This window comes from Heptranchias perlo, chromosome 32 (assembly GCF_035084215.1).
Source record: "Heptranchias perlo isolate sHepPer1 chromosome 32, sHepPer1.hap1, whole genome shotgun sequence".
Taxonomy (NCBI): domain Eukaryota; kingdom Metazoa; phylum Chordata; class Chondrichthyes; order Hexanchiformes; family Hexanchidae; genus Heptranchias; species Heptranchias perlo.
This window is the reverse complement of record NC_090356.1, coordinates 13,587,187-13,659,275: the sequence shown is the minus strand read 5'-3', so window position 1 is coordinate 13,659,275 and position 72,089 is coordinate 13,587,187. Positions and strand designations below refer to the sequence as shown.

General features: G+C 41.8%; 2 protein-coding genes across 5 annotated transcripts in view; one reads left to right on the top strand and one right to left on the bottom strand.

The window, feature by feature from the left end:
- The window catches only part of LOC137301045 (NAD kinase-like), an 85,244-nt gene extending 65,239 nt beyond the window's left edge, over nucleotides 1-20,005 (top strand). For all 4 annotated transcript variants that reach the window (XM_067970422.1, XM_067970423.1, XM_067970424.1 and 1 more), the window contains 9 exons: nucleotides 3,254-3,383; nucleotides 3,633-3,738; nucleotides 7,086-7,171; nucleotides 7,639-7,741; nucleotides 8,910-9,067; nucleotides 10,704-10,803; nucleotides 12,124-12,281; nucleotides 13,265-13,347; nucleotides 14,481-20,005. In XM_067970422.1, coding sequence (XP_067826523.1) covers nucleotides 3,254-3,383; nucleotides 3,633-3,738; nucleotides 7,086-7,171; nucleotides 7,639-7,741; nucleotides 8,910-9,067; nucleotides 10,704-10,803; nucleotides 12,124-12,281; nucleotides 13,265-13,347; nucleotides 14,481-14,625 — 1,069 coding nt within the window. In that variant the 3' untranslated portion in view covers nucleotides 14,626-20,005. The remainder of the gene's footprint in view (nucleotides 1-3,253; nucleotides 3,384-3,632; nucleotides 3,739-7,085; nucleotides 7,172-7,638; nucleotides 7,742-8,909; nucleotides 9,068-10,703; nucleotides 10,804-12,123; nucleotides 12,282-13,264; nucleotides 13,348-14,480) is intronic.
- Nucleotides 20,006-34,055: 14,050 nt separating this feature from the next.
- LOC137301044 (uncharacterized) lies at nucleotides 34,056-71,039 on the bottom strand. Its single transcript, XM_067970421.1, has 10 exons — nucleotides 70,961-71,039; nucleotides 65,687-65,783; nucleotides 64,549-64,729; nucleotides 59,650-59,795; nucleotides 53,608-53,787; nucleotides 50,995-51,114; nucleotides 46,632-46,718; nucleotides 44,471-44,618; nucleotides 42,246-42,293; nucleotides 34,056-40,572 (listed from the first exon to the last, which is right to left on the bottom strand). The coding sequence occupies exons 1-9, from the start codon at nucleotides 70,972-70,974 to the stop codon at nucleotides 42,265-42,267; spliced, it is 1,002 nt and encodes a 333-aa protein (XP_067826522.1). The 5' UTR covers nucleotides 70,975-71,039; the 3' UTR covers nucleotides 34,056-40,572; nucleotides 42,246-42,264.
- Nucleotides 71,040-72,089: the final 1,050 nt, after the last annotated feature.

The window sequence follows — 72,089 nt, the reverse complement described above, 5'->3', positions numbered from 1 at the left end:
GGATCACTGATGTTCAAAACCAACTGGAACTGGCAACACAAGCACCCGTCAAAAGCCATCATAAAAGCTTGATGTTGTGGGGTAGGGAATTTAAGCAGCATTTATCCTTTCATGTTGTTTGAGGGCTGCGTCATATTGAAATGGCCAAAGTGCAACAGTGCCTCACATTTGTATCTACATCGAGTTACATCAAGACTACAACACAGAAACAGGCCATTGGGCCCAACTGGTCTATGCTGGCATTTATGCTGCACACGAGCCTCCTCCCTCCCTATGTCGGCTAACCCTATCAGCGTACCCTTCTATTTCTTTCTCCCTCGTACTTATCTAGCTTCCCCTTAAATGTATCTTAAATGTATCTTTGCTATTTGCCTCAACTACTCCTTGTGGTAGCGCGTTCCACGTTCTTACCACTCTTTGGGTAAAGAGGTTTCTCCGGAATTCCCTATTGGATTTATTAGTGACTATCTTATATTGATGACCTCTAGTTTTGGACTTCCCCACAAGTGGAAACATTTTCTCTATGTCTACGCTATCAAACCATTTCATTGTCTTGAAGACCTCTATCAGGTCACCCCCTCAGCCTTCTCTTTTCTAGAGAAAAAAGCCCCAGCCTGTTCAGCCTTTCCTGATGAGTATAATCCTCTCAGTTCTGGTATCATCCTTGTGAATCTTTTCTGCATCTTCTCCGATGCCTCTATATCCTTTTTATAATATGGAGTCCAGAACTGTGCACAGTATTCCAAGTGTACTCTAACCAAGGTTCTATATAAGTTTCTCTGCTTTTCAATTCTTTCCTCAGTGCTTGATTTGCCTTTTTTTATGGCCTTATTAACCTGTGTTGCCACTTTAAATGGTTTGTGTATAATGATTTGTGATTAAAGGTGATGTATGGCATTTGTAATCTAGGAAGGAAACCAGATAGACTCCCACAATGCATAGGGGCATCGGGAAGTCCGTTGTGCCCAAACAATATGCCTTCTCCCTAACCTTAAGATAACTGGAATGGGACTTTCCAATAAAAATAAGTTTCTTTCTGCACAGCTTTGTTGTACAGTTTTGAATATAACAATAATGTTACTTTCTACCTTGGCGCTTAATATCTGCCTAAAGTCTCTGCATTATATTGAAAATATAATACTCTTTTAAAAATGTAATGCCCGACAGCTGGTGCTGCTAATGGTTCTGCTGTTGCCAGTTACAACTCCTTTAGACCATCTTTTGTCTCTTTACTTGTCCCATCACCACCCTCCTTGTCTTGCCCCATCATCCCCTTTGTCATTTAATCGCTCCTGTCCTCCACCCTATTGGAGACTTTCCCTTTTGTTCTTTCCTTTCCTGGGCTCAGTACTCGCTTAAAAACTGTTTAATCTTAAACTTCTTCCAGTTCTGATGAAGGGTCATCGACCTAAAAGATTAACTGTTTCTTTCTGCACAGATGCTGCCTGACCTCCTGAGTGTTTCCAGCATTTTCTGTTTTTATTTTAGATTTCCGGCATCCGCAGTATTTTGCTTCTGAGCCAACATTCCTGTTTTTAGAGCCATTGCCCAATAAAATTTTTTTTTTTTTAAATTAATATCGTATACAGCATCAGGGAAGGTGCAGTCCCTTGTCCAAGGCAAACCTAGTAACAAACTTGAACCCGGACAGTCTTGTATTGGGAATAGCTGCCCGATGACGTCAAGGAATGGAACCAGACCAGATGATATTCAGTTTTGGAGTTCTGCACCAAGGGACCCATTTTGTGTTTATACATGAGTGAGCAGTGTTTAATACATATGCAATTGTGTTCTGTTTTGTACTTGCCTACAGTTTTTTTTAAAAAACCTGTTTTGTCTGATTCTGTGATCTGGATTTACTGTGGCCACCCCAGTTCTATCTCACATCACAGCCCATCAGCTGCTAAGTTTCACAGTGCTGCTTTCCATTTTGCATTAAGGGCACAGAGTTTTGAATCTGTGACGATATAAGGCCACTTAACTGAAAGATGTATTTTGGCTATGATGCTCATGGCCTCATCTCCCATATATATTAAAACAGTACGTCAGTGAGCTTGGATGTCACATGGCAGATATTGCCTTTTGTTGCTGACTCAAAACAATCTTAAAATTGTGGTGAGATTCTCAGCTTAAAGCTTGAACGTGCCAAGCACATTCCAATTTGCAATGTTGCTTAATGAAAAAATAATTAAATTCTGTATGTTCCCTGATCAGACAACAACTAAACTCTGACCTGGACCACTGTTTCTTTAATAATTGGACTTCTGTGCCTTACCAGCAGATTCTGCAATCTGCAAAACATTGTATAACAGCTCTGTCCTTATTAAACACCATATCATGTGACTGACTTGTGAACAGTCATATAGGAGATCTGCTAGTATAAAATACATATACTTTGGTGAGGTGATTGATACCTGGCACTGTGTTACAATACTATCGTTCCATTGATGATTATATTAAAGTTTCAGCATCCCAAAAATTAAGCCCCATCCTTAAATTTGTAGCCAGCTGTTTTGGGGAATTCAGTATATACTAAATGGTATGTTAAAGGCAGTACAGTATATGTGAAATGTACTAAAACTCAGTCATGTGAGATCTGAAGATGTATGGCATTGCGATAAGTTATATACCATTGTTTTTCATCAGATTGCTGGCAAGCTGTTCAGTATAATTGAGTTAATTGCTACTGTTAGTTCGAACACGGACCTAAATTTACATTGCTGCTTCAGTCCAAATCTTTTACTTATGCATGCTCAGCATTGCACAGTCTTCATCTAATTTGGATTAAGTGTACGCTGATACATTACTGAATATGCACTGAATTGTAGTACAATTGTAGTACAGTGATTGTAGTATGTGATTGATCTGCAAAAGGAATGTAGTAGCTGTCGTCTGCCTGGTACGAAATCATCACAAGAAATCATGAGGGATAGGGGATTTAAGTTTAGAGCAGGGAACAGCATTATGTACAAAATGGTCAGACTTGTAAGTACACTGTAGACTCACAATGTCCAATACTGAGTGCTCTGTACAAAGTAGGAGCAAGCTCAAACTCTAAACTATGATGCTTCAAAGTTCTTGATTACTTTTAGGGTGAATAATGCAGTGAATTGTTGCTAAAATAAGACTGATTTATCACATCTATTCACCTTCTCTTTGCAAAACAATGGGGACCCCCACCACCACCTCCCCTTTAACTGGTAATTACCTCCTTTAAATGCAATTAACCAAAACCCCATTTTTTTCATTACAGGCACATTCAAGATCCAGCTAGCCAACGGCTAACATGGAGTAAACCTCCAAAGAGTATCCTAGTCATTAAAAAGATTCAAGATGACCGGCTGCTTCAACCATTTAAGGAGCTTTGCATATTCCTCATGGAGGTAATGTGCCTGTGATATTAAGCATTCATTTTATTAGAGCTGTGATACTGCAGAAATTTATTGGTTTGTGTCAAAGCTCAGTCAAATAGTGGATCATTTGAGAAGTTTGTTAGATTGATGTCAGTGATAATATGGACTCACCAGCTGATGCAGAAATGTTGCTCAAAGTCATGTCAATTATATGTTTTGTACCATCTTAAATGCAAGACTTGATCCTCAATCTTCCACTTCTATTTTTCTCATGTTTAGGAAAAAGAAATGATTGTTTACGTAGAGAAGAAAGTACTTGAAGACCCCACCATAGCCAACGATGAGAGCTTTGGACCACTTAAAAAATTAAGCACTTTTAGAGAAGGTATTTTCAAACCATAATTTTGCAACTATACTAATTTTGAATTAAATTTATTTTGAATCGTGTTATTTGGAAATCTCTCTTCCCAGTCTTTAAAAGTACCCAGTCAATAATCTCTACTCTTCTGGCTCACCTGGTGAGGTGTGGAGAGCTTGTTATTCTTCTGTTGCCCACAGACACCAGATTACTTGTTGCTGTTTTTTAAATTTTATCTATACTTGCTAAGCGACTGCCTCATTCCACTCTAGATTCTTGCTGGAGGCCTTCCATGCTTTGAACTGTAAACTGTCCTTGAACACTACTGTGTTGCTTTAACAACTTTTCATCTGACTCCCTTAAACTTATTCTCATTAGCCTCTTGTTTCCTGTTCTACAAGGATTGCACCACCTCTGAATGGTCAGAAGCCAGTGGCATTAACAATTTAAATTAAGCCTTTTGCTAAGTGAGATCGCACCTTGAATACGCGTCCAGTTCTGGTCGCCAAGAAACGATAGACGCTCATGCACTGGAGCCAGTCCAGCGAAGATCCACAAGGCTGATCCACAATGGCAGAGGTCTGAGTTATGAGGAAAGATTGGATAGACTTGTGCTTTTCAACTTCGAAGGGAAGTGTCTGAAAGCTGATCTCATAGAGGTATATACGATTGATAAAGGTATAGAAAGAGTTAACCCAGAATATTGCTTTAAACTGTGGGAGTAGAACTAGAGGACACAGGTTCAAACTAGTAAAAGGTTGTTTTAAGACCGATATTAGGAAATTTTTCTTCATCCAAATATAAGCAACATGCAAAATAAACTTCCAGATAAAGCAGTGGAGCCAGAAACCCTGGAATCGTTTAAGAAACAATTGGATGCTACAACGGAGGGCGGGGGGAATGTTTAGAATCTCTGGATGAATTAAGATGGAGCGATTTACCATCCTCATCTGTGATTATCTTGAGTTTATTGTGACTGGTTTCCTTTCATAAGTTACAAGTTCCTTTATATCTTCTGTCCAAAAATCATGAGGGAGCTTGGTCAACAGCTAAGAGCACTTGTGCGCATGTGTAAGCAAGTTTAAAAAAAGCTCAGGAAACATTTTTTGTTACGAAGGCTTTTCCTCTTTCAACAACTGGTGTCGAACGTTTTGTATTTCTGCACGATTCCTAAAGTGCATGTTTGCTTCCATTGTGTAGCACAATCTTCCTTTTGGCACTGAGTATAAGGTAGCAATATCACTAATATCCCGACACACCTGAGTAGCACTGTCATTCACTGTGGCAAAAAATTGATTGTAGCAGTACACAAAGGGACTCAGTGTTTCAAACTGAATGGAGGGGAAAACCCGAAGAAAAATATGGAAAGAATAACAAGTTCCTGTCCATAATGCTGTGGAACATTTCTTGTTAATTGAGTTATGCCAGCAATGTGTTTTTATTACCTGGCTCCCTCTACATCCTGTAACAACTTCACCTGGCAGTTTCCCCTCTCTTCCCCCACCCCCTGGCCTTTTTTGGAATAAAAATTGAAAATATAGCATAGGTTAGATACAAGAAGTGCACTCAACTCACCAGCCATTAATCACTGGTCAATCTAAATCTGAAGGAGAAAAATTGCATCCAAAATATTACTTTTTTTCTTTCTTCTCCAGACAAGTTTTTCCCCTCTTGACCTGATGGACAAGTTTCTGTCTTTATATTTCTTCTTGGATTGATTCAGATCGTTTAAATGGTTTACGTGACATCAAAATACTGACAAGTTAAATTGTAGTAACAGTACTGAATTTGTGCTCGTTATGTTGTTAAGTTGCACCCTGCTTTCCACCCCCCTGCCCAAGCACATCCTGTGTCCAGTATTGGGTACAGCATAGGTTAGATGAAGGAAGTGCACTCAACTCTCTAGCCATTAACCTAGCCTAGAATTAACTGTCTGCAATATGTTTCCACTGATAATCATGCTGTGACGTCCGTAACTGCAGAAAGTCTGAGTTGAATTAAACCCTGTCTTTACACATTGTCACACAGTGACTAAATCACTGATTAAGGTTAATAATTAGACACAAAAATCAGAAGTAGTTTCAATACTGGACCAGATGCAACTTTCTATAGCCCCATTGGTGATGATGACTCCCATGGCTAAAGACTGGTGAAGTGGTGAGGAGACAGGAGAGTGGGGAGAATGCAACAGATGTCACTAAGTCTCATAAATTGAAATGTCATTGGACTAAATAAGTGTAATATAGAGAATGGAGATATCTTCTGGGGCACAGACTGGCTTCCTGCAGGAAACATGGCTCCAAGGTGGCACAGATTTCAGTGTGCTTTGGAATTGAAGTGGAATAAAGTCTAAGAAAAAAGCAGAAATAAAATGTATGAAGAGCGACTGGACGACATGCAACCGTGGAAATATATAACAGTGGTTTATACTTTCCCTGAACAACGTCTGAACATGCTATGTAAACGATGATTTGACCATAGTTGTATAATGTACGTTAATTATACAGGGCTTCAGTTCATAATCTAGACTGATAGTGCGGTACAGAGGGAGCTCTGCATTGTCTGAGGTACTGCCCTTTGACTGAGATATTAAGCCAAGGTCCCATCTGCCTGCTCTGGGGGTTGGATAGACATTAAAGATCCAAAGGCATTATTCAGGGAAGAGCAGGGAGCTGTTCTGAACAACATTCCTCCTTCAACCAACGCCACTAAAAGAGCAGACTGGTCATTCATCTCAATGTTTGTGGAACATTGCTGGTGCAGAATGGTTGCCGTGTTTGTCTCCTAACAATCACTGCACATCAAAAAGGAATTCCTAGTGTGAAATGTTTTGTGACATTTCAATGTTATAAGACCATATATAAAAGAACATTGTTTATATGGGGACTACATGCCCCATTGCAGGCACCATCGTGTTAAATAATAACAATCAGAAAATATGTTTCTGCAGCCACAGTGATAAATGCTCACAAAAATGCTTTTAAAGTTTTACAGATTAGATGTACTAGTACTCAGCACTACCATTTGTGTAAATCCCCATTACCCAGTGTATCTCCTCTGTGTAATATTACAGTGCCAAATGGTCCTAGTGACAGAAAATGAAGTAGGGGCCCCCTAGCAGATTCTTAAAATACCAACCCAACACTAATGATTGATAGAAATGTTTACGTTGTTCTAGTACAACCAGAGCACGGCATTTATTCTACCTGTGAGGGGAACGGACACAACTTATGGCACTCAATATTTTGTTCCTTTTTACTCCTCATGCTCCTGTTATTGTGTTCACCAGTCACAAGGAAATCTTTGCTGCAAATTATATTTACTTGTTCATCTGCGACCCTCCTACATAAAGAATGTTTTGAATTTCTTTTTAGGCTTCGATGATTTGTCAGATCGGATAGACTTTATAATCTGTCTTGGAGGAGATGGAACCTTGCTTTATGCATCGTCATTATTCCAAGTAAGTTTAGTTTATTAGCCTAGGAAGAGATTAGATATATTTGCACTGTGTAGTGTAGGGAGGGGGAGGAGATGGATTTGACCATCAGAAGCCTGAACTGACCAGTTTGCCATTTCTGAGGATGTGCTCTGCAGTTTTTCAGAAGCTCGGTCCTCATGTTTTCAATAATCTGCCTCTGTCATGGGGCAAGACTATAGTAAAATGAGGGATATTTTGTGAAGCCTCATCCCTCCCTTGGTGCTTGACTTACTGTGCATGAAGGAACTGATAAACTGAGTAAATATGCAGCACCACCAGATCCCTGAGCTTTGTCGCTACTATGACCGGTTAAACAAGAGCGCATTGTGCATCGGTAAACACTGCTTGCAATGTTTTCCAAAAAGAAGCCATTTATTCTGAAGGGAGATGCAGTTTTGTTTTTGATGAAAGGATTACTCTTAAATTTACATTCTGTTTTGTTTTAATAGGATAGTGTACCACCAGTGATGGCATTTCACCTTGGATCTCTGGGTTTTCTAACGCCATTTAACTTTGACACCTATCAATCACAAGTCACGCAAGTAATTGAAGGTATCTTGTAGTTTTATTGGAATATAATGAATAGAATTTTACAATTCAGGCAATGAGTACTGACTCTAAATGAATTAATTCAAATAATCTATGTGGATGGCGCATAAATGCGTCATGATCTGAATTCAGAACATGTCTGTGATTTAAGCAAAGCTAGTCTAAGAATTAAAGCCAATATTTTATTTGGCCAAAGTTCATCGGGCTGAAGACTAATGAATAAATGTATTGATTCCAAGCTCCAAGCAGGAAACAGTGATCAAAGGGAGTAATCCTGATGGCTCTCTTCTGTTGTGGTCCTCTCTCTCTGACCCACACTCCCCTTTGAACACACCTCCCTGCTGAGAGTGTGGGTTTGAATTTACCCTGTACATATCCTCAAATTAGGTAGGATCTGGTGGTTTTGAGGTTTCATATGTCATCAGTAAACAACGGACAGTTAAGTTCTTGTGATGATTGTGAACCCTCCTATAGTGACCCTGCTTGCACGCTCTGAGAATAAACAATGAGGGCAGTGATACTTTTTTTTTGTCCTTTATTTGAGAGCAATGACCCAACGCCCAACTCTTGAGCTTATTGTGATCTTGCTTACGAAAGGAATGTAAGTTAATAGGCAGCTGGCAGAGAGTTACAGAGCAGTCATTTAATCAACTGGTTTTTGTAAATTAGCAAACCGTGAAAATTAAACTCAAGCAGTTGGTGAGTATTGGCTGAGCCGCGGGGGCGGAGGGCGGCCGAGCCGCGGGGGCGGAGGGCGGCCGAGCCCGTTACATTTGTTAGAATATAATTGTAATTTTTTTCCAACTCCTTTTTAAAACATCGTGAGTCTACTGAACATGGTCGAGGCAGCGAGGTGTATTTGAAAGGTTAATGAACATGATAGTGATTTAAGAGGAAGAAGTATGTTTTTGCAGTGACACAGCCCTGTTCAATAAATGTTTCCTCGTTATAGCTGACATTTAATAATTTGTTATTATCATACCACGTGTGATTATTGAAATTTGTTTAATTAAAAACATTCATGAAATCTATTGTCTGCCTGTGTTGCTTTCAATGAAATTGGACTCAGACTTTACCAAGTCACTGATTAAATTAAATTGCTAATTAGGCTTTGAGTTGCTTGGAAGTGGAGTAATGTGAACCATTCCTCAATGTGCTAACTGTTTATCAGGCAATGTAGCCATCATCCTGCGTAGTCGCCTCAAAGTCAAAGTGGTTAAAGAAAACAGAGAAAAGAAGGGCGGGCAGCAGCACAGTGTGGAGGCGAACGGACTGATTGTGACAAAGCACGGAGAGAACGAAGTGGGGAAGCGAGCAATGCATTACCAGGTGAGACTGATCACTGCATGCATGGCACAAAAGTGCCTGCTACTCACTTGAACAGGACCAGAGGACTAACGCATGGGGCTGCTGGAGTAGTAGATGCAGGTTTGATTTTTGCTAAGTTACCGCACTTGGCAGCATCGCCCTGAGAAGGTGCTGAATGGAGGTCCCATTGTTTCCCTCAGAAGGAGAATCAAAAGGACGTTGTCCTGGGCCACTCACCCACCTCCCACTGAAGGCTTGGCAGCAACTAACTCATGCCCACTCTCTCATGCAAAGTTGGTTTGCAGTACCAAAGATCAGGGTGGGGGCAGAGGAAGAGGAGGGGTAACCTTCAACCTCTGTCAGATCACAATCAAGTGCATTTTAAATTTGATGTAAGCTCCTTCTCGCATCTATATCACGGCAAAAGGTAAAATTTAGCCCGAAAATTGTCCACAGAGGCAGTTATGAGATTAAAATGCAACTTTGTAACATCCAGGATGTAAAATTGTAATAGCTAGTGTATTAATGCAGATCAAATTCAGTGAAAGAAAAGTTACCCATTTTGAACATCAACCACTTTCCCAGCATTTTTGTGCTGACTTTTTAAAAAATAAAGGGGAAATTTGTCATTCCTCAAAGCAAACTATTCCAAATGCTTGTCCTCGAATCCCATGTTGATTTCCTAATCTCAAATGGACCATGAGGCCCTGCAGTGAGCAGAGGTGAGGTGCTTTCTAACAGGGATGAGGAATGAGGCAGAAAAGAGTTCACAAAGCTGCTTGTTATTGAGTTTGAACCTTGGTTTTCCACTTCCTCCCCCAAACAATTCTGATGTCACATGGTCATTCTTTTGCCAGGTGTTTTGCCGATGCCAAAGGAATGTAAAACACATGCCAACACATTTCCTTGATGTGTGTTTTAGGGAGCTGCTAATGCATTTGAGAGAGAATTATGCAAAATGGCAGCTGACACTCACCTGACGAAGGAGAAAGCCTCCGAAAGCTTGTGATTTTCAAATAAAACTGTTGGACTATAACCTGGTGTTGTAAGATTCCTTACATTTGTCCACCCCAGTCCTTCACTGGCATCTCCACATCATGGCTACTTGTACAATACAGTTATTCTAAAAGTGTTTCAAAGATGCAGTACTGGCAGTTTTTTGCCTGGGTACCATGTCACCATGTTTTTTTCTTGTAGGCCCTTTACCATACTGTCCTATACACGTGCAACTACAAACACACACAAAAGTGTTCTTTACGTATATATTTTGCTCAATTTGCTAACTTGTCATGAGCATATTAAACTTTTCTGTGTCCCGTATAGGATTTTTTAATTTCATAACTGGTTTTCCTTTGCTCTGCTCTTTCCCCTCTTCTGAGTCCCCCTGTGTTGTGTGCCATGTTCTGCTAGAGAGGCAGACACTCTGCTCCCAGGCCTTTGCAGTACTATTCTACGACTGGTTGCTTAGAGTCGCCCACTTTTCTTTCCTCCTTCTGGGGAATCAGCTGTTCTCAGCTCAGTGCAACTCTGATCAACTCCCTAATGTGTGAGGAATTGTGAACATAAGTCAGAAGATGATTGCCTCCAACCTCCAGAGCATATAAGTTAAACTTTTGGAAAATGAGTAACCAGCTCCTTCCTTTCTCCGATTCCTTAGGTCCTGAATGAAGTAGTGGTTGACCGTGGTCCTTCTTCTTATCTCTCTAACGTAGATTTGTTTCTGGATGGGCGTCTTATAACAACAGTACAAGGCGATGGTAAGTTCTGAGCTTAAAGCAAACTCCAAAATAAGACACTGCAATGGCCTCATCTTTGAGTATTTGTTTGAAAAATGACCATTCAGGTTTTAAAGTAAGACTCCAATTTTTAAAAAGGTCTTCCCCTCATCATTGCTTTTAGTGAACACTATGGGATGGTGGGAGTTTGGGTCAGTGATGTGACGACACGTTCCCACTTCCCAATCTCAAGATGGTAGCTGTGATTGCGAGTTCAGCCAGCTCAGGTTGAACCGAAATTTGTAATTTGAGACATTTTCTAACTGGAATTAAGTACCAACTATTTAAAGATCTTGGTATATACTAACAATCTTGGTGTATAGTAAAGATCTTGGGATCTATTAAGTACAGTAGATTCCAATTGTCAATTTTGAGTTACCATCCAGAAAAGATTGTGAAATATTCCAAATTAAGAATTTTGTAATAAAATTTCTATTAGCTAAGTCATTCACCTGCCTTTTTATACTGGTGTATGGTTGGGGTTAAGGTGCATTATTCCCTGAGGTTTTCAAATTCTGTGTGAAAATGAACCATTGGTGCAAAATATCAGCATCAGATACTCACAAGGACCGTTATGACATGGACCTGATGCAGACTGAAGCACCTTGACCCCCAACCTTGTACCAGTGTGGAATCTTTTTGTTTTCCACATCAGCCTTTCCCTAAGGCCCCTCAGCTGGCCAGTTTGTGGCAAAATGATGGGTAATTTCCTGTGTCAAACTGTGACGACAATGAAGGAGGCCGAGACTATCTATGTTCACCTCACTCGAGACCCTTATAACCAGCTGAGAGAGGGGACGTTACACTCATCAGCTGGATTTAAATGCAAATCACTGTAATAAGAACTGAGAAAACAACAACTTGCATTTATACGCCTTTAACGTAGTAAAACGTCCCAAGACTCATCACAGGAGCGTTAGCAAACAAAATTTGACACCAAGCCACATAGAGATATTAGGACAAGTGACCAAAAGCTTGGTCATAGAGGTAGGTTTGAAGGAGCGTCATAAAAGGAGGTGGAGAGGGAATTCCAGAGCTTAGGACGTAGATGGCCAAAGGTACGGCTGCCAATAGTGGAGCGATTAAAATTGGGGTTGTGCAAAGATCTGAGGGTTGTACGGCTGGAGGAGGTTACAGAGATAGGGAGGGGTGAGGCCATGAAGGGATTTGAAAACAAGGATGAGAATTTTTAAATTGAGGCGTGGTCGGAGCGGGAGCCAATGTAGGTCAGCGAGCACAGGAGGTGCTACATCATCGACTGTGTTTTTGGCACCTAATGCAGCTGGACTTTTACTTTTGCAGGGGTGATTGTTTCTACACCGACAGGGAGTACAGCATATGCTGCAGCAGCAGGAGCTTCTATGATTCACCCCAACGTTCCTGCCATAATGATAACACCTATCTGTCCACATTCCTTATCCTTCAGACCGATAGTCGTTCCAGCAGGTGTAGAACTCCAGGTAACTTAACCTCCCTGATTATCTTATTTTAAAAACTCACCTGGTCGTTTCCGCATTGCAAGCAACTGAAAAAAGTTTTCAGTTGTGATGTATGAAAATTTCGAAACCATCTCGGCTCTGCTTTGGCACAATCTCAAGATTCCTGCTTGCACGCGACATCTGGACTCCCAATGAGAATTGCCAGTGTCAGCAACGTTGGTCATGTTAATTCAGGGACTTCTGCAAACTAGTCTTCAGCGATCATTTCTTAAATATAAATATTCAATGAAGTGAACAGTAGGTGATAAAGGGACGGGACAAAGTGTATTGTTGGGTGGGGGGGGGCTTCATTATAAACACTCCCCTATTGTATAATTTTTGCAATTTTTTGTCATTAGGGTAACATTCCTGCTTGGCTTGACACCTTGGTGCTGAGAGTAGGCCTGAGCCCTGGTGCCAGGCTGCCCCTCATAACTAGCCACAGTGGGGTCTTGGGGACCGCTCAGACATCTTGGGAATGTTTGGAAACCATCAGGCAGGACTCTGGGTCCTCTGATGTCCTGTGACCTTTTCGGAGTCTATAGCAAGGATGAAAATTTCCATTACACATCTTAAACTTCATTATGTCTATTGTATAATCCCTCAAAATGAATGCAAGTTGAGCAGAACTATTGCCAAAATGGGCCCAATATTTTGTTCTTGCACTTGGTTCAAACATTACATTCAGATGGTGCAGAAACTGATCAGAGTTTGCGGCAAGTTCTGAATTTCTGTTAGGCCAGTTATTTTTTAAAATTACTCAATGTATAGGTTGGCTGTATGTATCCTCGCCTCACTTGTAATACATTTTACATTTTCTTGAACAATGTTTGTAGTCGGTTTAGCACTGGGCACTAGTGAGCACCCATTTTCACCCAACACCAAAGTGACAGATTTGACCCAATGTGATGTCGTGGATATAGTTCAGATACAACTTGGTCCTGACACTGGACTTGCATTTTCAGATCATGCTGTCACCTGATGCCAGGAATACAGCGTGGGTTTCATTTGATGGACGGAAGCGACAAGAGATCTGCCATGGTGACAGGTGAGTGGGAATAGGGGTCGTTGAGTGCATCTAGTGACAGTCACTCTGAAGGCAAATTGTCCTCACTTTGCCCAGGCTGGATTTAACTCTGGTCTTCAACTGTCACTACAGTGAGTTTACTGATCTGGCGACATGCCACATAAATCGGAGTCTATATAGAGGGTGCAGCATAGGAGTTGTTGAATATCAATTCTGTGAGTGAAGGAACCCGTATAACTCATGAGTGACATTGTTCCAATTTTATATTTTGTTGAAGATTTAACAGAAACCTTTAGTAATACAATTTTGTTCCAACAGAGTCTCTTAGTCTTTTCCAAATTTAACAATTTTATTTAAATGAATAAAATCTCACCTCTTTTTCCCAGTGTCCTCCGCAGACTATTTTTGTAGTTTTTAAGCTCCTGATCTCCTACATGGGCATGTTGGTTGGATTTAGCACCAGGAGAAGCTGCTACCAATCCGTGTAGCCGAGGCCCTAGAGAGGAGATGATACCAGGGATGAGGGACTTCAGTGATGTGGAAAGACTGGAGAAGCTGGGATTGTTCTCAGAGCAGAGAAGGTTAAGGGGAGATTTAATCGAGGCGTTCAAAATCATGAAGGGTTTTGGTAGCGTAAATAAAGAGAAACTGTTTCCAGTGGCAGAAGGGTCGGTAACAAGAGGGCACAGACTTAAGTTAATTGGCAAAAGAACCAGAGGTGAGACGAGGAGAAATTTTTTTACGCAGCGAGTTGTTATGAACTGCCTGAAAGGGTGGAGGAAGCAGATTCAATAATGACTTTCAAAAGGGTATTGGAAAACTGCTTGAAGGGGAGAAAATTGCAGGGCTATGAGGAAAGGGCAGGGGAGTGGGACTAATTGGATAGTGCTTTCAAAGAGCCGGCACAGACATGATGGGCTGAATGGCCTACTTCTGTGCTGTATCATTCTATCATCTTTGCAGCATCAAATTGGCTTATTCACAGTGCAGGTACTATAGCTCATGGCGACTGGAACCAAACAGATTGCAGACTGAGTGGAGGAGGATGGTGCAGAGAGTAGTTGTTATGAAGAGTAATGTAAGCCAAGCTGCGGGGGGGGGGGGGGCAAGGAAGAGGTTTGTACATATTCATATGAGCGTACTTTTTCTTGCAGTATTACCATTACTACCTCCTGCTACCCAGTCCCATCGATATGCTTCAGGGACCCAGTGAACGACTGGTTCGAGAGCCTGGCCGAGTGTTTGCACTGGAACGTGAGAAAGAAGCAAAGCCACTTGACCGATGTGGAGGACTACTGAGTATGGAATGGCATCTTCAGACACTACGTTCTGCCTGTAAAATCCATCTTTAATGTTTTCTTTTTTAAACATGCAACATTGCAAAGAGCATTCCTACACATCAGAAAAATTTGTTTTGCCTCTGTGCCTTGAACAGTCAAACAGAAACTTTTCTCCTCCTTCCCACTTCCCCCAGCCATTCGCTTTTTTTTTGTAAATATTGAGGTTTTAACAACTGGTGTAGAATAACTAAAGACATCACAAGTCAAATTTTTGAAAGTACCAAATATAGACAAGGTAATAACGATAATGTTGGAGCATTTGGTGCTCTAATATGATCTTAATTTAGTTTTAAGAATAAAAATTGCAAAGATATTTATCAAAATGTATGTATCATATCAAAAGATTTAAAAGAAATATATATGAAGGACACAAAAAGATTGCCTGCTGTTTGCTTCAGTTTTTCCAAATGATTCTGTGCTCCAAGTAATGCACTAAAATATGGATCAGTTCCTGAAATAGTTTTCAATCAGAGCTGAGGCAATAGTTGTTGGCGGGATGTCCCTCCGCTTCTCCCAGACATGCTCACACCCAGTGTGCGCATTCTGTCAGATGTTCTGTACATACTCCAGTTGTGCCCTCCTGCTGCTCCTTTTCTCTTTCTTTCCTATTTTATTTTCTATTTAATGCAATGTTTTTCTAAAACAATAATGATGAACCTGTAATCTGACACCATCATTAACCTCCATGGTATGTGTATGTTAGCGGGTTTTACCAAGTCAGCGCCTGTCTTGTGCTCAGTTTTGCCTCGGGCTAAAATGATTCCTGACATTCTAAAACTCTGATGATTGCACGGCATGTTCATTATTGCTTAAACAACTTGGTTTTTTGATTATTGTCAGAAGTTATGAAAAGCATAATATATTCTTTTGAGGATTGAAGAGTATAATGTGACTATCTATCTTTTTTTTAAAAATGCAATCTTGTAAAGTTTTGAGATTTAAAAAAAAGTAACATCAATCCTGAAAGGGTTAAAGGATAATGTACTTCCTCCCATGTCTCTGTTTTGCTTCTGCTGCTTCCAGTATTTATTGATGAAATGCACTTAAGCCGCTGTTTGTAACAGTCTGTCTGTTTTGCCCCATGTTCTCTCTCGTATTGAGATCTGAATGTGACGTAAGCTGGTCTCATGTCAACTAGTGTCGGGAGCACTCGACTGGTAAGGGCCAAACAAATTGTCTACCCACTTCTCTCTAGGCCTAAAGGAACCAGATTTAAAATATTCTAATCCATTAAGTGGCATGTTTTCCACAGCATGGATCCCTCATAAAGAAGAACATGTATAGATAGTGAGTAAATGGTGCCAGTGATAGTGATAGTTGAAGCAATGTCCCATAGCACAATGATAAAGGTACCTAGTCCAAATAAAGGGCTGAGCCTTCAGAGCGTTTTGCTGCTTTACTGTAACATCTAGTGTGTTGGTCACGCTTGTGCAAAAGTTGTGTGACTGCTGGCTGACAGAATTGATTGTATCAAAGTATCGGTTGCATCCCAAGATTTGTCTGTCACAGATACTTGCCTGGAAGTGAAAACTAGTGCACTGAGTTGTGCAATCTCTATTGGCCTCATTGCTAACTAATCGAGCCCGTTACCCTCAGAGCTGCCAAACAAAGCTGAATCTTACTTGGGGGGGGGGGGGAAGAAATCCACATCAGAGTTCCTCTTAAGGTTGTACTGTTGTTATTGATACCAAATTCATTTTGACCTCAGTTAGGGTTCTTTTTCCAGTCAATTTCCAGTGTTCAAATGTAATAGAATTAGATAATAAATGGGAATCTGCACCAATTGTAGGTTTTATAACATTATAGCTGTTTTTATAAGGTGAAACAATGCTCTAAGTTCTGAAACCAACCTTAATGTGCTCGGATCATAAAATCATAGAATTTTACAGCGCAGATTTTAGTACGCGCACAACTTCTCAATAATTTGCTCAGTCGTGGGTGTGTGTGTATATAACAGAAGGGAGGAAGGAAGAGAGGCTGCTTTCATCTCGGTTGCTGCCTGTGATTCTTTCCACTTATTCACAGCAGTAACTCTTGATTTGAAGGAATGAATGAAACTGGCTCGTCTTTTGGTTTTCAGCAAATACCAACCAGTGTCATGTGAATCCTATAATACATACAATAAATGTCACTGTGTTGTGTTCTGAAGGATAAATTGGAACCTCTGTTTGTTCAAGCAGTTTAATTAACTCAAAAAGCTGCAGGTGTTGTTCAGTTATACATGAGGACTAGGTTTATTGCATAACCAGAAACATGTGCTCACAGAGTGGGATGAATTAACTGGCACTGAAATTCCAAATTGAGTTTACATTCTTTAATGCACTCAGTACCCTAACAGTTCAGGATGGTGGTCTGCATCGAAAACAACACATTTAGATAAGTAAATCTAATTCTTTAACCTTCCATAAATACTCTTTTTAGTTTATGTTGCTGCTGTAGAAAAGTTCAACTTGTTTTATTTTTAAGTAGGAAGTGTACTAGTACAGGCTGATTTTAAGCGACCAGGTAGAATGTACTGTACTAACACATCTGGCGTAACATTTGTTCCCACTCCCATCTCCTGAACGTTGTGACTCTCGTGCCAGCACCCAGCCAGTGTCTCACATAGACAACCATTTTTCATGTGCTTGGATGGTGAGCATCATTATTCAGCTGAACTGGGGGTGAGGGGAGGAGGCCTCCCTGCCTGATTCTGTCCTTACCTAATTTCCACATACATGCACTTTCCAGCAGAGATCAGTGGATAACTATCAGAAGCAGGAGTTTTGTTAGTTGTATTATCTTTCATTCCGTATCTCACGGGCACAGATGTCAGTGGTTTGCACCCTTTTTCTAGTTGCACCAACTGAGAATAGACTGATGCCTTGAAGCTGGGATCCTCCTGATTTGCAGAGTACTGCACTACACAGAGCACTGTGTCCTGTGGGAGGTGATGTCTTGTTTTGCATTACAATTTTTAAAAAATACAGACAGTAGATTGGTGTTTCATACCACAAGGGATGATATTTTCATGAAATCTTCATTGCTTTTTTCACAAACATGCAGTTGTTGAAGTTACCTCTTATATAAACCAAATGCACTTTAGGAAAATACCTGATATGTTTCACTTTTGGGGAAGCCTATTTTTTAAAGACCAGGTCCAGGCACATTGGGATTCTTGTCACTCAGAATAACATCAGGATTCTAATCTGTAATCACTAACTAGTAAAAATAGAGAATATTGGAACTGCACAGCCTGTTGATGAGCCTCTGAAAGGGAATGATAGGTTAGTGGTTTACTTGTGACCCATCAACTCCCCAAGTTCTAATGACTGGTCACATCCAAGCCATTAAACTTTATTTCTCTTTCAGACATTGATCAACTAGCTGTTTGTCTCCAGCATTTTATGCTTTTATTTCAGATTTCCACATTTCACTGATTTCCTTCCACCATCACTGAACACTAAGTTGGTGCCGCCATTTGCAATCCAAAATACAACCCAGTGACAATAGTTCTTGCTCTCAACGGGTCCCTGATTCGTGCACTGTACGTTTAGTGCTGAGGGCATATCACAGGAACTGCTTAGTTTCTAAATGTTGTACAATGTAATCAATTCAGCTATTTTTGTGGCATATTTGAATGAAATTAACTTTGTGTTGAAATGAGTGACAACCGCAAATTGAGACCAGTTTGACTTGAACTGACGCATTCTTGAAAATGGTGCAGGCACAGATTAACCTAGATAAGTCTTTGTTTGTACATGAATTCTTTTATTGCCGCAATCAAAGTTTTTCAGCACGGTGTCTTTATAGCAGTGATCACAGCAAAGATAAATGCGGATTTTGTTTTGTCTTTTCACTGCTGGTTGTCATAGGTTGCAGTGATTTTTTTTTTAAAAAGAGAAATGGTCTGATTTCTACCATGGTCTGGGGAGTGGAGAGAATTCATCCAATCCCTGCATGGTGTAGTTTAGGGGGGAGAGAATATGGGAGGGTATGTATTTAGTCCCTGTCGTCAAGCTGAATATAAACTGTGGTAGGTTTGCATCAGGTCCTTGGCAATGTAGCTAAAGCAGTTTCCCTGCTTGTGCGGCAGCCTCATTGTTGGATCCTCCCAATCCGAAAACTAGAATGTGTTCAAATGCTAATTCCTACTATGTGGTATGCACTTTCTTTCCTCCCATTTTAAACCATGAAAACTGAGTTGTGTGTGTTTTAACCCATCCAGTCTCGACAAGTTTGCAGTGTACCTACACTCTTGCACTTTCATGGTTTGCTAGTGGGGCTGTGGGGTTATATTAGAATGCTACCTGCAGCGCGTCTCGACTCAAAGATTTTCTTAACTTCCAAAGGTTTGCTGGTTGAATCTTCCTTGATCTTATACAGTCAAGTATTAATTTATTGAGAAGGTCTGTATGTTATTACCGAACCTCGTAGCTGCCTTGGGTGGAATGCTGATGTTGATATGTTATACGTTTGAACCTCTGAACTTGTAATATTTCATGGTGAACTGTGAAGATGAGTTTTTCTCTTGTGGATTAAATTTCTGCCTTGGGTATTAAACTAAAATGTAAAACTGCATTAAAACTCCATGTAAGTTATCATTTTTATGAAGGATGAGCATTTCTTTATCGCTCACCGTTGACCATATTTCCAAACTCACACTCAAATCTACGCAAGTTTTTTTTAAAAAACACAAATTCTTGACCAGTGTCATCCATTTTCATTACAAAAATACAAAATGCAGTGGACTGATCCCTCTTGTAATAGTGGGCTCAGTATAAACTTCACACAATATATGAGAATATTTAACAGGAATCCTTGCACAAGTGGAGATGTGTTTAAAGTTGTGTAGAATTTACTACACATTAAAACCAACTGCCTCTTGTAAATATATCACTTTAACTGTGCAGTTTTGACATCAGAATTTCTACTTAAATGTAAATATGTCAAATTAATGTTTTGCCGACTGTAATATAAATGTCTTTTAATCTTCAATCGGTCTTGCACTCTTTCATTTGATTAAGTTTTATGAATTGTAACCTATTTAGCGACTAAAGTTCTTTTTGAAAACCAGTTTGAAAAATCCCAGTGTTTCTGAAGTTTCCTTTGTGTTTTTACTCCTTGGGATGTATTTTTTTTACTATGAAGCAAATATAGAGTGATAGTGCTGTACTAAAAAGGTGCAGACTCTGAACCACGAATTACCAGCAAATTGAATGAGTGGTTTCTGAATTGTAATTGGGATCATGATGCTTTCTGTTTATAAAATTTGATATATGTTGAACATTAGTAAAGTTGTTATATGTAGGACACTATTTTTCAAATCTTTTACTAAATAAATTAACCTGAGTTTTATATATCGCGGCTTCTGATGGTTTATATTTTATTCACTCTACTGATTCCACATGTAAAAGTACAAGAATGCTTGTTTCCATTATTCAACAATCATTTGCAGTTATAAAATGACTTTAATGCAATGAATGCCCAAAGGTGCTGTATAGGGAATTAACAGATTCCAAACAGTAGAAGGATAGGAGTTTCCAATAGCACAGTCAGAGAGAGATTTTGAGAAGGCTTTTGAAGCTGGGGCAAGAGGTAGATAGGCCAGAGAGGTTTTAGGGAGTGTTTGAGAGTCAGCCTGAGACGGTTTGCAGCCTCTACCACTGACGGTGATGCTTGACAGGGAGGGTGTATTGCACAGGAGGCCAATGTTGGAAGTCCAGAGGGAGTCAAGTAGGGTGAGGCTGTGGAAGGATTTGTAAATGAAGACAACATTTTTTAATTCAGTACACTGAATAGCTTAGTCCCATTACCCTGCCTTTCCCCCATATTCCTTTAATTTTGTTCTGACACTATTCCCTAGAGAAAATGTAGTGGGTCTAAATCAATGTCAATTCCAGTAATGGCTTTGATTCATCTGACAACAGAGGTCTAGTGAACCTGAGTTCAGCAAATGTGCAAGAAGCTACTAGCTCCTCCACAATCCCCTCCAACAAATATTGGAAACAGAAGGAGACTCACTGATGACTCTGCCATTGGCAGGTTCAGTGCCCAGTCTGTGCCAAGCTACCTGATCTCAGCGGAGTAGAGGAGCTATTGACCCCAGAGGAAATCAGTCTGACCAGTGACCGATACCAAAAGAGCATGTATACATGTAGTGTGAGGACAGGATTGGGGATATGCTGCAATACCCTTAATGGTCAAATAGGCTGCTGTGCTGACATTTAAGGATGGATTCTCTGAGTCTTCTCACACGAGTAGACATCGGAAAATCGCAAGCTTACTGACTGTGAATGGACAGAACATCTTTCCAATGCATACTTACAGCATGTGAGAACTCAGAAAATCTATCGTTTACTGTCCAGGCTCACAAGAAAACTGGTCACTTGACCAAGATAACAAAAGGTGGTTGGTGCCCACAGAATTGTGTCCAGCAAGGATATGCCACCTTCAGGGGAGAAAGAGAGGAGAAAGTTAATGGAAAAAGGAGGAATTTTTTTTTTCTATATGAAAACTGGATAGACACAACTAACAAATTGTACTGGTGTGATATTCTGTTTTATTGGACTTCATGAAGTTGGTTACTTACTGCCTTAGTGAAGGAACTGAGCAAACGATCTCTCACAACTCACCTGAAATCTCACCATTTAGATTAGCTCCCACACTTCTCTAATTCAACGAGTGCACACCTGGTTCATACAAAATAAAGTGAAAATAAAACATAGAATTCTCTTTCCACAAAAAAGTCACACATGAACTGGGAGCATCTTACAGAGGCATAATAGTTCTGGAGTCACGTTCAATTTGAGCATATTGACATTCACAGCACAGCAAGTCTTTCTGATGGTGGGGAAAATGAACAAGAAATTGAGTCCATGCAGGAACTATGAACTGAGTAATTTGCATGCATCTCCACTGATGGCCTAGCTGGTTAAAGTAATCGTTAGTTGAACCATACTGACCAGGAAGGTTTCCGGTTCAATTTGCTCTTTGCTGAGTTACATGATCTCCTAGGACAGTTAACTCATTAAAAATTGAACATTGGGTGATGCAGTGGGTTTGAACATATCCTTTTCATTCTGTAAGACCCAGGTTAAAATCCAGCCTAGGCTGATGTCATGAAAGTCTCCTCTCTCTGGCTGTAAGGGTTCTGTTTTTAAATAGTTTCAGTCATTCTTGGAATCATAGAATTTTACAGCACAAAGAGACCATTCAGCCCACTGTGGCGGTGCCAGCTCTCAGAGCTGTTCGCCTAGTCCCATTGCCCTGCCCATGCCCTTTTAAATTATTCTTTTTCAAATATTTCTTTACTTCCTTTATAAATCTATTATGGGTTCTGCTCCCACCACTGTTTCTGATTGAGTAGTCCATGGCCCTATAACTCTGCTTAAAATTAGCTACAAAATGTAGAGAATTGGGGGATATTGTAGTGATTAATCCCTTGTAGATCCTGGTTGACTTGTGAAGATGGAGATTTGGGATTTCTCCCTTTTTGGGTTTTCACTGAAGCAATCTTTGGGGGGGGAAAAAAAAGCTTGTGCTTTATCCCATTTCTTTGAACCCCCCCCCACACCCTTCACACAGAATGAGTTTTGTGTCGTGGTTGTAGACCTGGCCTAATTCCTTCATTTACTGAGTTGTTCCTGGTAAGTGAAATAATTAGCAGCCACCGGCATAGCCATAGTGAGAACCAAGCCCTCCGTTGGATGTTAATTTAATCCCTAATGTTGCTCAGTTTGGCAGCAAAAGAACACCAATCAGCATAGGGAGAAATAATTATATTAAAAATATCTGTAGCCATGGAAATGACAGGAACAGGAAAGATTACAGCAGCTACTCATAACAGGAAAGCACATTTTATTTTCCATATTATATCTGTACTTGTGACTTGTTAGCAGCAAATATTTGGGTCGGTGGGTTACACCACCAATTCTCTCGTTGCCCCATGACATTCAATCATGATGTTTGAACTCGGCTGAAGAATGTGGCAATGATCTGCTGGCTGGCAGTGACTCTTCGTCGTCCTGCTCATCTCCTGAAGGTCACAGGTCATTGCTCTCCTGCATGCTGATGCCTCCCTCAGTTGTGATATTTTGGAACATAGAACACACCATCCTTAGTTTGGACACTTTCTCTGAGGTGTGCCCTGAGGGATCCTGGCAATGGGATCCTTAAAATGTTGCTCAACAAGATTACAATTTCACTGAATGGATTTAGCAGTTTGATCAAGTGCAACCAGACCACATGAAGTGCACACGTGTGTGTCAGAAACAGATGCAAGAAAAAGCTGTGCTAAAAGTCAAGCACTGCATCTATGGCTCACCTGCTCGTGGCAGATTGAGTTCAAGAGTCATCAAGCTGGATGCAAAGAATCTGCAATTGAAGAGGATTGTTTCACTATAAGTAACCAGTTATTAAGGGTACTGTTATACCACAGATGACAGTCTGACACCAGCAACTGTTTTAAGGTTGACAGAGAAACAGAAAGCTCAGATTGAACTGTTGGTTCCCCCTTGCTCTTTGAGAAACAGCAGACAGACACCGAGCTCATCTCAACAGCATCTATAGTACAGTATTAGGTGGGATCAGACTAAGAGAGAATACGAGAAGGTCTAATATAGGTTTAGAGTGCATGTGTGTAAACACACAAAACGTGGTAAGTAAGGTTGATGAACTGCAGGCGCAAATAGCTACATGGGAATATGATGTTGTGGCGATAATGGAGACCTGGCTCAAAAAGGGCAGGATTGAATATTCCTGGATACACAGTGTTCAGGAAAGAAAGGGAAGGAAGAAAAGGAGGGGGTTGGGGTGCAGTACTGATTAAGGAGAATATTGCAGTCCTGGAGAGAGAGAGGATGTCCTTGAGGGGTCAAGGACAGAATCTATTTGGTTGGAGTTAAGAAACAATAGAGGTGCCATTACACTACTGGCTGTATTCTATCGGTCACCAACTAGTGGGAAGGATATGGAGGAGCAAATTTGCAGGGAAATTACAGAGAGGTGCAAGAACTATAGAGTAGTGATAATGGGAGACTTCAACTATCTTAATATAGACTGGGATAGTAATACTGTAAAGGGCAAAGAGGAGGAGGAATTCCTGAAGTGTGTTCAGGAGAGCTTTCTTGATCAGTATGTTTCCGGCCCAACGAGGAAGGAGGCATTGCTGGATCCGGCTCTGGGGAATGAGGTGGGTCAAGTGGAGCAAGTGTCAGTGGGGGAACATTTAGGGAACAGTGATCATAGTATCATAAGGTTTAGAATAGTTATAGAAAAGGACATGGAGCAATCTAGAGTAAAAATGCTTAATTGGAGGAGGGCCAATTTCAATGGGTTAAAAGCGGACCTGACCCGGGTAAATTGGAATCAAAGATTGGCAGATAAAACTGTAATCGAACAATGGGCGGTCTTTAAAGAGGAGATACAGTCTAGATACATTCCCACAGGGGAAAGGTAGGGCAACCAAAGCCAGAGCTCCCTGCCTGATGAAAAAGATAGAGAGTAAGATAAGCAGAGAAAGGGGACGTATGACAGATGTCAGGTTGATAATACAAGTAAAATTGGCTAAGTGACAAGAAACAGAGCAGTGGTGAATGGTTGTTTTTCGGACTGAAGGAAGCTATTCAGTGGTGTTCCCCAGAAGTCTGTACTAGGATCACTGCTTTTTTTGATATATATATTAATGACTTAGACTTGGGTGTACAGGGCACAATTTCAAAATTTGCCAATGACACAAAATTTGGAAGTGTAGTAAACAGTGAGAAGGATAGTAATAGACTCCAAGAGGACATAGACAGGCTGGTGGAATGGGCGGACACATGGCAGATGAAATTTAAAGCAAAGAAGTGCAAAGTGATACATTTTGGCAGGAAGAATGAGGAGAGTCAATATAAACTAAATGGTACAATTCTAAAGGGAGTGCAGGAACAGAGAGACCTGGGGGTATATATGCACAAATATTTGAAGGTGGCAGAACAGGTTGAGAAAGCTGTTAAAAAAGCATATGAGATCCTGGGCTTTATAAATAGAGGCATAAAGTACAAAAGCAAGGAAGTTATGATGAACCTTTATAAAACACTGGTTTGGCCACAACTGAAGTATTGTGTCCAATTCTGGGCACTGCCCTTTAGGAAGGATGTGAAGGCCTTGGAGAGGGTGCGGAAAAGATTTACTAGAATGGTTCCAGGGATGAGGGACTTCAGTTATGTGGATAGACTGGAGAAGCCAGCATTGTTCTCCTTAGAGCAGAGAAGGTTGAAAGGAGATTTGATAGAAGTGTTCAAAATCATGAAGAGTTTAGATAAAGTAAATAAAGAGAAACTGTTCCCATTGGCAGAAGGGCCAAGAACCAGAGGACAAAGATTTAAGGTGATTGGCAAAAGAACCAAAGGCGACATGAGGAAAAGCTTTTTTACGCAGCAAGTAGTTATGATCTAGAATGCACTGCCTGATAGGGTGGTGGAAGCAGATTCAATCGTGGCTTTCAAAAAAGAATTGGATAAATACTTGGTGAAAAAATTTGCAGGGCTTCGGGGAAAGAGCAGGGGAATGGGACTAACTGGATTGCTCTTACAAAGAGCTGGCATAGGCTCAATGGGCTGAAAGGCCGCCTTTTGTGCTATAACCATTCTATGATTCTATGATCTGAGCAGTGGTTAAAGTTCATTGTTAACAAGGTGTGAATGGGACAGTCAGAGCTTTGCTAACATTAAAAAACAGGTTAAGAATGAGCACTTAAAAAGTTCCAGGGGGTCCAGTTGTGCTCAGGTTCCAGTTATACTCCAATCAGGGTGAGATCACTTACCTGACTTGGCCTCAGCACAGGAGCCCAGAAATTTTGTGAATCCAAACAGCGCAATTCGGCCATTAGGACTGGTGGGGGAGGGCTACAATTTGGGGCTGGACCCAGATCTACTGGCTTTCCGTCCCATTTATCTATTGACAGGAGATTACCGTCCGGGGACGTGAGCGCCTGCCCCAATTCTGTTGCTCCAGCACTTTGGGAGTATTCACAGGCTTCCTGGGAATTCCATCCAAAACATCCCTGATAGCCCCAGTGGAACCTATGTCTGCTGAGAGCAGGCCCCTTTCTGGGTAAAAGATATAGTCCTAGCTGTTTTGTGTCCATTTGCCACTCAGAATTAGTGGTTTTCTCCAATCGAACATTATGAAGACCGAAACCATCTTACTTGACTTCTGCCAAGAGCGCTGCCGTCTTGCCCCTGATTCCATTCCTCCCTCCCCAGCTGCTCACTCAGTCAGTGCACAATCTTCTAGCCTTTTCAATCCTGAGGAGACATCAAACCCTGTATTCTATCCATCACCAAGGCTGCTTACTTTCACCTCCACAATATCTCACACCTCCACCCCACCTCATCCCTCCAACTATTGAAATCTTTATTCATACTTTTGTAACCTAAAGACTCAACTTCTCCAATATGCTCATCACCAACTTTCTATCTCTATGGCTATTTCGTATAAGTCCTCTGTGTTGTGGGATGGAGAGAGAGAAAAGGCGTCAGTCTTTGGCTCAATGATAGCACTCTTGTCTCTGAGTCAGAAGGTTATGGATTCAAGTCCCACTCCAGAGACTTGAGCACATAATCTAGGCTGATATTTCAGGGCAATACTAAGGGAGTGCTGCACTATTGGAGATTCTATCCTTTGAATGAGACGTTAGACCGAGACCCCCAACTGCCCTCTCACGTGGACATAAAAGATCCCTTGGCACTATTCGAAGAAGAGCAGGGGAGTTCTCCCCAGTGACCTGGCCAATATTCAACCCTTAATCAACATCACTGAAAAAAAGATTTATCTGGTCATTACCTCATTGCTGTTTGTGGGAGCTTGCTGTGTGCAAATTGGCTGCCGCATTTCCTACATTACAACAGTGACTACACTTCAAAAAAAATTCTTCATTGGTTGTAAAGCGCTTTGGGCCGTTCTGAGGTCATGAAAGGCACTATATAAATGCAAAACTTTTTTTTTTCTAACATCTCAAGACAACTAGGGACGGCATTACCTACATCCCAAGAACACATTTCAAAAAGTTTCTTCTTTTATCTTGTTGAAATTGGCTTTTTTTCCCACTTAAGAACCATTAACATGTTAACATTGGCTGTTCCTTTTCCTTTACAATTTTCATATCAAAAAGTAGTGATCTTGTCTGGTGTACTGGAGAGATGCTCTCACCTGTGGAACTGTATCCTATTATGAGTCAGCAGCTTAAGGATGTTCAAGGAGGTATGGGTCATAATAGCACATTGTAAAGACAGGGACAGGTGAAGCATGGTTAATTACAGGATTGTGTTATTCACAGAAGTAGTAAAGGGAAACAATGAGCCAAAGGGAGGAAGGTCAGCAAATAAATTTCAATTTGGCAACATGTTGAAGCACTAAAGCAAAAACTGCAGGGAAACAGGAATTAAATTTTCCATCCCTATGCTACATAAACACTTGACATAAACAATTAGAACATAAGAACATAAGAAATAGGAGCAGGAGTCAGCTATAAAGCCTCTCAAGCCTGCTTCGCCATTCAATCAGATCATCGTCGATCTTCGACCTTAACTCCACTTTCGATAAAGTCCCCCACAGGAGACTGGTCAAGAAGGTACGAGCCCATGGAATCCAGGGTGCCTTGGCACTTTGGATACAAAACTGGCTTAGTGGCAGAAGGCAGAGGGTGATGGTCGAAGGTTGTTTTTGTGACTGGCAGCCTGTGGCCAGTGGGGTACCACAGGGATCGGTGCTGGGTCCCTTGCTGTTTGTGGTCTACATTAATGACTTGGATATGAATGTAAAAGGTATGATCAGTAAGTTTGCTGATGATACAAAAATTGGTAGGGTGGTAAATAGCGAGGAGGATAGCCTCAGTCTGCAGGACGATATAGATGGGTTGGTCAGATGGGCGGAACAGTGGCAAATGGAATTTAACCCGGAAAAGTGCGAGGTGATGCACTTTGGAGGGACTAACAAGGCAAGGGAATACACAATGAATGGGAGGACCCTAGGCAAGACAGAGGGTCAGAGGGATCTTGGTGTGCAAGTTCACAGATCCCTGAAGGCGGCGGAACAGGTAGATAAGGTGGTAAAGAAGGCATATGGGATACTTGCCTTTATTAGCCGAGGCATAGAATATAAGGGCAAGGAGGTTATGATGGAGCTGTATAAAACACTGGTTAGGCCACAGCTGGAGTACTGTGTGCAGTTCTGGTCGCCACACTACAGGAAGGATGTGATCGCTTTGGAGAGGGTGCAGAGGAGATTCACCAGGATGTTACCAGGGCTGGAGCGCTTCAGCTATGAAGAGAGACTGGGAAGATTGGGTTTGTTTTCCTTGGAGCAGAGGAGGCTGAGGGGGGACATGATTGAGGTGTACAAAATTATGAGGGGCACAGATAGGATAGATACTAAGGAGCTTTTTCCCTTAGTTGAGGGTTCTATAACAAGGAGACATAGATTCAAGGTAAAAGGCGGGAGGTTTAGAGGGGATTTGAGAAAGAACTTTTTCACCCAGAGGGTGGTTGGAGTCTGGAACTCACTGCCTGAAAGGGTTGTGGAGGCAGGAACCCTCACAACATTCAAGAAGCATTTGGATGAGCACTTGAAATGCCATAGCATACAAGGCTACGGACCAAATGCTGGAATATGGGATTAGAGTAGACAGGGCTTGATGGCCGGCGCGGACACGATGGGCCGAAGGGCCTCTATCCGTGCTCTATGACTCTATGACTTTCCTGCCCGATCCCCATATCCCTTGATTCCCCTAGAGTCCAAGAATCTATCCATCTCAGCCTTGAATATATTCAATGACTCAGCATCCACAGCCCTCTGGGGTAAAGAATTCCAAAGATTCACAATAATCTCAATGATCAGTATGAAAAGAAAAAGGAAGAAATGCTTTGAAGGGCTTACGTTTCAGAATGTGTCCCCACCCTATTTTGCAACACTCCCTTAAAGGTGCCCCACTCACCTGTTCACATAACAGGCCATGACTCTGTCACATACCGTACAATTTCCTGAGGGCAGGAGTCCAGGTAACCAATCACAGCCAAAAGTTTGTTCTCTCATATATTGTGTGCCCTAGATAAATGCAAATTTGATTCAGGAGTTATCTGCATCACTTCACTTTCATGCTGCTCTGTGTTTGCTGCAGTGTTGACTGACAGCATGAACATTGGCCTGTCTACTTAGGCTACGGACTTTAATTGAGGCGCTCATTAACAGAAACAGACCCTTACTGGAAACGTGTGGTTAGAACAGGAGCTGAGGGATGGATCCCTGGCCGGAGGGAGCACAGGATGAATGTGATTTGTCCTGTCTTGTACCTCTGTCTAATAACCACATGGTACCATTAACAATTGAAGATATGAGGGCTGGTTCTGCGATGCAGAACTTTGCTCTCAGGGAGCACAGCCTGGAAAATCATATGTCCTTAATTCTGGAATATCCATCCAGCTCAGGAGGGACTGATCCCTTTACACAGAGAGAGCCTTGAAGGTGCTGGGGAGGGAGATGCAGCAAAAGAAGTGTTGTCATCTTTGGGTTGCAGTGCCACCTTCCTCAGAAATCCACCTTACATGGCACCTGACCACTTTACAGAACTGCCATGACCCAGATAATCCAATGGGGCTAAAGTGTAACTGACCAGTGCAGAGGAACCCCCCCACCCCCCACAAAACTTTCCACTATTGTTACAGTAAGTGACTGAGTTTGCATATTTTTGCAGCCATTGTGTCCAGTTGTGAGTTCCCTATTTTAGGAAGGATGTCAAGGCCATGGAAAGCGTACAGAAGAGATTCAGTAAGATGATACCAGGAATGAAAGATTTTAGTTATGAGGAGAGACTAGAGGTTTTTTTCATTAGAACAGAAAAGGTTAAGACATCTAATAGAGGTGTTCAAATTTATGAAGGGTTTTGGTAAGATAAACAGGGGGAAACTATTTCCACTGGTCGGTGAGTCAGTAACTGGAGGACGTAAATTCAAGATCATCACTAAAAACTAAAGGGAGTGGTTCGGATTTTTTTTTAAACAAAGGGCATTTAGGGACGTGGGATTCCCCACCAGAAACAATGTTGGAAGCAGAATCCATACTAGATTTTAAAAAGAATTTGGATAAATTTGTGAAACAGAAAAATGGAGAAGGGTTTGGCTCAGTTTTAGTACATGCACCTTGAAATCTGAGGGAGTGCTGCATTGTCGGAGGTGCCAGCTTTCAGATGCGACATTCAACCATGACAATATCAATCTATTCAGATGGTAAAAGATCCCATAGTACTATTTGAAGAAGAGCAGGGATCTTTCCTAGTGTCCACGACAATATTTATCCCTCAACCAACACCAACAAAAACAGATTAACTACTCATTTACCTCATTGCTGTTAGTGGGATCTTGCTGTGAGCAAATTGGCTGCCACGTTTGCCTACATTACAACAGTGACTACCCTTCAAAAGTAATTAATTTGTTGTGAAGCACTTAAAAATGTCCTGAGGATGTGAAAGTTGCTATGTGACTGAAAGTTCTTTCTTTGTGGAGAAAGGGCAGTGGAATGGGACTAAATAGATAGTTCTTGCAGAGAGCTGGTACAGGCACAATGGGCTAAATGTGTGACCTTGGACAGCAAATGACAGCAGGTTAACTGTGAGAGACATCACTGCCAAGCTATTTCTGTTCCCACCAACATCCATGCATGTGCACTCTCCAGCAAGGGTGAGCAATCAGCAGTGGAAACTCTAACTGATTTAGTTTCTTTCCCTAGTCAAGGGCTATTGAGCCCAATTGTAGCACTCTTGCTGCTACCTGACTGAGATCAGCTAATTTAGCACAGACCAGAAAATGAACCTTGGACGATTGTGCTCTGAATGGCTCAGATCCACAGTAGGCAGCACAGTTACCTACGAGCTTGACAGTGGAACTACAGCCATACAATTCTGTACAGCTTCAGGTCTACCATGACCGATGTCTGTATCATAGGATCACCCGTAGGTGTAGAATTTCCATGATGGCTCTTCCCATTTCTCACTGTAACTTTGGTGTAGAACTGGCGGAAACCCTGGAGAAATGGCATAAAGAGGGGGTGACACATTGACGCACCTATGTGTAATGCCGCAGAGTGTTTAGACATGGGTTTGTATGCATAATTCCCCATAGAGCTGTGCCAATGTGGGAAGCACTGAGTGCAAGCCAGGTACATCCTCAAAGGGAGGACAACCTGAGGCTGAAGCCTCAGGCTCTTCTCACACAGCTCCAGGGCTGTCTCTGTAGTTGGTGAATGACGTGGCAGCACCAGGGAAAGAGGACACAATAATTTAAAATGGGTTTGTCTTCTCACAGACACGCACAAAAAAAAAATCACTCCCCAATAGTTCAGTACATAAACTGAGATAATCCTAGCTCCATTGCTCTCTCTTAGTATCTACTAGCTCCCAAAAAGGAAAGCAAGACGAAAAACGTGAAATTCCATCCAGGCAGGCTGTGTAGAGAAAAGGAGAAATACAGAAAAGGACAAGGGAAGAATACATAATGTCACTTGAGTGTCCTCAATGGCCCATTGACAGATGCTGCTTTCCATGTTTAGCTATGTTTATGTTTTTGTCACAAATGGACACCTCAGGTGTGGGGCCTGTGATTGAAAGTCTCACACTTAGGATTGGTTTAATGTTGACAATTCTGCCTGTACAATCCATTCTATCCTGGACTCTGCTCAATCCAACTCATTTCCTGTGCAAAGACTCTGCAAAGTTTTTCTATTTCCCCACTCCAAAGCTAAATCAAGCAAAGGTCCAGAATATCCACCTAACCTCACATCCCACATTATACATCCTGGTCCAGTTGTCTCACTTGGCATGACATTTCCATGGTCACAGTAACTCAGGGATGATCACGTTCCACATGATTGATTGAGTCGTCTCCAGTTGTACTTATCCACATAACCCTCAACCTCAATATATTATCAAAAAAATGAAATTTAGTAAGAAATAAAGTGCTGCTGGTATTAATTCCAAAGACTAGAAAAACTGCCAAAAGCAGGATTATAGGCACTAATTGAATCAGGAAGTTCCAGCCTTGAAAAATACTCAAGCTTTGCTCTTGTCATTTGTGATGATATCAGAATCCTGAGGTTTAATTATTGCATCAAGTATAGTAGATTTAATCTATTATCCTTCATCTAATATCTGAAAATGATATCTTTATACACATCACATATTTATAAAGAATGTGCAGATCATTTTCTTGTAATATATCTCCTCTGACCTCAGAAGTTCATTGTTCTTTTGCACCTGTGAGGCTGTAAACCTGTTACTGACTCTCACCTGTGTGCTGCAATGTGATGCCAGCTATTTTTCATAAATGAAATGAGATGAACAAAGCACCTTCTATAAGTTAAGAACTGATGGTCAGGACTCAGGAAAGACATTGCAGATGTGTGTGGAGATCCATGTTATTGATTAGCCTGTATGTGTCTGGAACGAATCCAGGACAACAAACATACAGGACATGAGTGGGAACATGGCTGATTATGAAAAGTAAACCACTAAGGAAGTGACCCGTGTAAATCACGCAGATAAAATAAAGAGTGAGCGGTGGGGTCTACATTATGAGTTTAATACTATGCCAACTATATATAGTTGTGTGTCAGCTTGGCTCTGTTGATACTACTCTTGTCTGATGTCAGAAGGCTGTTGCTTCAAGCTCCTTACCAAGAGCATCAGTACAGAGGGAGTGGTGCATTATTGGAAGTACTACTCTGTGGATGAGACATTAAACTGACACCCCATCTGCTTGTTCTGGTGGTTCAGTGGATATTATAGATCCCATGGAACTATTTGAAGATGACCCACGTTCTCCCCCCGGTGACGTGGCTAGCAGTCCTTCCTCAACCACCATCACCAATAACAGTTTAATTAGTCAGTCACCTCTTTTCTATTTGTGGGCTCTTGCAGTGAGCAAAATAGAAAAAAAAACACATTAATACAGCACCATACCACCTCTCTCTACATATGGGGTTTCTACCAAAGTTACAGCAGTTGATCAGGAAAACTCACAAGGAAATTCCTGGAGATGGTCTTTATGGCTTAATGGGCACAAATTATAGTCCAAAGGTTGTCTGACTACAAATGAGTTGTTGAGGAAGTACATGAGGGAGAAAGGAATAGAAGGATGTATGGATAGGGTTAGATGAAGTAAGATGGGAGGAGGCTTGTGTGGAGGATAAACACCGGCCCGTATCCTAACTTGCACCAAGTCCCATTCACCCATCACCCCTGTGCTCGCTGACCTACATTGGCTCCCAGTCTGGGAACGCCTTGATTTTAAAATTATCATCCTTGATTTTAAGTCCCTCCATGGTGTCACCCCTCCCTATCCCTGTAACCTCCTCCAGCCCTACCTCCGAGATCTCTTCACTCCTCCAATTCTTGCCTCTTGCGCATCCCCGATGTTCATCGCTCCACCATTGGCGGCCGTGCCTTCAGCTGCCTAGGCCCTAACCTCTGGAATTCCTTCCTTAAACCTCTCTGCCTCACTACCTCTTTCTCCTCTAAGCTGCTCCATGAAACCTATCTATTTAACCAAGCTTTTGGTCACCTGTCCTAATATCTCCATATGTGGCTTGGTGTCAAATTTTGTTTGATAATGTTCCTGTGATGCACCTTGGGACGTTTTACTATGTTAAAGGCGCTATATAAATGCAAATTATTATTGTTTGGCCGAATGACCTATTTCTGTGCTGTAAAGTCAGCACTCTTGAGTTAAGATATAGGTTCTGTCCTATGACCTCATCATATTTTCTCTTCAAAATAACAGTTCTATTGTATAAATATAGGCACCAAGTGCCGTTCACTCATGTCCCGGTACACTAACGCCTCGATTTAAAAATTCTCATCCTCATGTTCAAATCCCTCCATGGCCTCGGCCCTCTCTATCTCTGTAACCTTCTCCATCCCTACAACCCTCCGGGAACTCTGTGTTCCTCCCACTCTGGCCACGGTGCACCCCCCACTTCCTTCACCCCACTATTGGCGGCCGTGCCTTAGCCGTCTAGATCCTAAGCTCGGAACTCCCTCCCTAAGTCTCTCTCCACCTTTAAGACGCTCCTTAAAACCTACCTCTTTGACCAAACGTTTAGTCATCTGTCCTAATATCTCCTTTGGTTCGGTGTCAGTTTTTGTCTGATAACAGTCCTGTGAAGCGTCTTGGGACGTTTTCCTTCGTTAAAAGCGCTATGTAAATGCAAGTTCTTGTTGTAAATAATAATGTACATTGCAAATTATACTGAATTGCACACTGATTTTTTCATAGTGACATCTGTTCTCAACTGTGACATCTCTAAATAAAAAACTGTTCTGCAGCAATAACATTATCACGTGTAAATTCTTTAGATAATATTTCATTCAACACGATGTTTCAAAAAAGATTTTATTTAAAAAATAATTCTGATACACAGTTACAAATAGTTGTTTCTTACATACAATGAACAGTGCATTTGCTTAACAAGTTAGGCAAAGCGTTTCAATGACTTCATTGAAATGGACTTCACAGATGCCTCATTGAATGTTACAGTCAAATCCAGGCCCTCATGTCGCATTTGTACTCTGATCAACACCTAAAGCTGTAACAGATCTCTGTTTAAGATTAAACTGTGCTGGTAGAATCTAACCATTGCTTTTTAAAAAATATCACATGTTCCCCAACAACATGGTGAAGCATGCATTGTGGAGGTCAATTTTACAGGTGAGGCTCCAGGTGCTGAATGGTAACACGAGTCCCAGAATAAGCCCTACAGTGTTATAGTCCTATGGTGTTTACGGCTTTATCTCAGACCCGTACTCCCGTACAGACAGGTTCCATACCGGGAGTAGGGCCTTATAAAATTTACCCTTCTATGACCCAATAGTCGGTGATGCAGCATGTCAGTGCATCAGTGGCTTGTTTCACAGGGTTACCCACTCTGTTTGATTTAAATAAGATTTCCATTCGGTCTCCGCAGAGGGTTAAAGGTCATGCATACTCCCCACAAAAAATATGGTTTTGATTTTATCTTTTCTTACTTTTCTGGTCATCTTCTCACATCGCCCACCATCCCAGGCTGAGAGGGTGGACCTGACACTGGTCCCAAATTCGCTCTGATATTTATCTCTGGAAGATAGGGTTCCCAACCCTACCGGAATGACCGGGAGTTTCCCGGAATCGGGGGTTCCTCCCTTGAGCGCTGCCTCCAGCAGCCGGGGAGATCAGCGATTTAAATTTCCCACCACAGCGCACCCCTCCCCACCCCGCTCTGTGACGTCACCGGCTGTTGTTAGAGAAGCCTCCAGCTTGGTGACTTCACCTGCAGAGCCACGACCGCATGGAGTGCAGTCTGGAGGGGGCTGGAGAGTCAGGAGTCAAGGTGGGGCTCAGCATTCGGGGAGTCTCAGCAATCGAGGGCAGTCTCTAAAATGGGAGGGGTCTCTGAAATGAGGGGGTCTCTGAAATGGGTGTTTCCTTGGTTTGCCCTCTTCCCCGCCCTGTTTGCCCTCTTCCTACTGGAAGATGCTCCAGAATTATCCCATTCTGGATATGTGGCCGATTGCCACATTCACAATGATGCAAAACAGTTTCAGCTGCACATTGACACAAAAGTAAAGGGTGGAAACCAGGATTACACTGTTTCGTACCTGCACCAAAATGGGTTAACACCGGCATTAAAATGATACAAAGAGGAACTTAATACAAGCACATTGAGCACTCACACCAGAACAGTGCAATAGTGAATTCTACCCTTTACTGTCACTTACTTTGCATCAGTGAGATGACTGTATGACTGCAGCATAACATGCAATCATTACAATGATAACCAGTTTTGAGTGAGTTTAATACTTTGAAATCTTTGTTACTTTATATAGATTTTTTTTTATTTAGCAAGGTAAAGGATAATACAGTGCTTGTGTAACAGAAGAGGCCAAACAAGTCTGTAAGGTCAAAAAGAAATATCTGCCTTGATTCCTCTTCTCGCATAAACACTCTGTTAACTCATCTGAATCAGACTCAGTCGCATCTATATCTAGTTGTAAACAGTGAACCATTTTTCATGCAGCCACAGAAATCAGAAAAATTTGATTCTTGATCAAATTCTCCACTAATTATGCACAAAAAGGAATGAACTAACTTCGTAGTATCAGACTGACATCATTTCAAATACAGTTGGACAAGACAGGTGTATAAAGTGCTACTTAAAGAACTCCTGTTTACAAAGCCTGACATTACTCATTGATGGCTATTCATGTGCTATCAAAGATGTGAGTTCACCACATTTGTTTCACAAGAAAAGATACTTTCAAGCTTTCTTAAAAAGACGGTTTTCATAGAAATAGTTATGAAAGACGTGCCTGGAATACTGAGAAGTAGGCCTCAGGCCCAGGATCCCCATCACACCTTAGAGCTAATTATCTCACTTTGTGCTCCTGACTCACTGAAAGCACGTATAAGGAATTTGGACATGATTTAAACGTTCCTGATCTCAGCTAGGCAATCTGTGAGCCGTGCCAGTTGGAAGTATACAGCGGCCGTATACTTTCCGAGCGAGTGTACAAGGCCTTTGGTACACCTCTCCTAGTCTAGTTTCAGCGTTACATTGGTGTAAGCCTGCGAGCCAGTTGTCCATGGGTGGCGCAGAGAGCTCAGGAAGGGATGTGAAGTCTCATCTTAACAAGCACTTTAAATTTAAAAGCTGCTCACCAACAATATTTGTTAGCTAAAAAATGTGACAAACTCACACATTTTACTCAGATAAAAACCAGAAAATGCTGAAACTACACAGCAGGTCCATCAACCTAGAGCTTTTTCAGATACTGGCATTTACTCAGATTTATGGAGGTTCTGATAAAGGGTATAACCCGTAAGTATTTCATGTGCTGATGAACCCGCTGCTTAAATCCAACATTTCTGTTTTTATTTCAGATTTTCAGCATTTCCAGGCTTTTTTTTTACTTCTTTCTGCTGCCATCATTGGCTTTGAGAAATGGTCTAAGTTTGGTACTCAGGGTAACACTGCACAGCTGCTAAAGTAACAACATTTGTAGGTCATAATCTTGTCTTCCTGCATCTCTTCTAAACAAAAAAAACCCATCAATGTTATTTTTGGCATTTTTTTGGCAGGCAGCCATAAAATATAGTAAAGATGGAAAGTTTACTGAGAAGCTCTGATTTCAGGTTTGTATTATGCTTTAAGTCCACTTCTGTTTCCTATTTGACCTTTTGGTTTGGTGTTTTGCTTTAATCTATGAGTGTTTTTATTGACTAGCATTCATTTTCGATGGGTGTGATGGACTGTTGTGGACTGCACTTTGGCTGATTCTGTAAATATAAACAGACACAAAGCAGCCAACTTTATTTTCAAGGTTGCAAGCAGATTATTTCTGTGCACACGGTAGAGGGGGGCTCTCTAATTTCAAAGTGGCCACTATGATCACTGATTTCCACTGCACCGCCTGTGCTACAACAGGGGACCAGCCTAAAGTCACACAAAAAAGGTACAGGGGCTGAAATTGCTGGTGAGGGAGAGTACACAACTCGGGCATTTCACCCATTGGGGTGCCAGAAATTTGCAGTAAAATCCAGATTCAGCAGGTTTCTATACCGGGTAAGCAGCGGCCTAAATTCCGGTTGGGGGAGGGGAACAGGCAAGTCTTCCACCTGCCTCCCTAAGTCCACTGCCAGCTTTGGGGGTGCTCCTATGCCAGCCCAGGAATTCTAGCCAGTATGCCCTTACGAGGCCTATAGAAGCCACACCTGCTGAGAGCAGATGTTGGTTCCTTTGTGGGCTTAGCAAAGTCACCAGAAATGGTAAAAGGTGAATGTAATTGAGACCGGGTTGGGGGGATTGATTATCTTTTAAATGGAGGCACTTTGTTTCTCTGTGAGGAAAATCTGTGGCCCTTTAAGGGCCTCTAGCTCCCTGCATTGGAGTGGTACCCTGCCAGGACCTTATCAGGATGGCACCCGTGCAGAATGTCTACAGGTGTAGGTAGCCTGGCCTGATTATTAAAATGACTCTGGGATTTGGGATATGGCCAACATTCAATGGAGCAAGTGGCTGGGAGACCCGGGCCACTGCACTTCCCTCGAATGGGTTTGTGAATTTTGCAAACATTTGCTTTGATCCAGTTTTACAGTATTAAAGAATATAAGAACATAGGAAGTAGGAGAAGAAGTAGGCCATATGGCCCCTCGAGCCTGCTCTGCTATTCAATAAGATCATGGCTGATCTTCTACCTCAACTCCACTTTCCCGCCCGATCCCCATACCCCTTGATTCCCTTAGAGTCCAAAAATCTATCGCTCTCAACCTTGAATATACTCAATAACTGAGCATCCACAGCCCTCTGGGGCAGAGAATTCCAAAGATTCACCACACTCTGAGTGAAGAAATTCCTTCTCAGCTCAGTCCAAAATGGCCGACCTCTTATCCTGAGACCATGCCCCCTTGTTCTAGATTCTCCAGCAGGGGAAACAGCCTCTCAGCATCTACCCTGTCAAACCCTCTAAGAATTTTATACGTTTCAATAAGATCATCTCTGGAGTTTAGAAGAATGAGAGAATATAGGCCCATTTTATTCAATCTCTCCTCATAGGACAACCCTCTAATCACAGGAATCAATCTAGTGAACCTTCGTTGCACCGCCTCTAAGGCAAGTATATCCTTCCTTAGGTAAGGAGACCAAAACTGTACACAATACTCCAGATGTGGTCTCATCAAAGCTCTGTATAATTGCAGCAAGACTTCCTTACTCTGTTACTCCATCCCCCTTACAGTTGGTGAACAAAATGGAGCAGTGATCCGTCGAACACTTGTTAGCAGAGTGACTCCAGTCATTTCAGGTACCGACCCAAAGTCCTCAGGACCGACGCTGCTGTAGACATGTAAATGTAGATTATGGAGCCATAAAATAGGAAGTAGTGTCGTGTGCTATCATATAGTCACAATGATGTCCCCTATAGTCCAGAGATATGCACAGTTCATCAATGGCAGGCTCCAATGAAAAGGTTTCACATTACAAAGTTCACTCTGAAGTGGGGCAGCTCAGGCTGCTACATAGTATTCATCCATTCCTAGCAACCGACCAAGAACTGATGCTGAGCATTGCTGTAGCCCAGCAACATTGTATAAGATAAAACCCAAAACCAGGGTTAACGCGAAAGGCCCTGAAATGTGTTGTAACTGAAGGACAATTACAATAAGCGTTTTATACAAGAGAGAATTTGACACAGTGAACGGCAAGTCATGTGACTAAGACGTTCAAACAGAACCACGTAAAGGTTGAGAGTTTTTTTTGCTGGTTTTCAATTAATCAAATCCAAGGGGTAGAGATTACACTTATCAAAAACACACATATCGTGTCACTTCTATGGCAAATTGCACAACAAAATGACACAATTAATATATAAAATAGACTTAAAAACGAGTAAAATACCAGGGAAGTCAAACCAGAATCTTTCTTCACTTTTCTTGTATGATAAACATTATGGGCCGTGGACTCATTTTTCTGATTTCACTTTCATGCACGTCCAGCTAAATTTATGGATTCAGACAGTTGGCAATGGCACCAAATCAAACTATATGAATTCAAATGTAATTCATTTAAATTCAGAAAGCTAAGCCTGTAAACTATACTTTGCGATATTATCATACAAATATTGCTTTGTCTGATATTTTAACAGCACTGTTAACCTATTTAACACTAACAAAGTCATTTCATACGAACATGTTGTGTTCCTATGACAATATTTTAGTGTAAATTCCAGGTTATTATGTCTGTATTCTATGGGCTGACCTTTAACGCAGCATGGTGAAGCATCAATTATTAAGAAAAATAATTAATTCCAGTGTATTGATTAATTCAGTAATCTGCAAATTAAGTCATTGCTTAATTCAGCACTGATTATTCTAGAACACCAGATGTGATCAGAGTACTTGAATTTGATAATCCTGGTACTTTTGTTCAAAGATATGCAATACAATCAGTATCAAAGCTCTGAATATATCAATAAATAAGATATTAAAATGTATATATTCAATAGTAACTCCATTATCTCAGAAACTGTATTTTGCATTTTTAATATTTTCACTTTCAAAAGCTATTGCATTTGTACAAACATTGCGATATAAAAATAGATGCGCTCATTAATGCACACTAAATACATTGCATAAGACTGACGTGTTGCTAAAACCCTCAACCATGCCTTTGTTACCTCCAGACTTGACAATTCCAATGCTGTCCTGGCTGGCTTCCCATCTCCCACCCTCCATAAACTTGAGCTCATCCAAAACCCTTATCCTAACTTGCACCAAGTCCCATTCACCCATCATCCCCTGTGCTCGCTGACCTACACTGGCTCCCGGTCCAGCAATGTCTCGATTTTTAAAATTCTCATCCTTGTTTTCCAATCTCTTCAAGTCCTTGTTTTCAAGTCCCTTCCTATCTCTGTGACCTCCTCCGACCCTAAAACCCTCCAACATCTCTGCGCTCCTCCAATTCTAGCCTCTTGCACATCCCCAATTTTAATTGCTCCACCGTTGGCAGCCGTGCCTTCAGCTGCCTCGGCCCTCAGCTCTGGAATTCCCTCCCTAAACCTCTCCGCTTCCCTACCTCTCTCTCCTTCTTTAAGACACTGCTTAAAACCTACCTCTTTGACCAAGGTTTTGGTCACCTTATCTCCTTACGTAGCTCGGTGTCAAATTTCTTTTGCTAATGCTCCTGTGAAGCGCCTTGGGGCGTTTTACTCCGGTAAAGGCGCTATATAAATGCAAGTTGTTGTTGTTTTCATGGCCATTTATTGACTCTCACTCTTGGAAGGAAAGATTTGATAATTTCACTCAGAATATGGAAAGGACGTGAAAGCAGTTGGGTAGATCATGACTTTGGTAAAGGAGTCAAGAACCTGAGAGAGACAAAAGTTATCTTTCAGTGTTTGGGCCTTTTAACAAATCCTCAGCTTTCTTCTTACCTCATTTTATGCTTGATCTCCTCATCACATTCATGTCTTCACCTGAACGACTAAGCAACTCACCAGTTCAAACTCTGAGAGGTAGAGAGGCTCAAGGAAGCTACTGACTACCTTTAAGTGGTTACTGTTAATTGAAAGTGGCCGGCCCCCATAAACTAAGGCTGTTTCGTGATAGTGTGACTTTTAATGTATTGTTACTGTGTTTGGGCAGAGGAGGAGGATATGGTGCGGTGACAGGTGTTGCAATTATACGACTGCCTCTATCACTACAAAGTGTTACCATAGTTTTAACACAAACCAAGAAATGTTTGGAAGCTGCACTGCAAATACTCATGCTGCAGGCAATACAATGTGCAAATGACTGCCTCGTCCAATACAGTGGTATTCCGGGATTCAGACCAGGCTATTCCAGGAACCCAACCCGCCTGAAAAATACTCAGTGCAGCAGCCACACCTTTTTAAACAAGAAAATCAACAATAATTGATCCATCCAAGAAGCAGAAGATGGATCTCATTAATTTTCGGCTCTGGCAGTGTGAATGCAAATGACACAAAGAATTGCAATGGAAAAGGTTATTTAACATCCTGCCTGCAACAGTAATTAATTGCACAAGGAACAATTCAAAACTAGTTAAAGGCCAGTTAATTTATTGTATGTGTAATTTATTAAATATTTAATAATTTGCTATTTTCAAGGTTAGCTTGTAAATTTATCAAGTGCAATATATTAGGATCATTTCAGTGATCACATGCTCCCAGCAGGGGCCTGTGCTCAAAGGAGCGCAGGTCAGAGATAGGACTATAACACTGCAGCACCGATACTCTGCTCCCTTTGAGTGTAGCTCTCTGCTGGGAGAGTGCGATAAGTGAATTTACCTTTATTATGTATTCCTGCCATTTGTGAATATTGAAGAAATTAAAGTAAGAAGTAAATCATTTTTACTGAAAAATGGCCTTGAAATGATATACAGTGCTATTGGTTTGTGAGCACTTAATGCATTTGTATGGAATTTGTTATTTTAATAGAGCCAGTAACCCGGTTACGTAATTACTTCGTGTTAAGTGTTCAGATGCTAGTGTTACACAGTGTAATTTCTAGACCAATGTGTCCACAAAGACTGTAAACCTTCGACCTGTTTTGAATTCTTATGACATTTATTTACTGAAATGTAAAATGATTTTTCCATAAACTGCAAAAAAAAAAGTTGCTAAAGGTTTCAGTAGAATTGAAATACTAATTGGTGTTTGCAATTATCAGACTGAGACTGGACAAAACTTATTTTCGATATTTGGTTTCAACTGGAAAGACCTTTGCTCATGAGGTGTCTCCTTTAATGACATATTGCTCAGTGTGACTCAGAGCCCTGCAGTAAAAGAACAACCGTGCTTCACAGTCAGAAGGCTGTCTGACACTATTCGCCTGTAATGTTTGGGGTGGGTGAACCAGCAATTGACTGGGCTGCTGGTTGGAGAGCTTTCCTACGGAAGCCTGAATGGAAAGAAAGGCACATCCCGTCACCCACAGGCACTTGGTGGAGACAGAAGATTTCTATAGGGGTACATGGGGAAAACAAAGAAGAGGAAGAAGGAAAAAGCATCATCCTTACCCTTGTAGCTATCCTGAGCCTATGGATATGCCTCGGTGGAAGTAAACACTAGGGAAGAAAGGAAAAAATGGGGAAAAAGCAAAAATGTAATTAGAAATGTTTTGCATGAACAGTAATTATTAGGACATTGAATTAACCCAGCCCGTAAAAATAAGGAGCAGCAGGGTTTTCTATGTGATAAAAAAACAACTTGAGGCTGTACTGTGACAGAATGATTTTCAACATGTTGTGCAGGAAGGGTACAATTCTGTGACAGGTGTTGCAATGATGTGATTGTCCCTATCACAACACATTTTTATCATTTTTTTAACACAAACTAAGGACTATTTGGAAGCTGCACTACAAATATTCATGCTGCAGGCAATACAAAGTTTTCCACTATGCAAATGACCACCTCACCCAATATGGGAGGATTCAGACCAGGCTATTCCAGGAACCCAACCCGCCTGAAAAATAACCATTACAGTGGCAGCACCTTTTTAAAGAAGTAAAAAATCTTTGGAGTCAACTGGGCACCTTTGGAGTTAACTAGTTCTGAGCACCTTTGGAGTTAACTAGTTCTGAGGCCCAGTTCCAACCTCCGATTCACTAACTTTCTGCACTGTATGAAGCTATAGGGAGCAGGAGAAGGCAGAAAGGATCTTCTCGTGGGCCATGTTCCCTCCTAACATCACCTCTGAGTCCATTTTGTCCCAAAGTGTCGTCTCATGTTAAGCTGAGGCTTCAAACAGCATTGAGCAAGCTTTTTTTCTCATTGCTTTACTGAATATACTGGAAGTCCACACAAATAACTCAGATGAAACAACCAGGACACTAAGGAATAGGAATTCTTTTGTGCTCTATTTATTATAAATTGGTGAACATGTTCGGGTGAAATTCCTGTTCACTATTTGAACAAATTTCACCCCAAACGTGTTAATCAACTGATTTTTTTTTAAAAAGAGACACTTCTACCCCTCAAGGGTTAAGTTTCTGGTCCAGTAATTCTCGAGGTACAATGACATCTGGCTGACATAAATAAAGCTACTGACAACACTACATACTTAAAGAACATGATTGCAAGGATGTACATTTACTAAAGGATCCTAAACGAAAATCAAAACATTTATAGTAACATTGAGTATCTATTAGGCAAAGATATTAGCATCTTTGATTTAGGTTTTTAATTCTGTAAATCTGTACTTGGTGATCTATGGGCTTCATTATATTTTTAAAGACAAATTTGTAGGTGATTAATTTGAAAGGCTGCAGTGCCCCACACAGGCCAAAGTAAAACCTGCAACTTTTTCAACATCGTCCATTCTTTTTCCCAAAAAAAGCAGCTGAATTTTTTAACCAACCATTTTTCAGAGATTCTCTCCATTAACGGGGCAGAGGGAGGAGGTCGGCCACCAGGCATCTGATTGCTTCTCCTTGGTCCCGAAGCTGAACTTCAACAGGTTGGGAAAGAACTGCCGGGTCCTTTTTTTTTCTCCCACAAATAAATCCTGGCAAAACTTGCCCTCCAGGAGGAGCTCGAGGTTGAACGCTAGTTAAAAATGGAATTGAAGCACGGCTCCCCTGTTGGAGAATCTAATGGTCCAGTGCCCAAACTACCAGAATTCTCCGAAAATATACAATACAAAGCACCTTGATGTAACAATGCCCAGTGTCACAGGACATGGGGCCGTGCCCGTGATTCCCTAAAGCCAATTCCTAACCTCAGCCATTCTGTCAGGAGCAGGCACTGATCCGAGGATCAGTGTTTCCACAGGAGGATGGTAGTCTCCAACCTCTTAAAGGCCAACTCAAGAGGGACACTAAGAGGTCTGGGGGCAAATTGACAAATCAGCAACAGAATGAAATATGTGTGGAAAGCTCAAAAGAGAGCATTTTCTGAATATACATATATATATAAATATACAGTGCCAGAATCATTTGGATTGTGTATCTGACATACTATAAACCTTTTGTAGTCTCATGGGGTTAATGCCCTTGTGTCATCGTCGTCAGCTGCTGCTCTCATGAACATTTCCTCCACCTTCAGAGCAGTTTTGATACAACTGCAAGTTTCCAATAGTTTTTGCATAAAGTATCTGGACAATATCTGCTTTAAAAATTCCCCTACTACATCTCTTGAGCTATGCTACCACTGGTGTAACTGTGGTCCCTGCCCCAGCACCAGTATAGTTCTGGCACTTTTGCCCCCCCATCAGTACCTGAAGGCCTGAAAGATGCCAACTTACTTCTTTCATGCAGGCCTTGACCAAAACAGCGGGAGACTTTGATCATCGACCAAAACAGCCCAACTTTGATGCCGACAGAAATCAAAGCACCAGTCACTGCACCAGCTTCTAGAACATAAGTTCCATTCAATCCCCATTCGGTGATAACCTTCAGAGTTATAATGGAATAGAAAAAGACATGTAAACACAACAGATACTTCAGTCAGAACTCCCCAGTAAGAATTTAAAGTATGGAACAGGGATTGACCATTCAGGCTTATTAAGCTCACTTTTTCCAACAGAACATGTACGGTTTACACTGACAGGCTCTGCACCAATTTGTTTAATCTCCCGAGGGAGGTGAGAGACCAGGTGTAAAACTTACAACAACAACTTGCATTTATATAGCGCCTTTAATGTAGAAAAACGTCCCAAGACGCTTTACAGGAGCGTTATCAAACAGAATTTGACACTGAGCCACATAAGGAGATATTAGCACAGGTTGGTCAAGGAGGTAGGTTTTAAGGAGCATCTTAAAGGAGGAGAGAGAGGTAGAGAGGCAGAGAGGGAATTCCACTGCTTTGGGCCTAGGCAGCTGAAGGCACGGCCACCAATGGTGGAGCGATGAAAATCGGGGATGCGCATGAGGCCACATTTAAAATCCGATAAAGTTATCCCTGTCCTCTAAGGTTAATCGAACAAAAACTCCATAATATGAATCTGATATCACATGGCTGGTTGCATTCCACTGCTATTTCCATGATCACAGGTAGAATGGAACCATATTGTTCCAGAGTATCTGAGCAGCTATGGTTATCCTTATCCTTTTCACTCTCAATCCTGTTCTGAACCAGATACTCATCCACCTCCATTTTAGTCAGCATATTCATGACTGGTAGATGTTTTTATATCTTTACACTGCTCCCTTGGAGAACAGTGTGAAGTAGTGGAAGGATTCACAGGCTAATTAACAGTCTGACAGGCCGCGACATGAACACTCCTTTCATGACTGTAGCCATCTTTCTACCAGCCGATTGGGTCATTAGTCCTATATGGCGGGAGGGTTTTATGGGCTCCCACAACCCATTTGATGCGGAGGGGCCACACACACACCTATCCCATTGGAAGTCAACCCATAATTCAGAATTGAAGCTCCGGTCTCCACTTGCCAGGAGTAGGGTTTGAACGCTGCATCGTCTGACTCTGAGGCGGGAATGCCACCACTAAGTCAAAGGCTCACTCCAGTCATAAGCGGTGATGGGAGTGATGTGGCAGAAAGTGGACGTAACCAAACAGCCACCGCTGCAGCAAATGGGGTGCAGATAGTTCAAGGACCATCTCATGGCCCAGCACGAGGAAGCATAACACCTCAATCCCAAGAGACTCTGATTAACAGCCAGTCACCTCACCTAGTCCTTCCACTGAGGCTGCACCTAGAAGGTGCACAATATTAGGAAGTAAGACATGGAAAACATACATTAGCACCAAAGGGAAGCACCGGGGTAAAAAACACTGAGCACACAGGCACTGAGCACTTGTAGGGAAACAAATTGTGTTTACTTTATAATCCCTTTGCCCCAGAGAGTTGATTTACCCATCTAACTTACCTTTAAAGTCTGGTCCGAATGGGCAGAAGTATTTCCACCCAAACATCAGGAGATTGAGCAGGCCTATTAAAGGCCTTCATTAGCACATAGCACAAATGCAAAATGAGGCCAACACTCAGAATAAGCAGGATTAAATAACACGGGTGTCCAGGCCAAATATAAAACATTAATGGGGGATTTTCCAGGGGTGATTGGGTGGGAGCGATGGGGTGCCCAATGTCACGTTCCCTGCAGCTCAAATCCTACCAGCCAGATTGACACTGCAAGGCAGAAAATGTACCTGAACATTACTAGAAATAAGCTCCTCTATCTTGTCCATGAATACTGGGAAAAGTGCACTTCTGAGTTGCTTTCAACAAGCTATCCTGCTTATTACATCAATATCCCCATCAGCATCAAATGCAAATGAAATTTGTTTTTTTGGTGGAAACTATGAAAAGAGAACTGGTCTCCATCTCTCGGATCCTCTGGAACTGTGCTGGTGTGTAAAATTCAGGTACACTGTCCCACATATCTGCAGCCTGATTCAAATCTCGTAAATATAAATATAAAAAACCCTCTATTAAACTACTCACCAGATTCAGCAAATATACCAGAAAAGCCACTTCTGGTAAATTTTGCACCATGAATAGCCACACAAGAATCTTCTTTTCCTTTAGGATCTGTAAGAATGAAAGGATCTTGTTACATTTCGATCAATCCTGAGAGGAACTAGCGGATAAATACAACTGTCATTGGGAGGGCACTGCTGTCCTGTCAGAGAGAGTGAAGGCCTGATTATGGCAGAAGCTCAGAAATTACCGTAGAGCAATTACCGTAGAGACGGCAATATTCAACAAGTCAGCCACAATCAGTCCAGCAGCTCTGTTTTTGAAATGTGCAACCAGCCTTTATTGAAGCTGCTCTATGAAGGCTTCAAAAATAGAGCAACTGTGACAGACTCACTATCCACTGCCATATGGACAACGGTGAGTGGGACATTCGTTACATTCAGGAATTTCAGAAGACCATGTTTCTTTGACCAGAAAAAACTTATTTGATTATTTCTCAGGATGAGAATGGAATCCAGCTGCTGCTTGCACCCACTAGGGCCAATTCCACAGAGGTGTGCTCCCAGCAGACAGCCTCGCTCACTGGCTGCAAATAACAGGAAATCACAAGCATGCCGACCATGATTTTCTGACTGTTAATTCTAATAGACTGCGAATTCCTGAAATGTGTGGCCAGCAGACAGGGCCCTTTACAGGTAGCATGCGTTCATAAGGTGGGCCCTTTGGTATCAGCACCATCTAACTGTTAGCGTCACTGCCATTATCATTGGATCAACGCTCAAAATATTATGTGTGGATTTTTATTCACCAGTAGCACAAAGTTGATTCTACTGGGATCACATGTGAAGTCCTGTACTGAAATCACTTTCTTGGAGTGACATCCAGTCTGACTCCAGGACTGCCAGTTTTATACACGAATGATCCACAAAGAGCAGCAGGTAATTGCTGTCCTTTGGTAATAACCTCTGCTTATGAGAAGCCATTCCATTGACAGAATGGGTCCAATACTCAATGTTCACATTTGTACAGACTGCAGCAGCCAGTATTACTTTTCATCTTGTATTATCAAACTTCTCAATTCTATATTAGTCTGTTGATCAGTTATTGGCAGCTTAGATTTTTACTGTTTCATTACAGTCTGGTCTTACTGTACTTACAGTCAATGTCAGGAGTTACTATACTTATTTCTGGCAAGCACAGTGGTTAAATTACCCAAGTCTTGAGAAAAAGTCTAATCTAAGAGAAAACAGCCAATTTACACACAGTTCCATGAACAGAGATAAGAAAAAGGACAGTTAATTTTTTCATGGTGTTGGTTGGGGGATAAATGTTGGCCAGGACACCAGGAGAAATCCCCCACTGTTCTTCAAACAGTGCCATGAATTGAAATGAAATTGGATGAATTTACATGCCGTCTCATCCTACATAAATCCAGCTCCATTCACTTCGATGGGTTTTCAATTAGTTTCATTCCAAATAAACCCAGCCTCATTCAACAAGTTCAAAAATCTACTTCATTCAAAGTAAACCGAGTCCCAGTCATTTAAATGGGTTTTTCAATCTTTTTCACTCCAAGTAAACCCCAGCTTCATTAATTTCAAGTAAAAAGCAAGAAACTGCAAATGCTGGAAATCTGAAAGGAAACAGAAAATCCTGGAGACGGGCAGTATATGTGGAGAGAACAGAGGGGTCAGTGTTTCAGGCTGAGCCAGGTTTACAGGTTTATAATCTGCCATTTTATATAAACCTGGTTCAAAGGGTTTGCAATATGCCCTGTTTTTTCTCACTGACAATGATCTAATTTTAGCAACTATTCACATTAAGTGTAAGTGAAACAAATGGCATTCAGTTAAACTAAAAATAGTGAGGGGAAAAAAGGAAATGAACCAGTTGCAGGTGGTCAGCACCGAGAATGAAGTACGATACTGTAAACTCAAGCACAAACACAACAAGCAAGTGAAATCAGCACTAGGGAATGAAGCAGTTTTCCATTTTTAGAGCAGTTGTCATCATTGAGTATTCAGGTGTAACATGGTCAGTTTCAGGATGAGGACCCCCACATTCTGCCCCAACAGTACCTTTGAAGATCAACTTCTGAAGAAGATCTCCTATTTCACCAGTGCAACATTTCCATTTGCTACACCAACCCTAAGTGGGAGTGTCCAATCTCAGTGCTCTCATATCTATTGGAATTCCAGTATTTTATAAGGAAATGAATTGCGTAAGGCTACAGGGAAAACATTAAGACAAAATCATCACCTGTCAGGAAACATGAAAGAGAGAGGTGTTTTGTGGTGAATCATTAGAAATTCATTAACAGGTTATATAATTATTTTTAAACTGGCCCATTACAGTTCATGGTGATGTTGCCAGGCAACATCAACCTAATAATTTTCAGTATATGGGATCCATTGTAGTTTTAAAAAGTAAACCAGCTCTCAACTAGGTGGATTTCTATGCTCTGGAAGCCTTGTTTCCTCCTTCCTTTCATTCTATGTTATTGTTTCTCTAACTTTCTTGGTACCTTTTCAGTCTTGTGATCATGTGGGGGAAAGAAACCCAAGAAAACCATCTGTAAAATAGTGGCACTGTACTGATATGTTTTATGGTGAGTTGTGTTGGTCATCATGCCAATTGTGAGACGTTCTTAGTAGCAACTGTCCATCCAGTGCAGAAAACCATATTTTCCTTATGATTTTTCCAGAAAAAAGCACAAGGATAACAAAGAAAATTCCAAGGAGAAAATACAAGAAAAAACATGAAAACCACAAGAAAAAAATACAGGAACAACAAGGAAAGTCTGATTTCTCTGGAATCACTACAATTTTTGTACTGCAAAGTCATGATGGTGATCTTCATCTCACCATTCTGTGTTGGATTTGAACCTAACTAAATGAACACTGTACCAACAAACTGTATCACCCAAACTCAAGATTACTTTATTTTTCAATCATTTATAGTTCAGGATATTTTAAATGAACCACAGTAAGATTTTCCCTTTTTCTGATTATCTATTTTTGACCAACTCGTCTGTTTTATCACGTGGTTTCATTTCTGAGATTATTTTCTCTTAAAACATTCCTCTGCTTCTATATTTCATGCAGTATTGTCCTATACTTAGTCCTTTGTTGACACCCAATATAAGAATGCAGTTTAAAACTGTGAAATTATGTTATTTGAATTCCTGAGATGTATAAGATGTGTCCAAACGGTTCTCCTTCGAGGTTCAAAACACCTAGACATGCATTATGTAGGGTTTCCTCCAACCCATGTGCAAGATCCAGGATCAAGCTCTGAGGTGGGCTTGTGGCAAGAAAGGGAAAGTGGTTCCAGGAAGTGAGGGCTCTGCCTCACACTGGACTGTCACTGGATACCCTTGAGGGTTAGTCAGCCTCACAGCAGGCACTCCTCTTTGCCAAAGCCCCCACGAGGATTAAGCATTGGTGATGAGTAAGCAGCACGGTGACCAGCACAACAGAAACTGCCCGTGTAGGTCCCCCTACTGCGCTGAAGGCAGACGTCTGTCATGTAACTGACGAAGAAACTCTGAGACTTATGATGACATGCGCTTCAAGGCATTACTTGGAGGCCGGTTATGAGAGCAGGTGCTTATATACCCAGGTGCCTACCAGGATTGGGTAGTAGAGAGGCAAGCAGCTGCAGCTGGAGCTCTGTACATCCAACTGGCGGATTCACCATTCAATAGGAAGTGGTGTGCGTTTACAGTGTGGTCAGAAGAATAGTGGCAACGTACTGTGTTTTATGGTGAGTTGTGCTGGTCACCATACCAAATGTGAGGAGATCTTAATACCAGCTTTCCATCTAGCGAGGGCTCAAACCACAATTGCCAGCTGCCTAACAACCAACTAATGATTCCCTTTAGGGGTAGGCAGGGTTTGAAGTGGCTCCAAGATGGCACACCTTGCAATGGAAATTTGGAAAAAACTCAACCCGCCGTGGCATATTTGGTAATTTTATACATGAGCCTGGCAGCTCCGTAGTACTTCAGAGCTCTGTTAACGATGAACCAGCCAGCCTGGCCCACTGATTTTAGACCATTCGCTGCGGCTGGTATTCTTCCCACTCAGCCCCGAGCTGAATGAGCAAGAAGAAATTTACCACTGCCCGTACCGACACACGGTTTTAGCTATTAAACGTCAGCAGTTATCCTGCGCACACTTGGATGGTCCCTAAGCCTTGGCTCTTTCAACCTGCACCTAAGTTTTCTGGACATAGATAAAGTAGGATGCATCCCTAGAGGTAAAGCATGTACATTCTATATTGGCCAAACAGAAATTCTATAGTAGCTTGAATAAGAAATTCCTGAATATGGTGACTGGTTTCTGTACATGTAAGACACCAGCTGACAAAAAAAACTAATACTTACAGCTGTGAGGCCAATGACAGCTTTTAAGATGACCCAGAAGATGCCCACTCCCAGGATGATACTATGCTGCAACGAAATGTGATGCATTCCTGAGGTCAAGACAAGTATACACAGGCAGAGCTGAGGAGGAGAAGCAATATTTATTAGCTAGATGGTTTACTTTTCAGAAAGAAGCATACAACTGAGGATGGTTCTGCTAAATTTGTTCTCATTTTGGGTGCGTCTCGGGCGGGGGATGGGCAGAGTGATTGCACTGCCCAGCCAATGGCACCAGCGAGGGCCTCAGGTCATTTTCATGGACGCGCCTCATTAGAAGATTTTTTGGTGAGCTGACAGGCGGTTTGCCGATCTAACTGCTCCTCTACCGAGCCGAGCCAGAACCAGGCCCTTAAGGGGGTCGGTGAGGAAATTCTGGCGAGGTGGGGGGAACGGAAGGCAATGGAAGGAGGTGGGAAGATTTTTAAGGGGCCGGGGGGAGTATTCATGCTACTTTTTAATTGGATGCCACACTCACGGCAAGAGTGAGCATCCTGTCACAAATTCAACTTTTTGTGTGAATTTGCAAATTTAGAATGTGAATTTGCAACGTGGCTAAAGTGAGACTTCAAAACCAGACCATCACTGGGAATTTCCTCAAAAGCACTGGGAATTTCTCCCACGCCACCGCCATAACTGGCGCAAGTCCGGCAGAAACCGTGTTTATACGCGTAAACAGGGTTTTCGCCTAACTTCCGCCAAAGATGTGGAGCGGGAGAAGCCCTGTGGAAAATCATCCCCACGTTTTTCTAAAGCTCCAACTGTCTCCGTCTATTCTGGAACCATTGGTTTTACCTGTTAGAATTTCACAGGCCCAAAGCTCTAGAAAATAAATCCACCCAAGAGCAGGATTGAGAAAGAGCTTTCCAAAGCTCTCGGCTGGCGACATTCAAATAGCCAAAAAAACAAACAGCCGAGCCAGAATAGACGCAGAGTTGGCATCATGGGAGAGCTGACCCGATTGTACTCCCGATTGCGTGGGACAGCAGCAGGTCTGAAATATTCAAAGTGTTGGGCCTAGAAAACTCACAACTGCTATTATTGGTAGAGTTTGGGCAGATTACAACAACAGCAACAGTTATATTGTGCCTTTAACATAGATACGTTTCTCAAGGTGCTTCACAGAGGCCTAACCAGATAAAGATGGCCGCTGAATCAAAGAAGGAAATATTAGAAGGGGAAACCAAAAGATTGGTCAGAGATGGGTTTAAGAAAGGCCTTATAGAAGGAGAGGGAGGTTCAGAGATAGGTATTTAGAGATGGAATTCCAGAGCATGGGGTCTAAACGACTGAAGGCATGGCCACCAATGGTGCGGTGAGGGGAGGGGGTGATGCACAAGAGGCCAGGATCATAGTAACAGAGAATTCCTTGGGGGGGGGGTTGGAGGGCTGGAGGGGATTACAGAGATAGGGAGGGGTGAGACCATGAAGGGATTTAAACACAAGGATGAGAATTTTATATTGCTGGAATTGGGGGACTGGGAACCAATTCAATGAGAACAGGGGCGATGGGTGAGCGGGATTTGGTGCATTATGAGATGCAGGCAGCAGAGTTTTAGATGAGCTGAAGTTTATGGAGGGTGGAGGATGGGAGACCGGCCAGGTGATGATTGAAATAGTCAAGTCTGGAGGTATTAGTTAGTTAATTAGTTAGAATCTCCTGTACCTAGTGGCAGGTAAGGCAATCCATTTCTTCCACTGCTGTCTTCCAGAGCAAGATATTTGACTCTGATCAGAGTATCATCTTGCCTTACATCCAGCAGATCGTGGTTTTCCACAGTTGATGTTTATATTTGCAAGTTTGTACCAGGTTTGTCTGGTCTCTGGATTGTTTCCATAACAAAAGGCATTTTTAGGTGGACAGATAGTTATCCTAACTCGCAAACCGCTACCAGGAAGATCAATGCACTTCCTTTAGTCTGGCTCCTACCATTCAACTTGTCCGACTTGGGTAGCCCAGCGTAGCTCTCAGGGTCATAGGAGCACGCAAGCTTTCCCTTTACATCAAAGTGCAGTCCTTAGGAGAGGGAGTCTGGGGGTGACAAAGGCATGGATGAAGGTTGCAGCAGCAGACTGGTTAAGGCAGGGCAGAGGCAGGCAATATTAGAGAGGTGAAGTATGCAGTCTATGTACTGGAGAGGATATAGGGTTTAAGACTCAGCTTGGGTCGAATAGGACACCAAGGTTGTGAACAGTCTGGTTCAACAGTGGCGAGGGAGGGGGATGAAATCAGTGGCTAGGGTGTGGAGGCGGGGGTAGAAGATGATGGCTTCAGTCTTCCCACTGTTTAACTGGAGGAAATTGCGGCTGATCCAAGACTGGATGTTGGACAAGCAGTCTGACAACACGGAGGGATTGGAGGGGTCAAGAGGATTCATGGAGAGGTAGAGACAGATACAGACTGGGACAGTGAGTGAGAATCACAGATACAGACTAGAGCAGAGCATGGTTTGATCATTTACCATCAATGATAGACTTGTAATGCTCAAAGTGGGCTTATAAAATACAAAAATCAAATCATGCTCCAGAAAAATTACCTGTGCTAACTCATAAAACGGTGTTAACTTTTTCAGTTACCTGAGCTTGAAGATCAAAGGTCACCATAGAAAAGCAGAGGTTCAGCGTGAAGTACTGTGACTGAGAACTTTCAAAGGCTCCACCCACTCTGAAGGCCATCATGCTGGGACTCTTAACCAGGTAAATGATACTTATTGTCATAAGAAAAATCCCGAAAACCACAATGCACGCAAATCGTATCTGGAAGAAAAATGCACAGAAACTGCATTATTGAAAAAATACTCAGGGGCCCCATTTCCACCAGTACTTAGTCCCACCACACACTGTATACCTGTGTCATGCAGTGCGCCAGGGACAACGGAGGTAGAACTGGTGGATGTCTGACATCATCCTGCCAGTCCGTTTCTTCCAGTGTCATCATTACAGGAGAGGGGTGAGTGCAGGGAGCACTTGCCCTCTCCCCTCTCCTCCCTCACTACAGTCAAAATTTTGAATCGTGGTCAAATAGGGGCAAAGACCCAGCAGAATTGGTTCTGCTCCAAATTCCCGCCCTCCCGTTCAGATTCCACAAATCTTGCGCTCTAAGAGACACAGGAATTTCTAGTCCCAAACAAATTAATACATTTTTAAAAATGATTTAAAATCCAATACATTAGGCTCCTTGCTGAGAGCGCCATAAAGCAGCTTAGAAATTAACCAGGCCCCCGATAAATCTGGAAATAGCCAAAGGAGATCAGCATCAGCACCCAAAATAACGGGGAAACAAAATAAACATTTAAAAAGTCTGGGTTATTCTTTCAGAAAAGACCGTTTTGCTCAGCAACTAATGATGCAGACTGTGACTGGAGGCAGGTCTGAGAAGTTCTGAGTTTCTATTGGATTTAAACATTGTCAGAATTTTTGCAACCAAGAGAGGGCTGTATCCTGATGTTGAAATGTTGCGGAACATTATGTCGAAAAAGGATCAGATTGTGCCCCATCTTATACTCAATGCTGACTTTACTCCAGCTCAGTAATGTCTGTCAGTCATAAAGTGAGAAGTGGCATTATTTGTGCAGAGGAGAAATGCCTGGAAAAGCAGCTCAAATCTATTCTCTTTCACTTACAGTGGCTACAACGGTAACAACGGGCATCCAACATACCCAAGAATTTAACTCTGCACAGATCATTGCATTCAACACACAATAGATCCCTCAAATCCGCACCTATGATATGGATGTTCTTTTTGCTTCAGTATCTGACCATATCAGGCAATGCAGTTAGAGTTGGACCAAGGAATATTTACTATCTTCAGGTAGGCCCTTGTCCTGTCACATTCACTGGATCCTGGGAGGACCTTCACAGGATTAAACTAGTCACTGATCTATGTGGCTACTACAAATAAAGCCAGAGATGTTTCTATATTTATAACCAAAACAATTACTAATGTTTAGACACAAAATCACAAAGCATTTTCATTTTTAATTTGCACAGTGTAATCTGCTGTTAACAAGAGAACTTTCATTGCTCCCACTTGCACAACATCCTTTACTAAATATACAGAGTACAGTGAAACCTGTAAATTAGGGACACCTAAGGGACTTGCATCAGGTGTGCTTTATTTGCTGGTGTCCCTATTTTCAAAATGTTCATTGTATGTACAGTAAATTATTGGGGACTGTCAATGAGTGTCCCTTTTTTGGAGGTGTCCCTTTATACAGGTTTCACTGTATTTCACAAGTGCATTGAAAGGCATTCCCCTCTGCCAGGAAAGCAACATTTTATGCAAATATCAAATTGCAATCTTCAGCGTTTTCAATATTTTCCTGTTGATATCCCTACTATCTATAAATGTTTTATTTATTTTCTAGATATGTATTGATGGTAAAGGGGATGATCAGGGCTGAGCACACAATCTTGTTGAAGCAAATTTTTGTTTTATTATACTTTGTTATTTTTAAGCCATTTCCTCACGGCTCATCTGACATCTGATGTTATAAATTGGATAGCCAGGTGGTGAAGGATAGACTACTAGAGCCTGGTCTTCAGTTGCTTCCAAGCCTTTATTCACAGAGCTCCACATTACACACCCTCCTATAAATGGATACAATAGAGTCTCCAATTGATACCCACCACCTGAATACAATTAACACTAATTGATATGTCACAGATACAATTAACAGATTCCCTTCTCTCTAAACAAAACTTCAAAAATTAAAAACTTCCATACTCTGTACAACTTATACTATTTAAAGCATTACATTGTGAGGTGACCCTTCTCCAGGACCCCTAATAATTTCTTCGTACATGTACTTCTTTTAGTAAAACAATCCAACAGTTGATGGCTTGAATCCACCCATTTAATTTTAGAGATTTCCTTTCTCTCCAGCATTTGTTTCAAGCTAGCAAGGTCAATCCATAATCTTTTCTCCCTCACGTTTTTTGTAGAGAGTGTGCATTATCCCACAATGAACGATTGTCTACATAACATTCAATGGGTATACTATCTTCAGTACTCCCATTGTACAGGATTTCATTCAAGATATTTGCCAAATAGAATTCCATATCCACTGTGTCTACAAGAGCCAGTGTTTCAGCAGCCAGAGTACTTTTAACAACCTTAGTTTCCCAAGCTGAAGGACAACATTTCTCATTCTCACCCAAAAGAAACACTATGAAAACAGCTGCCATCAGGAAGATAACTAGCTTCATCTACTTTAGGCCACCTAAGGATGGGAACTTAAGTATATTTAATTTTTGTAATGTTTTATTTGCCCTTAAAACATTCTCTGCTATGGGATGTTTCATTGAAGTACTTAACTCCAACACATCAAAACTAGCATCTGATCTAGTCTGAGTGCACAACCAATTCAACTGACCAAATCAAACTTTGTAATTGCTCTGTCTCTTTTTTACATATAACATCACCTTTCTGTAATGATCTAATACGATTCACCAGGATAGGAGTAACACTTTCTAAATAGGACTGTTGATTTAAAGTTATACCAGACTCTGCTTAATATCTAAACTAATATATTTAAAAGCCCCACAGGCCTGACTCCCAATTTTAAATTCTACTCTAATCTTATTAATGACGAATTTCTCAAATTTCGCAGTATCACCCCACAAGAAATCATCAACATGCATCATGAAGATGCCTGAAAGTTTTCCGTTATGGTACCAATAAAACATTGCGGGATCTGCTTTTAATCGAACACAACCCATTTTCAGCAAAACAGATCTCACCGAAAAATACCACACCCTGGAAGCATTATTCAGGCCATAAACGCATTTGTTTAGTTTCCATAGTTTTCTTCCGCATCTGCTGCCTCTTTAGGCGGTTTCAGAAACATTTCTCTCTGAAAAGGATCACCCTGCAGAAATATGATTTTTATGTCAATTGACCTACACTCCCATGAAAATGTTGCCAAAAGAGCCAAAAAGATTTTTTAAGATAACCTTTCCAGCAGTGGGAGAATCCACTCAAAACATCTGTATCATCCAGTTTCTCTTCAAAACCCCTAGCTACCAACCTCGCTTTAGCCTTATAAGTTCCATCTGCAAGGACTTTTTCAATACAAACCCATCTATGTGACAAAGCTGGTTGATCCTTATCTGTTAACTCAGAATAAACTCCAAGTACTTTCCAACTATCTAACTCCCTTTGTTTTGCCTCTCTTACTCGTTTATCCTCAAGTTTATTGGCAGCCACCAAAACTTCACGATCACGAGGACTTCTGCTTCTAGTTCCGTAGTGTGACTGTTCTGTGGTTTGACCTAGTCAAGCCATGTCTTCTACTCCCATCGAATCTTCTATTCTTTGTGTCACAGCGGAAGGCCCCATGTGTTCCATGAAGGCTGAAGGGAATGACTGCTTCCCCAGAAATTCTTTTTAAGGCAGCAAACATTTGATCCAACAGAGTCACTTTTTCCGAAAACTGGATGCCAGTTAAGACCAGTTGCCTGTCCATATGAGACAACTTAGCACAATCTAGTAATTTAAACAGTAGTACCGATCCAGCGATTCCCAATTTGAACTTTGTCAACCTTTTGTACAATTTGTTAAAGTCCATGATATACTCTTCCATTGAATGACCATCCATTTTCCGAAATCTATCAAATGCTGACCAGGCCTCATAGGCACTTAACAGGTTATCTTTCTTGTAGATTTAATCCAGAAAATTCAATTTGATAGGTAAAACTTCATCATTATGCAAAAGAGCTGCATCCATCTCAGGAAATACCCTACTTCTGATTTTACTTTGTTCAGGAAGCAATAACTTCAAGGACATGCCTTGTTTTTCCTTTGGCAGAGTGGTAACCCATGTCCACATGTCAACCTCATTCTTCCACTGGTCATACGGTTCAAACTCCAGGAATATCGGTGGGGAATCGTACCTCGATGCTTTAAATTTGCTTTCTTCCATTTTCCACAATGGCCACCAGACTTACAAGTTTTTCTTTTTTTTATGTCCAAAAAAATCTAATTTAGGCAACCATCCTCTGCTCCCATGTTATAAATTGGATAGCCAGGTGGTGAAGGATAGAATACGAGAGCCTGGTCTTCAGTTGCTTCCAAGCCTTTATTCACAGAGCTCAACATCACACACCCTCCTATAAATGGATACAGGAGAGTCCCCAATTGATATCCACCACCTGAATACAATTAACACTAATTGATATAAATCACATAGATACAATTAACATCTGAGACCCCCCCCGTGACTCCAGCCATCAGCCCTCTGTACAAGATAGTCAATACAATAATTATATATTTTTTAAACTCCTTTTTCTTCAGGGATCCAGGCCGCTCCTCACTCCTAGGTTTCCCCCCCAACCCCCCACCTCCCTCTCCCCTCAGTGTGTTCACTTGTATCCATCTGGATGCCGGTACACCTAATTTTACTTGGCATAAAAGCCTCTAATCGAATGCTGGGTCCTGACTGAGCCAGGGAAGTGAGAACTCCATGCAAAGGGAGTCTCTGCTCCTTACATGGCCGACCGGAGAATTCCAGAATCGGCAGGGATCCGGGTCAGCCAGCTCCCTAATTCAAACAATCTAATTCAACAGTTCTCAATTTTTACAACCAATTCCACTAAAAAGTTATCAGCCTCTCCTCCCTGTAACCAAGGATACTGATAAGTCTGAAAAAAGTCTCCTCCATCCCTTTTAGTTCCTTCCCTTCTGTGTGCATCTCTGTCCTCTGTCCCTTCTGTCTTTCTCCTTCCCTCCCCTTCTGTGTATATGTATTTCTTTAGCACAACGTCCCTTCTGTATGTCCCTCTCTCCTTTCCCCCCTGTCTGTCTCACACACCTCCATCACATGTGTATCACTCCATCTTTTTCTTCTGCATGTCTCTCACTGCTCCATCCTTCCTATCTGTCTCTCATTCCTCCTTCCTTTTGTCTCTCTTTTTCTTCCCCTCGTTTTCTTTCTTACTTCTCTCTTTCTCGACCCTGCCTTTTCATTTTTCTCCATCCCCTCTATTTTTCACTGTTATCCTTGGTTTCTCTTTTTTTCTATCCTCCTTCCCTTCTGTGTCCTTCTCTCCTTTTCTGTATCTGTCTCCTTTTATAGTTCTCTCTTCTCTCCTTCCCTCTCCGGCTCTCTATTCCTCTCTTCCTGGCATGCTCTCCTTTTTTGGTTCACTCTTTCATTTTCTGACTTGCTCTCTTTCTCTCCTTTTCTGATTCACTCTCCCTTTCTGATTCATTCCTTCTCTCTTTTTCTGGTTCATTTACTTTCACTTGCTTTCTCTCCTTTTCAATTTCACTTTCTTTCTTTCTTTTTTGGCTTCACTCCTTTACTGATCTGCTTTCTTTTTCTCCTTTCCCCTGGTTTACTTGCTTTCTCACTTTTATGTTCATTCTCTCCTTTTCCAGTTTACTTTCTTCCTCTCTTTTTCATCTTCACTTCTTTTCTGGTCTGCTTTCTTTTTCTCCTTTTCTGGTTTACTTTCTTTCTCTCCTTTTCTGGTTCACTCTCCTTTTCTAGTCCATTTTCTTTCCTTTTCTGCAGACAGTTTTATGTTCTGGAAGCTGAACACAATGATTTCATTACTCAAAAGACGGGGGAGGCACCCAGTAAATCGCACAGTACAGAACATGCTTGGAATACTCACCTCAACTTCTTTTCTTTCATCTGTTGAAGCTACAACAAAGTTCACCACAGATCGTAGCACCACAAATAAAATGGACAGAATAAAGGCAAGTAGCTCCTGGCGATTCTCCTGGAAAACCCCACGAAACACGTAGTAAATGCAGAACGCTAGGGAGAGAGAAGCAGGGAGTGCAGTGCGTTAGTACTTGAGTAATCAATGCATTAAGGAACAGGTTTGCATTACTGATCAGCTGGTATCTTAATGCACCGGCAGACAAGAGCTGCTTTCCTTGGCCAACAGCAGTAAAGGGTTACTGCTCTCTGAGTGCTGTCCTACAAGATGCTTTGCAATGCCCATCGCCATGGCTTTGATAGACAGGAGGACCTGAGTAACGGAAGGTATTTTTCCATTGCTTTGCTCTGCAGATTTGTTGTTTCTGAAAAAGAATCGTACTTCAAGGGTTCCTTTACCGTTTTCAAATGCTCTCAGTTTGGATACCCTGTACCGCCATTAGATGCAAAACTATCTCATTACCCAATTTATTTGGAATGGTAAATATCTTTGGACTCCTCCATTTGCCTGCAGTTTGCCAAGGACTCAGTTGATTGGGGAGCGCAAGTACATCCCATATTTGAACTGGCATCACTGAGACAGGACCATACTCAGGTTGCACGTTAAATGCTGCTCACCAATGCCGCTCCTTAACATTCTCTTCATGCCCAATGCTGCAGATCTTCAGGCAGGTCAGTGTTGCCCAATAGTCCAGGCCCACATTTCTGTTCCAGTGGCGGCTGATCTTGGAACTCGGCATCTTTACATGCAGTAAGTTTTGTTAATTCCCATCTGTGTGGGTGTTGATGAGGGTAGACTTTATATTGTACCCCACAGCAAAGTGTATCCCATTCACGGCCAAGTATTGATAGGAGGCTTGCCCAAGGAGACGACGTTCATTTGCAAACATACAGTGAAGAAACTTTCACGAAAGTAAACTTGTCCCTTGTCCTTTGAAGGGACATTGCTGTTCAGAAATTCTGGCTGAAACAACCGTGGCTGCAGAAAATCTTTTTGTAAAGATGACAATTTTGTAATTCCTATAACAGTTCTCAATGTACAAATCAAACAAATTTGCTGGACATTAGTATTAGGAAACTCAATGAGACATTCCTAAATTTTGGTAACATAAACAAGCAAGTATAAACACTTCAAATCACTTTTAAAGTAAAAACACAGATAACACTTAAATAAAGTACAAATTTATTAGCGAGGAACCGCAATCTCTACTTATTTCCTGAGGAAATATAAAATGCCTGCAGTTAATTTCTTCATATCCTCTTCTACTGTAATCACCAATTTTTTAAAAAGCTGATATCTTACAGTTAACCAAAAGTTCTGTTTTCTGAAAACCCTCACTACTTTAGGGTCAAAGAACTTGAGCCTAGCATCTCGTTCCCTTCCATCTACTACAGCAACAATTCCCCCTTCTGATTTCCTCCCCATCCCTCCCCTTCCTCTCCTGCAGTCAGTGACTCATGCTGCGGTACAATTGAACAGAATGATGCCAACGTAGTCGACAACTGCAGAACTTCTTAGAGCAAGGTTCATTTAGAAACAAACACGATTTAAAGAGGCACTGAGCAAATGGAGTGGACAGCAATCAACAACTGGTAGCCGGCCAGTCCGTCAATTTGGTCGGCTGCCGGGCAGGAAATGGAAGAAAAATATTATAATGAGGTCCTGCCGTTAAATTCAGCAAGACCTCCGTGTCCCCGGCCTCGGCAAGTTTCCCCTGCACTCCCCCACACCCTCCCTGCCTCCCCGTAAATATCGGGGCCAATGTCCTAGTACCTTTGTCAAAGAATAGAGCTTTCTCACAGAATTTGGCCCAGCTTTGTGACCACTAGCTGGTACCATTCTGATTGCCATTCTGCATCTTTACTTGATGACAATTCAAATCTCACAGCTATAATCTAATCATTATGCTTTACTGGAACTGTTTGTTATATTGGGCTTCCATATGGTCACCGTGTAATGTGCTGCACAAACAATACTTTGCTCTCTGCATTTATAGGCAGTGCCTCCCTACATGATAAACAGCTGCGCATCAAATCATGTACCAGCTAGTGGTCACAAAGCTGGGCCAAATTCTGTGAGAAAGCTCTATTCTTTGACAAAGGTACTAGGACATTGGCCCCGATATTTACGGGGAGGCAGGGAGGGTGTGGGGGAGTGCAGGGGAAACTTGCCGAGGCCGGGGACACGGAAGTCTTGCTGAATTTAACGGCAGGACCTCATTATAATATTTTTCTTCCATTTCCTGCCCGGCAGCCGACCAAATTGACGGACTGGCTGGCTACCAGGCGGGAAAACCAGCGGCAGGAGGCCGCAGTCAGGGACCCTTGGGAGTGGTCCCCGGCAATCGTGATTGCAGGGCAGGCTGCAAATTGAGGGTTTGGGGAAGTGGGGGGCGGCTGATCATGGGACAGGTTGCGGGGAGGTCGGCGATTGGGGCAGGGGCTAGAGAGAGGCCGCGAACGGCAGAAGGGAGGCCAAAGGCTTCCTTGAGGGGCCAAGGGGAGCACTCTTGCTCCTCCTGGCCCACAAGGAGTGCTATAAAAAGCACTTACCTTGAGCAGCCGGCAGCTCTTGCCTCCCTTGAGGGTGGAAGCAATGTGTAATCATATGGAGGGCAATTTGATGGTCATGTGGGAGAGGACGGGTGGGAATTTGGTGACCTGGGAAATGTCGTTCACGTTATTGATATCACTCATAAGGATATCGGATCAGATGAGCACGCAGAGCCCTGGCAGACAGGGCCGGTGTTCCTTGTTGCCCCCTTGCGTCTTCCTCCACTTCCCCCTCCATCTCCTCCCCTTCATCCTCAGCCTCTTCCTCTTCTTCTTCTTCTTCTTCTTCCTCCTCTGCCTCTGGCTCAGGGTCTTGCCGGATAATCGGCGGCAAGGGCTGTTCCCTCATAACGGTGAGGTTGTGCAGCATGCAGCATACCACGACAAATCTTGACACCCGCTCAGCTGAGTGCTGCAGGGCTCCAACAGAACGGACCAGGCAGTGGAAGCGTTGCTTTAGGACGCCTCTGGTATGTTCAATGTCGTTGCGTGTGGCAGCATGGCTCTCGTTGTATGCCCGTTGAGTGGAGCGTTAAGTGCCAAAATGGTATCTATCACTTTAAATCAGCGAATAACACATTCTCTCTACTTTACATGCTGCTGGCGTTCCTTATCTGCGCGTGCGCGAAACCCTTTATCAAGATGGCATCCGGCGCACATTACGCTAGAAGCGTGCGAACGCATTCTGGACGCCATTTTGGAACTTCGGGAGGCCGCGTAGCACCGAAACAACAGGTGCTACATGACCCAATTTCTAGCCCTTGATATTTGAAAACTTAAACTACAACCATACTATTCAAAAAAACTAATCCCATGTCTTTAAATAATGTAGGACAATCTGATTGCTCTGGTCATGCAAGATTGGGCTCTCCAGCTTATTGGCTTGTGAGTTCAGATTCCAGCCTTGATTGACATTGAGGTTCTACCTCACTTGGAAATGACCAATAGTTTTCAACCAGGCTCCTTGTTAGAGCACAGAATTGCAGATTGATCCATCTCTGAGAAAGGAGACACTCATCAAACACCAGCATACTGCTCCAAAAGAAGCTATGGCACCTACATACATACAGGCTTTTTGTGTTATACTTACCTCAGAGTGTGCATAAATCAAGACTCAATTGCGACTTGTAACAACTTTTTATTTTTGGCTCCGGATTCTGAATCACAATACCAGACTGATTCCTGGGATGGCAGGACTGACGTATGAGGAGAGATTGGGTCGACTGGGCCTATATTCACTAGAGTTTAGAAGAATGAGAGGTGATTCATCGAAACATATAAAATTCTAACAGGACTAGACAGACTAGATGCAGGGAGGATGTTCCCGATGGCTGGGGAGTCCAGAACCAGGGGTCACAGTCTCAGGATACGGGGTATGCCATTTAGAACCGAGATGAGGAGAAATTTCTTCACTCAGAGAGTGGTGAACCTGTGGAATTCTCTACCACAGAAGGCAGTGGAGGCCAAGTCATTAGATGTAATCAAGAAGGAGATAGATATATCTCTTAATGCTAAAGGGATCAAGGGATATGGGGAAAAAGCGGGAAGAGGGTACTGAGTTAGACGATCAGCCATGATCATTTTGAATGGCGGAACAGGCCCGAAGGGCTGAATGGCCTACTCTTGCTCCTATTTTCTATGTTTCTATACTCTTCAAAATGTTGGAAAAAGCACAAAAAAAGTGTCAAAAATCTAAATTTCCTGCACGTGCCCCTGACCTCCGCCGAGGAACTGAATTTTACACAAGCAGAGCTCACTTCCCCCTTCAAAATTTTCTAAATCCACCACTGGTAACATTGCATTTTTGTACACTTCAGTTTTTTTTCCCTCTATAATACAACTGGTGCAATAATGGCCATAGCTACAGCTTAAAGCACAAGTAGTTCAGGAGCCACGTCACTCCCATTGTAACTATTTTTCATATGACATACATGAGGCCATTGGATTTTAGTTTTCACAGAAAAACAAACGGAGTTGCAGAATGTGATCTCAAAACACAAATAAAAATCATCATGTGTGATTACATAGTTATACACAACGCGCAGGTCCAGAAATCACTGCAGGTGATATTAACTATGATCGCATAAAGCATTCACGCGACAGTCCTTTGTCACTATTTTAAGGCAGGCGATAACACATTTAATATAATACCTGCATTAAAATAGCAGACAGAGGAATGTCATGCATACACATTAAGCATTTGTCCATTAATATCACTCACTAATTTCTAGTCTACTGTTTTAAGATGCTAATGCATCTTCACACATTCAAGGTGCAGAAACTGAATGGATCTTACCTACACCGATGAGCTGTATCATTGAGATGGTGAAATCTTCCTGGGTTGGGACTTCACTTTGGTCAGCCAAAGCCTGCTCTACAATACTTTCAACTGTAACTGCTAACATTGTCATGAGAGAAAGAAGTGCTATGTAGAAGTAGAACTTCTCTAACAGGGATAGTTCTGAACATTGTTTCATCTGCGAGGAAAGAAAAAAAGAAGTTTTTTTTTTCTATTTCATATAAATCTGAAGTTTATTTTTAAAGGGTAGTATCTTCATCAAAAAGCTTTTGACGAGCCTTTCTTCTTTTGCTTCGCAACACACAACACAATGAAATATCAACACTTGACTTGTGTGTGATGTGCATTGTGATATAAATGTTGCTTATTTTAAGACAAAACATTTCCCAAACACTTTTTCACGAAGATAAAGCTACTGTAAAGCATTGTGGGCTGATTGCAATTTACTTACATGAAACCCAAATTCTACAGCAGGAGTGACAGAAAGTCAGCCAATCGCATCGCAAAAGTAATAAGGCTCCTTTCGCACTTCTGAGTCACTGAACTAGCATAAATAGTGAACATTTCATTCATCCAGCTATGAAATGTGTAAGAGTAAACAAAACATTGTACTAATGGCTCATCATACAGCCAGATTTACTGACCAGGACATGGAGGTGATAGTAAATAATCACTCCTTAAAATAAATTATCTTTTTGATGCAGCAGGGTATTCGTCCATGATGCAATGGAGTCAAAACCATGGCAGTACCAAACAGGCCAGGTGAACTCAGAATCCAACACAATGAGGACCTGGAAGGAGGTCCAGAAGAAGTTTCATAAATTGAAAATGACTATCGAGATAATATTGAGATGTTACTGTCAAATATCAACAAAGAATCCTAACATGAGTATGGGTTGTTCTTACTGATACGGAGACATGTCAGAAATTCAGCTTGCCTTAATCCATATTGCTCTCAGTGTTAAAGGCAAAAGTGGAACATAAGCAGAGATCAAGGACTGCAATAGGTATAGGAGCCTCCCAGAAGAAAGCATTAACTGCCTATGAGAACATGCCCTATTCCATTAACTGAACATGCTGATGACGCAGTGTCACAACAGCAAAGTCGCAAACAACATAAACATGTCATACTTACTGGGCCACATGGTGTAGGTATGAGCTCTCTGTGCCGTGGCCTTAAGTTTGGTAACGAAGACTCACTTTCATCATTATAACCAGGCTCCATGCTGTCCCTTTTAATAGAAAAGTTACATAAAACCAACAGTTAACAAATGGTAAAACAAAACATTAAATTGATCTGAAAAGATTTGCTTCAGAACAGATTTGTGAATTGTTGTAATATTCATATACTATGTTCAGAGCATTTGGCCCATCGTGTCTGTGCTAGCTCTTTGAAAGGGCTATTCGCTTAGTCCCATTCCCCTGCCCTTTCCCCACACACTTCAAATTTTTCTTTTTAAAATTTTTCTTCACTTCCCCTTTAAAAGCTACTGTTTCTGTTAAGCCTGCCATGTCCCAACAACCCACTGTGGCAATGATCTTAAATTCATGCTCTCAGGTTACCAACTCACTGATTTACTTTATGAAAACCTCTCACAATTTTGAACATCTCTATTGGATCTCCTCTTAACCTTCATTGTTCGAATAAAAAAAAGAGTCCCAGTTTCTCTCGTCTCTCCTCATAACCAAAACCTCTCAATCCTAGTATCATCTTACTGACTCTCTTCTGTGCCCTCTCCATGGCCTTGACATCTTTCATAAAGTAAGGTGCCCAAAACTGGAAACAATATTCCATCCGCAGCCTAACTAATGATTTGTTCAGGTTCAGCATTACCTCTTTCCTTTTGTACCCCCTGCCCTATTTATAAAACCTGGGATCCCATGCAACTTTATGAATTTGTTCTACTTTTGAAAATTTGTGTATTTGAACCCTCTGCTCCTGGTATTGAACAGTTAAAATGAAGTTATTGAAAGTCAAAATGCAATAAAATAAGGAAGTGAAAATTGCAGTACTTATGCTGCAATCAATCCAGCTGAGGCTAAACTCCGCTAATCACATCTTTTATGTAACCAATTAATGGCCTCTTCTAGCTCAAGATGTCTGCAGCATTTTATTGGTTTTGTTTGATTTCCAGCATTTTCAGTTTTTTGGGTTTTATTTATTTTTCCCGGATCCTATAAATCAAATCCAAGTCTCTTTGTCTATTTATCAGTAATCTTTTCTCTGGTCAAAGCTTTTTTTCCCCTGGAAAACGCAAATTTTGTTTCTTAGATAATGTAGGCAATTCTCTTTATAACAACAGTGACTGCACTTCAACAGTAATTCTTTGGATGTGAAGTACTTTGGGACATCCTAAGGCACGTAAATATGCATTATTTCCCCTTCTCAAGAAAGCTGTGGGGGACTTTACATAATGCTGATGTTAGGAGTTATTTCCTTGAAATATGACTTTTAACTTCCTGTGGAAAAGTTTAATTACAGCGTTTTGATCCTAAAATAGAAGCTTAAATGGAGCTGAATTGCATGTACGTTGGGGCAAAAACAGCTCAGAACAAGATGATGGGCCCCGAGCAATGTTTTATTTTTTTGCTTCCCGGAAAATGCAAGTCTGGACTAAACTCTAGTTGTTTCCCAACTACTCCCACTCATGTATGTTTGATGATGAGTGACTCACCTCCTGACTCCCCAAAACCTTTCCACCATCTACAAGGCACAAGTCAGGAGTGTGATGGAATACTCTCCACTTGCCTGGACGGGTGCAGCTCCAACAACACTCAAGAAGCTCGACACCATCCAGGACAAAGCAGCCCGTTTGATTGGCACCCCATCCACTACCCTAAACATTCACTTCCTCCACCATCGGCGCACCCCGTGGCTGCAGTGTGTATCAGCTACAAGATGCACTGCAGCAACTCGCCAAGGCTTCTTCGACAGCACCTCCCAAACCTGTGACCTCTCCCACCTAGAAGGACAAGGGCAGCAGGCGCATGGGAACACTACCTCCTGCATGTTCCCTCCAAGTCACACACCATCCCGACTTGGAAATATATCGCCGTTCCTTCATCGTCACTGGGTCAAAATCCTGGAACTCCTTAGGCAACAGCACTGTAGGAGAACCTTCACCGCACAGACTGCAGCGGTTCAAGAAGGCGGCTCACCACCACCTTCTCAAGGGCAATTAGGGATGTGCAGTAAATGCTGGCCTTGCCAGCGATGCCCACATCCCATGAATGAATTTTAAAAATGGTATCAACGCCCTAAGCACTCCGCACTGACTCAGACCAAGGAAAAATGTGGAGTTTTTTTTCTCTTTGATCTCCTCAATGATACCCATTAGAACTATGTAAACTGTTTCCCTGACAGCCTGCCAAACCTCTGACTGCCCCACAACATTGATCAAATGATACACAATACTGCAGTGCTTGAAGAAAATCCTACCAATGGTCACAGTGCATCACAATTATCTTTGACAACCAGCTTAACAAACCCTTTGTTTACAAACAATGACATTTTTCATTTATCATAACGTGCAATCCAATGGATCTGAATTCAGTTTTTTTTCAAGCAGTTGATTATTTTGAGTATAGAATCATAGAATGATTACAGCACAGAAGGAGGCCATTCGGCCCGTCGAGCCTGTGCCGGCTCTGCAAGAGCGATCCAGCTAGTCCCATTCCCGCCCTTTCCCCATTGCGCTGCAAATTTTTTCCCTTCAAGTACTTATCCAATTCCCTTTTGAAAGCCACAATTAACTCTGCCTCCACCACCCGCTCAGGCAGTGCATTCCAGATAATAACCACTCGCTGTCTAAAAAGGTTTTTCCTCATGTCGCTCTTGGTTCTTTTACCAATCACCTTAAAATCTATGTCCTCTGGTTCTTGACCCTTCTGCCAACGGCAACAGTTTCCCTCTATCCACTCTGGCTAGACCCTTCATGATTTTGAATACCCCTCTATCAAATCTCCTCTCAACCTTCTCTGCTCTAAGGGGAATAACCCCAGCTTCTCCAGTCTTTCCACGTAACTGAAGTCTTTCATCCCTGGAGCCATTCTAGCAAACTTTTTCTGCACCCTCTCTAAGGCCTTCACATCCGTCCTAAAGTGTGGTGCCCAGAATTGGACACAGTACTCCAGTTGTGGCCAAACCAGTGTTTTATAATGGTTAGAAATCAAAGAAAATTTACGGCACAGATGGAGGCCATTCGGCCCATTATGTCCACGCCGGCCGAAAATGATCCATCCAGCCTAATCCCACTTTCCAGCACTTGGTCCGTAGCCTTGTAGGTTACGGCACTTCAGGTGCACATCCAGGTACTTTTTAAATGAGTTGAGGGTTTCTGCCTCTCCAACCTTTCAGGCACTGAGTTCCAGACCCCTACCACCCTCTGGGTGAAAAAAAATTTCCTCAGCTATCCTCTAATCCTTCTACCAATCACTTTTAAATAAGAAGATATGAACATCATAACTTCCTTGCTTTTGTACTCTATGCCTCTATTTATAAAGCCCAGGTTCCCGTATGCCTTTTTAACCGCTTTCTCAACCTGCCCTAACATCTTCAACGATTTTTGCGCATATACCCCCAGGTCTCTCTGTTCCTGCACTCCCTTTAGAATTGTACCATTTAGTTTATAATTCTCTCCTCGTTCTTCCTACCAAAATGTATCACTTCGCACTTCTATGCGTTAAATTTCATCTGCCATTCCACCAGCCTGTCTATGTTCTCTTGAAGTCTATCACTATCCTCTTCACTGTTCACTACACTTCCAAGTTTTCTGTCATCTACAAATTTTGAAATTGTGCCCTGTACACCCAAGTCCAAGTCATTAATGTATAGCAAGAAAAGCAGTGGTCCTTGTACTGACCCTTGGGGAACACCACTGTACACCTCTCTGCAGTCCAAAAAACAACCGTTCACCACTACTCTCTGTTTCCTGTCACTTAGCCAATTTCGTATCCATGCTGCCACTTTTATTCCATGGGCTTCAACTTTGATGGCAAGCCTATTATGCGGCACTTTATCAAACGCTTTTTGAAAGTCCATATACACTACATCAACCGCATTGCCCTCATCAACCCTCTCTGTTACCTCATCAAAAAACTCAATCAAGTTAGTTAAACACTATTTGCCTTTAACAAATCCGTGCTGGCTTTCCTTAATTAATCCACACTTGTCCAAGTGACTGTTAATTTTGTCCCGGATTATTGTTTCTAAAAGTTTCCCCACTACTGAGGTTAAGTTCACTGGCCTGTAGTTGCTGGGTTTATCCTTACACCCTTTTTTGAACAAAAGTGTCACATTTGCAATTCTCCAGTCCTCTGGCACCACCCCTGTATCTAAGGAGGATTGGAAGATTATGGCCAGTACCTCCACAATTTCCACCCTTACTTCCCTCAATAACATAGGATGCATCCCATCCCGACTGGGTAACTTATCTACTTTAAGTATAGCCAGCCTTTCTAATGCCTCCTCTTTATTAATTTTTAGCCCATCCATTATCTCAACTACCTCTTTTACTGTGACTTTGGCAGCATCTTCTTCCTTGGTAAAGACAGATGCAAAGTACTCATTTAGTACCTCAGACTCCATGTGTAGATCTCCTTTTTGGACCCTAATCGGCCCCACCCCTCCTCTTCCTATTCTTTTATGATTTATATGCCTATAGAAGTCTTTTGGATTCCCTTTTATATTAGCCACCTGTCTATTCTCATACTCTCTGCCTGTTTTATTTCCTTTTTCACTTCCCCTCTGAACTTTCCATATTCAACCTGTTTCTCACTTGTATTATCAACCTGACATCTGTCATATGCCCCCTTTTTCTGCTTCATCTTACTCTCATTCTCTTTCGTTATCCAGGGATGTATTATGTCAATGAAAAATTATTGGACTGCGCCTTTATGGAACAACCTAACCAGAATACAGCGGAGTCCACAAAAATAAACCAATTTAACCTATTACCATCGTTTTTTTTACATATACTGGGCTAAGTTTAACATTATACAGTGAAAATCCTGAGTACTGTAAATTGAGCGGCCAATTCCATATCGCCCATTTCACGCTATCGCCAAAAGTTAAAATAACTCCTACTGTTCGCTATTTCCACCGAAATGCGATAAGCTGTTATTAATTCCTGGTTTAGTTCCTCTACCCTTGTTTGCTTTTCTGCTCAACATGTTTTTAATACCGCATCTTGTGTTTGCAGCTTGTCTAACGGAAATAATGTGTCCAAATTGCTATTTCCAAATCTTTCCCTATTCCCAGCTGTTCTCTCCGCTCCCCTGTGTTCGCAAACACAGCTCATGTGCTTCTGAGGTTTCAGAGCTTTGCCCCATGACTTGATGCCCGCCCCCCGCGGCCAACCCTTCCATTAGCGCTATCACTGGACTGAAAGCCGGAATGTGTCGCTCCTACCTGGCTGGCTCCATGCTCCGATTCGGGCTATATCGAAAGGCAGAGGATTTTCAGCAGGTCCTCCTGTATTAAATACTTCCGGACAAGAAGCTGCCGAGCTGCGTCACTTCCAGCAAATAAAAAATAATTGATACAGTTTACCTCCCCCAACTTCCTCTTTCTTCGTGTTTTTTTTTGTTGTAGTTTCGTGATCACTTCATTCAGTGTTCGGCCACCTCGTTACATTTCTGTTAATAGCTCCGGCGTCCTATTGGAGAATAACAGTTTACAGCTTGTGCATGTCCATTTCAAGAACAGAAAGAGATGGAAACACAATCGCAAATCGGCAAGATTTTCAGGAATGTTGCCATTTGTACATACACGCCAATCCTAAGGATAAGCAGGAGAGGTTTTTACACGTGTAGCAACATTCTTGCACAGTGGAGCACACACTCCATACAAGTGCAGGGTGCAAATGAACAATTACAGGGTTTCCAAAGTAAGGAGTCGTACAACACCAGGTTATAGCCCTGATGTGGAGATGCCGGTGATGGACTGGGGTGGACAAATGTAAGGAATCTTACAACACCAGGTTATAGTCCAACAAATTTATTTTAAAATCACAAGCTTTCGGAGATTATCTCCTTCATCTGACGAAGGAGATAATCTCCGAAAGCTTGTGATTTTAAAATAAATTTGTTGGACTATAACCTGGTGTTGTAAGATTCCTTAGGTTATAGCCCAACAGCTTTATCTGACAAAGGAGCAAAGCTCCGAAAGCTTGTGATTTCAAATAAAGCTGTTGGACTATAACCTGGTGTTGTAAGACTCCTTACATTTGTCCACCCCAATCCATCACCGGCATCTCCACATCAGGGTTTCCAATATATTTGAATGTATAAGTAACGGTTCACACTTATATTTTTACCTCACTACTCTACACACATATATATTTAAATAGTTTTACCTGGTTATAAATCAGTGGTCGCCTCAGCACATTATCTATTTCAATGAATGATGTGATTCATATATATTATTTCAAGATCTTTTGTTTCTCCATTCCATAAATTCTTATGTTCTTAACCTGCCTTGTGGAACATCTTCCTAACATTTCCCAGCACATACAGCACCTACACGCCATGGCTTTACC

What these genes read in the sequence shown, in the direction of transcription:
- LOC137301044 (XM_067970421.1), bottom strand. An exon ending in GATACAGCTCATCGGTGTAG is followed by an intron (nt 59,796 to 64,548) that starts GTAAGATCCATT and finishes CTCTCTCCCTAG; the next exon opens with CGTTCTGCATTTACTACGTG. An exon ending in ATGAAAGAAAAGAAGTTGAG is followed by an intron (nt 53,788 to 59,649) that starts GTGAGTATTCCA and finishes TTTTTCTTCCAG; the next exon opens with ATACGATTTGCGTGCATTGT.